At 35.2% G+C, this 72089-nt stretch overlaps 2 protein-coding genes across 2 annotated transcripts; one reads left to right on the top strand and one right to left on the bottom strand.

Moving 5' to 3' along the window:
• Nucleotides 1–43761: 43761 nt before the first annotated feature.
• Nucleotides 43762–45696, top strand: LOC131027705 (WAT1-related protein At5g07050-like). The gene is made up of 7 exons (XM_059210492.1): nt 43762–43943; nt 44052–44114; nt 44207–44320; nt 44724–44955; nt 45062–45220; nt 45348–45499; nt 45582–45696. The coding sequence occupies exons 1-7, from the start codon at nt 43762–43764 to the stop codon at nt 45694–45696; spliced, it is 1017 nt and encodes a 338-aa protein (XP_059066475.1).
• Nucleotides 45697–66768: 21072 nt separating this feature from the next.
• LOC131027706 (WAT1-related protein At5g07050-like) lies at nt 66769–70690 on the bottom strand. The gene is made up of 7 exons (XM_059210491.1): nt 70509–70690; nt 70141–70254; nt 69832–70060; nt 69366–69524; nt 69094–69245; nt 68910–69006; nt 66769–67185 (listed from the first exon to the last, which is right to left on the bottom strand). Exons 1-7 carry the CDS (start codon nt 70688–70690, stop codon nt 66769–66771), a joined length of 1350 nt encoding a protein of 449 aa, XP_059066474.1.
• Nucleotides 70691–72089: the final 1399 nt, after the last annotated feature.

The following is a 72089-nucleotide window of genomic DNA, read 5'->3' as shown; positions in this document are numbered from 1 at the left end:
ATGATTTATTAATCTACTCTTTCTCTTTGCAAATCCAATTCATCTCTAATTCCAAATGATGAAACTCAACATTCAATAACCCAAGAACGGATTGTCAATTGTTACACCAAACTTGATCACAAGAGAAATAAACTTTAAAATTCATAAAATTGTAGTAAAAATCATGAAAAATAATCATTAATATTTATGAAACACTACATAAAGAAATATATAATTTTCACATTCTCAAAGATGAATATAATGAAAAGATATAAGAATTAAGTTCAAGACCAAGATCTACCTTAGAGGGTTTTTGAAAATCTCTTCCAACATGAAGAAAACATAAGAAAAATCAGTAGCAGGTGTGAATTTTTTACTCAAAAAAATTTACACCAACTTCTCCAAGTCTTCTTTGGCAACTCTCTATTTTCTTGCAAGAAACTAATTTTTAGTGTTTTTGCTTCAAGTTCTCAAAAATTATTTATTAGGCCTAGGCATTGGATTTTCATCTCACTCAAGAAATATTTTTTTGTTCATAATTTTGAATTGGACATGGAAATCTCCCAAGTTTTGATGCATTTAAAATTCTCCTTTAATTCTCTACTCCCACTATGATAGTCTACCAATCATAGCCTGTTATCCACTATCTCTCTCTCTTAGCACCCATGGATATTCAAACGCCAAATAGATAATGCAAATTAAAAATTTTCAACTCCCATAAAGTGTATTTAATGGCCATCCTTACATGGGTGTGGTTTTTTAATCTCATAAAGCATTAAAGATATACTAAGTTTACAAGAAAATAATCTAGGTGCATAAGTACCAATTAATTTTCCCAAAGTTGAATAGTTCATTGGAGAGTGGGAGAAGATTAAAATTAAGAGAAACTTCACCTACAAAAAAAAACATAAAGTACTACAAAAATTTAAATGAAAGAGACTTTTTTGGTTTGGTTGTTCAAGATTGCCTATACACATAGATGTTCTTGCATTAAAAATAGATTCTTCCTTTGGGAAGGTTCTTTCTCATCACTTAGTAAGGATATTCTAGTAACAAGAGGCTCTCCTCTCTGTTCATATTCAAAATATGAAGACTAGCCATCTTCATCTACATTGGAAATTCATGCATTACTCTTAAGTCTTTGGTTTGTCCTCCCTTGATGTTGGGCACACTTATAGGCTCTATGTCCTTCTCCATATTGGAAATTGTTGGAGTGTTGTCATTGATGCTTTTGGTGAAGGAGAATGTTGTGTATAGGCTATACCAGTTGTCTTTGATGTTGGCATACATTTTTTGACTTATACTATTATTATATTAATTCTATGAAATTTTATTCATCATGTTTTGCTTTCCATTGCTCCACAGTTATAGAGTGCTAAAAAGATGAGAGGGGGGGGTTAATCATAAAAACTCACTATGCAATATATTTATCAGATTCAACCTCGGTAGCCTTTATTGCTATGCAACTATGACTGTAAAACATTCAAACTCATAAATAGATACACTTAAGACATCATAACACATTTAACACTAGATTTAATGTGGAAACCCAAATAGGGAAAAACCATTGTTGGATTTTGGACCCACTAAGAAATATACCCTTCTAGAGTATGCTCGGTTAAAAGCCAATCCTGTTATAGATTACATAAACACATTGCTAGATGTGACCTGGTTAAGGGATTTCCCTCAGACTTGTTAGAGTCTTGCACTTTGTTAGAAGTGACCCTGTCAAAGGATTTCAAACACTCATTCAGAATGTTACCTTGCTAGAGGATTTACAAATAAGACTGTTAGGTCCACTCGGTTAAGAGATTTCCTGTCACTTACAAAATAAATAATAGTATAAGATATATTTGCAACTTCACATCTGAAATGCTAAAGCAGATTCTATGTGCTTAATGTACTCAAGATAATCTTGTCATAAGACTTATCTTGTTCCTTGTTGGGCTTCTGAATCTATTCTTTAATTTGATATTCAATCTTCTGTGCTTAGTGATCACTACTGTAGTATCACTATTCTTCTATTTGCCCGCATATATTGTTCATCAACAATTTCTTATTTATAAACAATTCCTAACCATTTAATCTCCTTGATCACATTTCCCATGATCAATCTTAGCCATCAGATCTTCAAACTTGACTAGGTTCATTGTATCCTTCGATCTAAAAATGTTTTATCTTGCCTTGGAACTTGTATTCCTTCCTTGGAACTTGTGCTAGGTTATGACTGTTCAATCTACGCTGTAGATCTAAATCCTATATTTTCGTTGTCATAGATCTTCAACAAACTTCTTTCACGACATACCAATCATCAATACATCTCTAGCTCATTGGTATCTTTCATTTAATAATGCTTTTATCCATCCAATGCTTTCTATTATTAATCGGTTGTTACTCGGTAAATACTAAACCTCACTTGGTAGATATTCTTCCTTCTTTAACCGATAGCGATAACCTTAAGGTTTACCAACTAGCTTCTTGCTCAGTAACATAGAACAATATCAAACCTTAACTAATTCTATAGCTTGAAATCTTTTCTCTTTCTTGTTCAGTCTTTGAATACTCATACATAGGATATCAAAACAATCAAAACAACAAGATCTCATCACTGTCTAACTCGGTAATAGTTTCCCATTGAATAACTTATTACTCCACTTCATTTTTATTCTTTCTGTGTTACTTACCAACATCTTTATACTTATCAAATCATACTCATTAAGATATGACAACATCATACTGAATTAGAAAATCCATTGCTTGACATCAATGACAAAATAATATTATTAAGACAGTAATCATCCTTTCTCAGTTATATCCACAATCTTCAACAACCTTCTCAATATCCTCATACCAACAAACTTACTGGAATGCCAACAATCTCCCTTTGTGAAATGCTAACAATCTCCCCCTTTGTCATTGATGGCAAAACCAACTTTTAATGGCAATACCAACTTGATTTATTTCAATTGATTCGGATTCGGATTGCTGTTAATCTTCTCCTGTTGTTATCCTTGAATTCTCCCCCAGTCTTCTCCCATCTTCACCTATTAATCTTCACTAATTAGTCTTCTCCTCCTTTGACAACAATGCCAAAAAGTAAAACTAATTCATGATTCCTCCGCTGTGAAGTGATTTTCTTGCTGAAAATACAAATGTATCATCTCAGTCTCGGTCAGAGCAAATTGTCTTCAATCACTATTTCCTGCACAACTTTAGGCAACCTCCTAAAGTGTGTAAAGCAGCATCAACTCATAAATAGTTATCCTGTAGATTCATAGAATAGATGCTTTCACCGAATTCTGTCAGTGAGTACTTGATAGGGGTAGGACCTCTAATTTACTTCTGAGATACTCAAAAATGTCCCTTGGTAGTGGCTTTGTGAAAATGTCTGCTATTTGTTCCTTTGAACTAATATATTCCAGCACAACTTTCTTCTCTTGAACTTCTTCTCTGAGATAATGATACTTTATAGAGATATGCTTTGTCTTAGAATGCATTACTGGATTCTTTGAAATGTTAATGGCACTAGTATTATCACAAAATATAGTTACTGATTCGGTAACTTTCTCATTCATACCTTCCAACAGTTGTTTGATCCATGCTATATTGGTACAATTCAAATGCTGCAGCAACATATTTAGCTTCAGCTATTGATTGTGAAATGCATCCTTGTTTCTTGCTAAGCCAACTTACTAGTCTATTTCCCAAAAAGAAAGCTCCACCACTTGTGCTTTTCCTATCATCAATGTTTCCTATCCAATCAGCATCAGTGTAGAAGTTTAAGTCAAAATCATTCCTCTTTTTATACACTAAACCATAATCTTCAGTGCCTCTTAAGTATCTGAAAATTCTCTTGATTGCTATCATATGGGTTTCTTTGGGATTTGCATAAAATCTTGCAACTATACCTACTGCATGTGCTATATCTGACTTGCTATGAACCACATATTGCAACTTTCCAATCATAGATAGGTAAAGTGTCTCATCAATAGATGCAAATTCATCACTCTTTGATAGTTTACAATTGGTAGTCATAGGAGTACTTACAAGTTTACAATCCTCCATTCCAAATTTCTTCAAGATTTCCTTTATATTCTTGGATTGAGTAATGAAAATCTCATTTTTCATTTGCAGTATCTGTAAACCTATAAAATAATTTATTTCACTGATTAATGACATCTCAAATTCTTTGCACATTTCATTTCCAAAGTTCTTGCATAAAGAGTCATTTCCACAAAAAATAATATCATCAACAAATATGGCTGAAAGCAGTATTCCATTGTCTTCATCATTCTTCATATACATGTTGTTATTTTCAGATGTCCTTATAAATCCAATCTTGATTAAGTAAGAGTGAAGTCTTTCATACCATGCTCTAGGTGCTTTCTTTAGACCATATAAAGCTTTGTTCAACTTACATACCTAATCTTTATTTTTGTCTTCAATAAATCCTTTAGGTTGTTCAATATAAACTTCTTCTTCTAGTATACCATTTAAAAATGCAAATTTAACATCCATTTGATATACCTTGAAATTTTTGTAAGCAACATATGCCAACAATGTTCTCACTCCTTCAAGTCTTGCCACAGGTGCAAAAGTCTCACCATAATCTATTCCTTCTTCTTGAGCATAACCTTTGCAAACTAGTCTTGCTTTATTCTGAATGACCTCTCCTTTTTCATTTAGCTTGTTTTTGAAAATCCACTTTGTACCAATTACATTTTTCTCTTTTGGTCTTGGGACCAGTGTCCATGTTCCATTCTTCTTAATTTGCTCAATCTCTTCTGTCATAGCATTTACCCAATCTTCATTACTAAATGCCTCTTTTACTATTCTTGGTTCAAATTCAAATATCAGACATGTGTTTTGTCTTAGTTTGTTCCTTGTCATCAATGGATCTTCCTTATCTCCTATAATTTGACTTGATGCATGATTTCTTCTGACATACTTGGCTAATATAGGCTCAGTAGGCTCTGTATGATCTTCTTCATCACTCGGTAACTAGGTATTTTCTTCATCAACTTTCTCGGTAGGACTTCTCAGTTGAACATATACAAACTCTTCATAATCTTCTAGTTCTTTGGAATTTCCTTCATCATTTCTTTTTGCAAATTCATCAATTTTCACATTTGCACTTTCCACTATTTTGTTAGATGATTTGATCAGACATTTAAATGCTTTACTTCTAGAAGAATAACCAAGAAATGTTCCTTCCTCACTTTTCTGATCAAACTTTCCATTTCTGTCATCTTTGTGAACATAACATCTACTTCCAAATATTTTAAAGTAACTTACATTAGGTTTCTTGTCATACCAGATTTTATATGGTGTCTTCAAAGTTCCTTTCTTCAGTTGTACTCGATTCAGGGTGTAAACTACAGTGCTGATCGCTTCTCTCCAAAATGTTTGAGGTACCCTCTTTTCTATCATCAAGGTTCTGGCACAATCTAAAATTGATCAGTTTCTTCTTTCAGCTATCCCATTTTGCTGAGGTGTTCTCAGTGCAGATACTTGTCCTTTATACCATGATCATTGTAAAATAGGTTAAATTCATCAGAAATGAATTCTCCTCCTCTGTCAGATCTTAGACATTTCAACTGTCTTCCTGTTTCTTTTTCAACTCTAGCCTTATAGCATTTGAACATTTGAAAGGTTTTTGATTTCTCTTTTAAAAACATATCTGACATCATCCTTGAGTAATCATCCACAAATAATATAAAGTATTTATCACCATAATAACTTTGAACTTTCATAGGACCACAGAGATCAGTGTGCACAAGATCTAAAATTCCTTTAGAAGTGTAGGACTTACTTGTAAAGCTTGACTTTGTCATCTTACCCATCTGGCATCTCGACATATTGCTTTCTCAGGTTTTTCCAAGCTCGGTAGACCTCTTACTCGGTGCTTCTTACTTATTTTGACCAGGTTGTCAAAATTTACATGACAAAACCTTTTATGCCATAACCAAGTATCTTTTATTTTAGCATACAGACAATTGTTCCAAGTTGAGTCAAGATGAAATATATTACCTTTTGTTTGTGTCCCGGTAGCAGCCAACTTTCCATGTTTGTCATGAACTTTGACACTTGCTTTCAAAAATTCTATTCGGTATCCTATATTGTTTAGCTATGCTAAACTCAACAAATTGTATTTCAAACCTTCAATCTAGTATACATCATCACATTTAGCATTGTCAAGAAGTGTGATAGAACCTTTACCTTTCACCAGACATGGTGCATCATTACCAAATCTTACATAATCTCCATCATAGTCTTCTAATTTAACAAACTTGTGTTTATCACCTATCATGTGATGTGAGCATCCACTATCTATGATCCAAAAATCATTTTTATTTATGTGAGATATCAAGGCTTTTTCCTCATACCTTTCTTCATTTGATCCATCTTTGATAGCCACATATACAACTTCCTCTGTCTTAGTCCCATCAGATTTATCATCATTGGATTCCTCATCAGTAACTAGGCATGTCTTTCTATCTCTCCTTCTAAAGTCTCAGTGTCCTCTGTACTGATTGTCTTTCTATTTGTCATCTCGGTATTCTCTTTTCACTAGATTCTTTGTCAGGACAGTTAGAAGCCATATGTCCTATTCTATCACAGTTAAAACATTTTAAAGGTAACTTTCCTTTATACTTACTTTTGCCTCTTGGTAACCTTGTGGCTGATAATGCTTCAAACTCTTCTTGCTTTCTGATTTTCTCATATAGTTTGTGTACCTCTTCCATGTTTTTGCAAAATCTCTCACTTGCTCCACTATGAATTCCTTCACTATACTTATACATTCTATCATTGTAATCATCAGTTTCACCAAGATGAAAAGAACTAAATGCAGATTCAACTTTATTTATTGAAGACCCATTGTTATCAAAATTACTTAACTCAAATGCATGTAGCTTACCGATAGTAGCATCCAAGGATACTGGCATGTTTGGTACATACCTCAATTCATTGATTGTAGAGACTCGAATGGGATAAGCAGGTAGAAGTGTTCTGGGCAACATACTTGTTACATCCTTTTCTTTAATAGTTCCTCCTACCTTTGATTTGATTGACAGTTTCTTTTAACCTTGTACTGTATTGGGTTATGTTCTCACCTTCCTTCATTCTCATGGATTCAAGTTGACCTCTTAGACTATCTACTTTTTCTCTCTAAACATGTTCATCACCACCATACATAGATATAAGCTTGTTCCACATTGCTTTGGCATTAGTGCATCCTTCTAGATCATTAAACTCTGAGTCAGTTAATGCTGATGTTATCTCAATCATTGCTTGAATATGCTCTTGCTTTGCCTTTATCTCTTCCATTGTCATCGGGTAGGTGCTAGGTGCACTATAATCATTCTCCAGATAATATATTGCATATTCTTCAATTCCTGATAAGTGCAGCTTCATCCTTTTCTGCCATGTGGAGAAACTAGACTTGTTCAGCTTTGGTGCATCCCTTTTATACATCTTTGGATCTTGCCTCAAGTACCTTTAAACTTTTTTTCCAGAGTCCAAAGCTACGATACCAATTGTTAATAAGATGAGAGGGGGGGGGGGTGAATCATAAAAACTCACTATGCAATATATTTATCAGATTCAACCTTGGTAGCCTTTACTGCTATGCAACTATGACTGTAAATCATTCAAACTCATAAACATATACACTTAAGACATCATAACACATATAACGCCAGATTTAACGTGGAAACTCAAATAGGGAAAAACCATTGTGGGATTTTAGACCCACTAAGAAATATACCCTTCTAGAGTATGCTCGGTTAAAAGCCAATCCTATTAAAGATTACATAAACACATTGCTAGATGTGACCTAGTTAAGGGATTTCCCTCAGACTTGTTAGAGTCTTGCACTTTGTTAGAAATGACCTTGTCAAAGGATTTCAAGCACTCATTCAAAATGTTACCTTGCTAGAGGATTTACAAATAAGGTTGTTAGGTCCACTCGGTTAAGAGATTTCCTGTCACTTACAAAATAAATAACAGTATAAGATATATTTGCAACTTCACATCTGAAATGCTAAAGCAGATTCTATGTGCTTAATGTACTCAAGATAATCTTGTCATAAGACTTATCTTGTTCCTTGCTACGCTTCTCAATTTGTTCTTTAATCTGATATTCAATCTTCTATGCTCAGTGATCACTGTTGTAGTATCACTGTTCTTCTATTTGCCCGCATACATTGTTCATCAACAATTTTTTATTTATAAACAATTCCTAACTACTTAATCTCCTTGATCACATTTCCCATGATCAATCTTAGCCATCAGATCTTCAAACTTGACTAGGTTCATTATATCCTTCGATTTGAAAATGTTTTATCTCACCTTGGAACTTGTATTCCTTCCTTGGAACTTGTGCTAGGTTATGACTGTTCAATCTATGCTGTAGATCTAACTCCTGTATTTTCATTGTCATATATCTTCAACAAACTTCTTTCATGACATACCAATCATCAATACATCTCTAGCTCATTAGCATCTTTCATTTAATAATGCTTTTATCCATCCAATGCATTCTGTTATTACTCGGTAAATACTGAACCTCACTCGGTAGATATTCTGCCTTCTTTAACCGATTACGATAACCTTAGGGTTTACCGACTAGCTTCTTGCTCGGTAACATAGAACAGTATCAAACCTTAACTAATTCTATAGCTTGAAATCTTTTCTCCTTCTTGTTTAGTCTTCGAATACTCATATATAGGATATCAAAATAATCAAAACAACAAGATCTCATCACTGTCTAACTCGGTAATAGTTTCCCATTGAATAACTTATTACTCCCCTTGATTTTCATTCTTTCCGTGTCGCTTATAGACATCTTTATACTTATCAAATCATACTCATTAAGATATGGCAACATCATACTGAATCAGAAAATCAATTGCTTGGCATCAATGACAAAATAATATTATTAAGACAATAATCATCCTTTCTCAGTTATATCCACAATCTTCAACAACCTTCTCAATATCCTCATACCAACAAACTTACTAGAATGCCAACAATCTCCCTTTGTGAAATGCTAACAACAAAGATGGGTTGGGTATGTGTAGGATCATGAAGGACCAAAAAGATGATATTCAGACTAAAGTCCTGATTGAAAGGATGATTGAAAAATATCTATAACTTTCAAACAGTATCACATTTTTTGAATTCAAAACAAAAAATGAATTTAATAAAGTTTTAACCAAGTTATGATGGTCAGGCATATAAGTTTTTATATTTTTAAAAAGCTTTAGTAAATTTTTTTTTAATTAATTATTTATTTAAAAAAATACAAAAAAATATGTGTCACATCCAGACATGAGTCTTCTACTTATATCTAAAATCTTATAAAAAATTATTATGATCAGATTGTGGTTAGGGTGGCTAGGCAGACACCTACTTCTTATCTTTTTCCTAAAATTTTAGTACCACTGCATTGAAATTTCAAGTTTTCATCAAATAAATTTATTTATTTTTCAAAAAACAACTTGTAGCTTATAAACTACATTCAATTTGCTACAAATTCTATTCTTACATATTTTTGAAATAATGTTGGTAACTTATTCAAATTTTTGCGTAAAGTTGCCTAACTCTATTTTTCTAAATTTCGTTGCCACTTAAGGGCCTATTTGGCCCACCATGATCCTACACATACCCAGTTCATGGTTTGGACAATATACATATGAATATTAGATGTACCTATATTCAAGTTTGTACATGTTATGGATCTTTATAAGGTGAGATAGATGGTTTGGTAGTTCAACCTGCCAATTGCTTTGTTCCTTTGGAACATAACATTTTGTCTAGACATCCACATTTTATCAGTTGATTTTTTATTTTGGTCCTACGATTTTGGCACATGATTAAGCATTGTGGGTAACGTGCGTATTCTAGTTGGCATTAAATTTTGTTATACCTTGGACGACCTGTGTGGGTGAAATGTATGAAACATCTTGATGGTAGCATGTAAAGTATTTTTGGAAATTGACTTATTAGATAAGGCATGTGTGACCAACTTGAGATATAGATAAGTATATATGTGATATACTCTTGTGATGATGAAGTAGATGTGTGACATGGTGATTATATGTGATATGATGTGGTGATATGTGATTGAAGCAAATGCAAATAACATAAAAGATAATAAAGTGTCTAAAGTTTGTCTACTAAGCGTAATTAGAACTATACTCCATGTATATGGGTTAGTGCATGATCAAGGGGGGCCAAGAAGTGGCGATGTGAAAAAATAGCCTTCCTCACTCGCCTAAAAACACGAAAATCCGTGTTGACTTTTTGCTTGGCCTGGGTGTCAGTACACCTTGGCCTAGTAATTACCTATGAAAATCGGATATCGGATAAAAATCGGATATCCGATTTTTATTTGTAATTTTAATTTAAAATATATATTATATGTTACGTATTATATAATACGTATTATATTATATATAATATAATATAATATTATATTATATAATATAATATTAAATTATATTATATATTATATAATATTGTATTATATTATATATTATAATATAATATAATATAATATTATATTATATTATATATAATATAATACAATATTATATAATATATAATATTATATATTATATAATATTGTATTATATTATATATAATATAATATAATATAATATAACATAATATTATATTATATAATATTATATTATATTATATTATATTATATATTATATAATATTGTATTATATTATATATAATATAATATTGTATTATATAATATATAATATAATATAATATAATATAATATAATACAATATTATATAATATATAATATAATATAATATAATATAATATTATATTATATTATATTATAATATATAATATAATATAATATAATATAATATAATATTAGATTAGATTATATTATATTATATTATAAAATATAATATAATACACTACGTATTATATAATATAATAATATATTATATAATATATTATTATATTATATATGTTATTTAAAAATAATTTAAGTGTTGAAATCAGATATTCGATTTTCTGAGACTTTTATATTTAGATAGCGACAGTCCCATGAGTCATTTTTAACTCATGGGTCATGCAAATTTGTCAAAATCTGATATCCGCTCCATCTGATATCCAGTTTTTTGACAAAAAATTGCTAAAAAATTGATTTAGAGGTAAGAATTTTGTCGTTTTGAATCATTTTCATTCATTTTTTGTATTTTTTGTGAATGTTTATTTGATTTTTCATTGAAAATATGGTTTTTTTTCATGAAAACTAGGTTTTTTTAAATCAAATACCTAATTGTTTAAATTTGCTAACTAAATTTAATTATTTACATTCAATTAGGTTAAAAATGGGAGATAACAATGAAAACACTGACCAACCACAACTGCAACAACCAAACCTTCATTTGCCAAACCCCCCCTCAATTCAAGATTTGATTGCACAAAATTTGAATGAATTGAGGGGGATTGCAAAAGTATATCGTAGGATCCCTCGTCTAAACCCATTGTTTGATCCTCTCACGTCGATCGTAAAAAGTATGGAAACCATGACTGAGGAGCACGATGCCGCCCTTTTGTGGTGAGATTCTATGAAGGAAAAATATGCAGATGGCTTGTCGTATAAGGATATCAAGGATCTTGAGATATCCAAAGCTGAAATCGCCTCATTGTTTGTCAATCCCCGTACTGGTCAGCCTGTAGATCCCCCCCAAAAAAAACTTTCTATCAAATGGTGCACAAATGATGGGATTGTGAAAAACTTTTGGGATCATTGGTGGATGGTTTTCGACAAACCACCCAACAACAATCTTGATATCCCCTTCTATTTCATAAAAAAATTGTATGTTGAGTTTGTTTTACAGAAACATGTGAACTACTTTGACATCCAACCTTTCTAGGGTGTAGGTTTAGGTATGCCCCAAAATAGACCTGGGGAAGTCAAAGTAGTCCAGGGCCCATATGTCCCCCCTCCTCCTATTGATCCCCCACCTACAGTTCAGCATCCTGATATCATTTGTGAGGCGGCTTCACAGACCATATCGGCTATTCACTCTTTGAGTAGCCTTTTGGTTTCTCAGGCTGCGTCAGTAGCTCGGCCTACTTTTGATGGTAGCGGTGCATCGAGTGGTGCTGACACATCATCCTCAGCTCCACACATATGAGTGCCACATAGTTGTGTCATGTGTGGGCACGTATGCTTGGGTCCAGTTGGACAGCCCGTTGATCCTGCTATGGACAGTGCAGATTACGAGGTGCATGAGATGCATGATGCACCAGAGGTTATTACAAAGACTAAAGGATACCCTGGGGAGTCCTCACATGCTAGAGGCGAGGAGGCACCGTCATCATACATTGATGATGTAATGGTAAGATTTGTGTTTTCACAGTTCATGTTATATTTTAATTAAAGATTTATAAATTAGATAATATTAAGTACTAATTTCTATTTACATGGTCTATTTAACAGTTGATGACCGAGGATGAGTTGAGATAGATTCAGGAGGGCACCTTGTCAGCCATTTCATTTGGCCTTGATAGCTTGATGGTACATATATTATTGCACCTAGTCATTTGTATTTTATTGTACATACATGCTCATCATTTATATTTGTATTAATTAGATTATGTAGTAACTTGCATGTATATCTTATTTTACTCTTGTAGGGCACAAGCAACACGAGTGCGGTGCAGTGTGATCTAGGATCTGGTAGTGCAATTGGAGACAAGGGAAAGGTAATTGAATGCAAATATGATTGAATGAATAGTTTAAATAACTTATAGTGATTATACATGTCTAGACATAGATTGATAGTTTCATATACTTGTTGTGTATATATATAGAGAATCCTTGGCTTCACATCCTTGATGACTACACCCAATAAACCTGAAGAAGAAGAAGAGATGCCTCGAGTAGATGTGTGTTTATTTTATTTTTTGATTAGTAGATATAATTTGTTATTATCAGTGACAATTATATGTTAACTTGTATCAATGTCATGTTTCTAAACATATGTAGGTTGTTTATGAAAATATTCAAAACATACCTCCTCTACCGAAGACATGCATCAAGAGTCCTACAAATCTAAAGAGAAAACATGGAGATGAGGTAAACATGAATAGTTCAATTAAATAGTTCATTTTTATGTTAAATTTTCGAATGTGAATTATATAATATAACTAATATTAATCATGGTTTGTTTTTCTTGTGCAGGATCCTTCAGAGCCGAGCAGTGCAGCGAAGAGGATCGATTTTGATGATCCATCAGCAGCTTAGGATGTTATAGATAGTTTTGGGATGCTTACATGTCTAGTTGGAATGTATATTTTGTATATGGACATACATTCATGTATTTAGACATACATTTTGTTTCAGTTGGTGTTTATGCCATATTTGTGTATGGACATACATTTGTAATCATTCAACATTTTTATATATACAGAAGTTGATATTCGATCATATAAATTGTTGCTCATCTGTGTGTGGTGTTATCATGGAAATCTTTAATCTTCATTCCAATAATTAACAATGGTTAATAATGGCTATTTAATGAACAATACAATTCATTTCATTTCATCATAAGTGTTGTTTTTATAATGAACAATATAATTCATTTAATGAACAATATAATACAATTTATTTAATGAACAATACAATTCATTTAATCAACAATACAATAAAATTCATTCAATGAACAATACAATTCAATTAATGAACAATACCCTATGAATGCTCCTGTTTTGCCCCCCCACTCGATCGAATGCTCGGGTTCATACCCTACCGACAACGTCCCTTGAGTGCCCTAAGTGCTTAAAATTGTCAAACTTTGATGGGCCCTAACTCAGAATCTGTGGTACCTGCGAATGATCCATTTGAAGCTATGTGGCCATGAGAGGGGTCCCTACAAAAGCCTATCTTGGTTTTTCAAGTTTCCCTACAGTTTTATTAGGGCAGTAATTTTTCGGTTGGCGAAAAATTGTCAGTCTCACTCAATGGAATGTTGTCGCATGGCCAATTTCTTATTCAACTCATCGCAATGACAAACCATCATCTCTGACATGTCCAGTTAGGCATAATTACCCTATGCATGCTCCTATTTTTCCCCCCCACTCGATCGAACGCTCGGGGTCATACCCTACCAGTGTCGTCCCTTGAACGCCCTAAGTGCTCAAAATTATCAAACTTTGACGGGCCCTAACTCAAAATCTGTGGCACTTGCAAATGATCTGTTTGAACCTATGGGGCCATGAGAGGGGTCCCTACAAAATCCTATCTCGGTATTTCAAGTTTCCCTACGGTTTTATTAAAGCAACAATTTTTCGGTTGGCAAAAAAATCATCAGTCTCACTCAATGGAATGTTGTTGCCTGGTCGATTTCTTGCTCAGCTCATCGCGACGACGGACTGTCAGCTCTGACATGTCTAGTTAGGCATAATTACCCTACGCATGCTCCTATTTTTCCCCCCCACTCGATCGAATGCTTGGGGTCATACCCTACCGGCGTCGTCCCTTGAGCGCCCTAAGTGCTCAAAATTATCAAACTTTGACGGGCCTTAACTCGGAATCTGTGGCACCTGCGAATGATCCATTTGAACCTATGGGGCCATGAGAGGGGTCCCTACAAAATCCTATCTCAGTATTTCAAGTTTCCCTATAGTTTTATTAGAGCAGCAATTTTTCAGTTGGCGAAAAAATCATCAGTCTCACTCAATGGAATGTTGTCACCTGGTTGATTTCTCGTTTAGCTCATCGCGATGATGAACCATCAGCTCTGACATGTCCAGTTAGGCATAATTACCCTACGTATGCTCCTATTTTTCCCCCCCACTCGATTGAACGCTCGGGGTCATACCCTATCGGCGTCGTCCCTTGAGCGCCCTAAGTGCTCAAAATTATCAAACTTTGATGGGCCCTAACTTAGAATCTGTGGCACCTGCGAATGATCCGTTTGAACCTACGGGGCCACGAGAGGGGTCCCTACAAAAGCCTATCTCAGTATTTCAAGTTTCCCTACGGTTTTATTAGGGCAGCAATTTTTTGGTTGGCAAAACATCATCAGTCTCACTCAATGGAATGTTGTCGCCTGGTCGATTTCTCGTTCAGCTCATCGCGATGACGAACCATTGGCTTCGACATGTCTAGTTAGGCATAATTACCCTACACATGCTCCTATTTTTCCCCCCCACTCGATCGAACGCTCGGGGTCATACCCTACCGGCGTCGTCCCTTGAGCGCCCTAAGTGCTCAAAATTGTCAAACTTTGATGGGCCCTAACTTAGAATCTATGGCACCTACGAACGATCCTTTTGAACCTATAGGGCCATGAGAGGGGTCCCTACAAAAGCCTATCTCGATATTTCAATTTACCCTACGTTTTATTAGGCCAGCAATTTTTCGGTTGGCGAAAAAATCATCAGTCTCACTCAATGGAATGTTGTCGCCTGGTCGATTTCTCGTTCAGCTCGTCGCGATGATGAACCGTTAGCTCTGACATGTCCAGTTAGGCATAATTACCCTACAAATGCTCCTGTTTTGCCCCCCCACTCGATAGAATGCTCGGGGTCATACCCTACCGACGTCGTCCCTTGAGCACCCTAAGTGTTCAAAATTGTCAAACTTTGACGGGCCTTAACTCAGAATCTGTGGCACCTGTGAATGATCCGTTTGAACCTATAGGGCCACGAGAGGGGTCCCTATAAAAGCCTATCTTGGTATTTCAAGTTGCCCTATGGTTTTATTAGGGAAGCAATTTTTCGGTTGGCGAAAAAATCATCAGTCTCACTCAATGGAATGTTGTCGCCTGGTCGATTTCTTGTTCAGCTCATTGCGATGATGAACCGTCGGCTCTGACATGTCTATTTAGGCATAATTACCCTACGCATGCTCCTATTTTTCCCCGCCACTCAATCGAACGCCGGGGTCATACCCTACCGGCATCGTCCCTTGAGCGTCCTAAGTGCTCAAAATTGTCAAACTTTGACGGGCCCTAACTCAGAATCTGTGGCACTTGCAAATGATCCGTTTGAACCTACAGGGCCATGAGAGGGGTCCCTACAAAAGCCTATCTCTGTATTTCAAGTTTCCCTACGGTTTTATTAGGGCAGCAATTTTTCGGTTGGCAAAAAATCATCAGTCTCACTCAATGGAATGTTGTCGCCTGGTCGATTTCTCATTTAGCTCATCGCGATGACGAACCGTTGGCTCCGACATGTCTAGTTAGGCATAATTACCCTATGCATGCTCCTATTTTTCCCCCCCACTCGATTGAACGCTCGGGGTCTTACCCTACCGGCGTCGTCCCTTGAGCGCCCTAAGTGCTCAAAATTGTCAAACTTTGACGGGCCCTAACTCAGAATCTATGGCACCTACGAACGATCCATTTGAACCTATAGGGCCATGAGAGGGGTCCCTACAAAAGACTATCTTGGTATTTCAATTTTCCCTACATTTTTATTAGGCCAACAATTTTTTGGTTGGCGAAAAAATCATCAGTCTCACTCAATGGAATGTTGTCGCCTGGTCGATTTCTCGTTCAGCTCATCGCGATGATGAACCGTCAGCTCTGACATGTCTAGTTAGGCATAATTACCCTACGCATGCTCCTATTTTCCCCCCCCACTCAATCAAACTCTTGGGGTCATACCCTACAAGCGTCGTCCCTTGAGCGCCCTAAGTGCTCAAAATTGTCAAACTTTGACGGGCCCTAACTTAGAATCTGTGGCACCTATGAACAATCCGTTTCAACCTATGGGGCCACGAGAGGGGTCCCTACAAAAGCCTATCTTGGTATTTCAAGTTGCCCTACGGTTTTATTAGGGCAGCAATTTTTTGGTTGGTGAAAAAATCGTCAGTCTCACTCAATGGAATGTTGTCGCCTGGTCGATTTCTCGTTCAGCTCATCGCGATGACAAACCGTCAGCTCCGACATGTCCAGTTAGGCACAATTACCCTACTCATACTCTTGCTTTGCCCCCCCCACTCGATTCGACGCTCGGGGTCATACCCTATGCGTGTGACATCCATGAAGGGATATGAAGGGATATTTTGTAAACAATCAGAAACCTTTAATGATAATCAAGTTGAAGCCTTGAGATTTATGCAATATGGTTCAAGTCCAAAACTGTACCCTGAGAGCATTTTGATTTTACTTATTTCTTGTGTATTATAATAAAGACCAATTTGCCAATGTGACATCTTCATATGAGAGAAAAGCTTCATTTTATCTCAATATAGTTGTACCTGTTTCATTATTAGAAAAAATAAATATACAAAGATCTGTTATTAGTATCCTCTAGATTATGGATTTGAATTGATGTTCTCAATTAGTTATTATCTGTTCAGCTTTTCTTCATAAGGCACAACCATCTGGTGGTTATCATATGGGGACAACCATCCATGACTTTCAAAGTAATTGATATTTATTCCTACACCTCACACTCACAAGATTAATAATAAAATGACATTTATGATTCATCAAATGCTGACAAAGTCTAATCAAAGTTCAACTTCAAGATGTATACAACATATCATATTCAACTTCAAGATGCATACAACTTACCATATTCAAGCTCATGCCAACCACCACTTGGATATTGTTATATGTCGATTAAAGTACAATATATGTAATAAAACCATATAGTCTTACAAAAAAGCCACCATAGACCATCTATGTCGATTAAAGTACAATTCATTTGTAACAGGGGCACACTCACAATCTGAAGTTGCAAAGCCCTGTGGGAAGCATCAAATTAGAAATTTATTAATCTGACTCATACTACTGTCAAAAGCATCAAAGATGCTACTACTAGAGAACACCATGCTCCATTGTGGAGAGAATATTAGGTGCATCTGATGTCAACATCTGAAAATGAAACAATGTTATTCAATTGCCAAAATCTAACTGACTTTATTTTATAGACCATTAATGAATAAAAATAGACAAGGTTACCTGAGTGAAAGTTCGATGACCACTTTGACTAGTAGGTGTTGATGTTGAAGGCCCATCATTAACCTATTTACCTAACTATCAATGTCAAATGTTTGATTCAATAGATCATTTGTCATGACAATTTGATCCACTGCAGATGTGTCCTGGCCACATGCATTTGAATCATCTTTATGATAATAAATACAACAAGACCCACAATTTAATCTCATTAATGCACAAAGGAATATGTACCATCACCAAGAGAGGGTCTTGTCAACAACGAATGATCTAGCATGAACCTGTATTTTTAAGAATTGTTAGTCTACACATAAAATGCATGGATGAACATAACGGATTTATGATAATCACTTCAACTGAAATGCATGATAATAAATGAAAAGGTGGGATCATATACCATAAAAATATGTCCCTTCGAATTATATCAACATAACCCACTATGTTGACACAAAAATCATAATGTGATACTATTGTATATCATCAAAAAATACCTTCATGAGCATAAAGGTTATGCGATAATTATATCATAAAAAATTATCAAATAGTGTTCTCTAATAACAAAAATTGTAAAGCTCATCAAATGCATGATAATAAGTCATGTTGCAAAAATACATCCCTTCCAATTATATCGAGTGTACTCGCTATGTGCATGCAAAAACCATGTTGCCAAAAAAAAACGTTCATCAATAGACCTGCATTTTGAACACATCCTTAATATACACATAAAAAACTTGAACATTAAGGTTTAATGATCATTGTTTGAAATGAAATGCATGATAAAAAAATAAGGCACCATTAAAGACCTACTAATCAAGTGTGCTTGAAGGGTCATCTCTTTGTTTAAGAGTATCCAGTATTGCTTCATGATCAGTAGTAGTCACTGTCCATAGCTCTTTGGTCTTCGGTTTTGCTTGTTGCTTCAACAACTTGAAATTTGTAGCTATAATAAGGTGTGAATACATTATAATGGTTTTGTGTCTCTCATAGTCTTCAAATGCAGGTATGCCATTCTTTCTAATCATGTATGTTCACAACGAAGTTCCCACAACAACAACTGAACCTATAGGATATGTGAACCCATCATCATCTGTCACTAGTTGTGTTAGCTTTTGTTTTCCCTCTACACATTGTGCCAACCAATATTTTGATCTCTCTTCATTCCCTTGCGGTGCAACAACTGCAAAAACATGTCCTGGTTGTACAAGATCTGATAGACGATCATACTCAAGTGAACTTTCCATGTTATCGTTTGACAAGGATATTGTTTGAGATAAAGGAGTTAGATAGTGGGGAACCCACATATTAACCCACTCACTTCACTTGCACTGATCCCAATCACACCGAAGACAACTCTGACAAAAACAAGCCAACGCTCATGTCCAAATGGTCCATGTACTTGCATCTAAGCTAAGAAATGAATGCATCTTGGAAGAATCTTTAATTGTTTGACAATCCAATCTATCTCCCACTATTCCCTCCTCAACCAACCAAAAGAATCTACTCACTACTAAATCAAGAGTACCTACATGTGACAATGCTGAACTACACCAATCAATAATAGAACGTGCATCAGAGAAATTTGCACCTGAAATCCTCAATTTCTCCTTAACTAGAGCTCTCTTCAAACATGCACCTGCTCCATGATGCTCTCCCTTCCCATGCACCACCTCAAAAAAACACCAAATATGAGGTATACGCCTCTCCACATGCATTCTACTCAACCAATAAAACATACGCGCTTTCTTGAATTGACCCGTACAGTTATCTAACCATATTATATATCGGTCAATTGCAATATCTTTCTCATGCAAGAACTCAAAAAAATTCTCGAAAGAATGTTGCACATACTCGGAGGAGTGTGATCTATCATCACTCATATAAAAATGATACTCCCTGATTATCTTCCTGTCCTCTTCTATACTATCAGGAGCATGTCTATATGTAATGTGAACAAAAATAACAATCTGGACTGAATTGTAGTACTGAGACTGTACCTCATTCTGTGGTTGCAATGTATAGTTCTCTACAAAATCAACCATCGATACAATAGTGCCAATCGGGAAAGAGTTCTTACACATCCTGAACTATTGATCCAACCACTGAGACCTATGGGTGTGCCTTGCATACTTGTAGAAAAGATTTTCCTTAAAATCCAAAATAAAATCAGCAATACTCACTTCTCTTGAGACTAATTCGCATCTAGAACCTTCACCTCCACTCTTCATAGTATATTTCACTGTCTCGTATCTTTTTTTCTCAACATAATTATTTCCAAACTTGTGTTCACTGCCCTCATGAAAACATGAAACAAACTTTGACAACCCACCGCATTCTGAGCACTTCTCATTCAATCAATAATTTATATAGAAATAGCAGCCATCATCTCTAGGGCATAAAAATAGATCTTGCAAGTCTCTTGATGATCTCGGAAATAACATTGCACCACACTCCTGCAACATCTCATTAGTATGCATCATAGAACGAATATGACATAAAAGTTCATGGTACATTGAAAACTCCACATGGTACTTGCAACAATAGGTATTGCGAATCTTAAGAGGAACACAATAAAATGGTTTCAAAGATTCAAAGGCCCTTTGTGATATTTGCAAAGTTGGATGTAATTCACAAAATTTTTTGTACAACATTGTTTGGCTTGATTCCAAGAAATGTTTGGGATGCGGTGTGCAGTCTCGATTGCCGATTCTTAATTTCAAAACGTCCTTTACATTGGGTGACACTCTAGAATTAGAGTGCCAAAATTGTTGAATCTCTTCCTTCACATTGTCAGTCAACTTTCTATCAACATGTGGAAGCCTCCCACCAAATGCCCATGTATCTTGTTGAAGTGGATCGTCAAGTCTTTGTCTTCGTACAAATGCTCTATCTAGAGTTTTACGGTTTATGTTAAAATCAACACAAGTTTGTCTCATTTGACGAGCCTTCCTCAATTGATGGCTTACTAAGGAGGTTGTAATCACTCTTCGAGCAGCTCTCTTATCTCTTTCTTTGGTATTGTTTCCAATAGAATTGAGAGCGTCAAATAGATTTTTTGCAATAATAGAATTTCTCTCCGTTTTCTTGTTCATACGAATCTTCAATAGCAATGGTCTCATCTTTATCATCTTTAGCAATTGAACAAAGAGTTGGCATTGCTCGGTCAATGTCTTATTGCTAAAATTTTGGTTGAAAAGTTTTGTAGCCCACAACCGAACGGTTCTTGTTGACCTCTTACCTTCAAGATTCACAATAATGTTCTCATCGATTTCAAATAACCATTTTGGGGTTCTTGAAGGTCTTGGATTTGGAATTTGTCTTTCATCCATGAGAGGGTCTTCATTTCTAAAGTAATTAGGTATTACATATGGTTCACTTGGTGAGGCAATTCCACCTTCAATGTTAAAGTTTTCCACATTTTCACCTCCTATGTCAAAATTTTCCACATGTTGAGCATTTTCATTATCACTTTCAACATTTTCAAAATTTTCAATATTTTCACTTTCAAAATCTACATTTTCATTTTCAATAACTTGTGGCACATTTTCCACATGTTGAACATTTTCATTATCAGTTTCAACATTTTCAAAATTTTCAATATTTTCACTTTCAAAATCTACATTTCCATTTTCAATAACTTGTGGCACATTTTCAATTTCAATTTCCTCTTTAGTTGAAGTAACATTAGCAATATTTAACATACCTTGTCTTCTCCTCCTATGACATTCTCTATCTCTTTCTCTATACACTTCAACTTGGTCATTTGAAAGTTTTCTTTTGCGTTTAGACTTCTGACGACTACTACTCCCCATTTCCCTCCACACATATGCTCCTTCATGATTGACAATGTAAGTTTTCACTTTAAGAATCTCCCAAAAGCACTAATTTGTCTCTAGTTATCTGCAACCCCGTGATCGTCGACAGAAAACATAGGACCCAGACTGTCGACCCTTGGAATCAACAGAATGGCCCACAAACCCTTTTTTTTTTTGGTTTTTAGTACCAAAATCAGATATCTGATAAAATCCGATATCCGACTTTATCAGATATCTGATTTTAGTACAAAAATATGTGGTCCCCAAAAAAAATTCCCGTTGCCGCCATTTATGAACTAAACTGCCACATGGCAAAAATTCGATATTCGATTAAATCGGATATCGAATTTTATTGGTCATATTTTAGAGAGAGAGAGAGGAGGAGGAGAGGGAGAGAGGGAGAGAGACAGAGACAGAGAGAGACAAAGAGAGAGAGACAGAGAGAGACAGAGAGAGGAGGAGAGGGAGAGAGGAGAGAGAGAGGGAGAGAGAGAGAGATAGAAAGAGAGAGGAGGAGAGGGAGAGAGGGAGAGAGAGAGAGAGATAGAGAGAGAGGAGGAGAGGGAGAGAGGGAGAGAGAGAGAGAGAGGAGGAGAGGGAGAGAGGGAGAGAGAGAGAGAGAGACAATATGACACCTAACGACATGATTTGGTGTCTTAAGGGGTCCGATGGTGTTGTTAGGGGTCATATGGTGTCCATAGGGGTCATATGGTGTCCCATGAACCCTTATGACCTCTTAGGACACCATATGACCCCTAATGACACCATATTGGGTCGCTTTGGGTCATATTGTGTCCTAAGGGGTCATATTTTGTCTTAAGGGGTCCTATGGTGTCCCAAGACACCATATGACCCCTATGGACACCATATGACCCCTAACGACACCATATGACTCCTTAAGACACCAAATCATATTGTTAGGGGTCATACTATGTCCTACAACCCCGTACGACACAATATGATCCCTAACAACATGATTTAGTGTCTTAAGGGGTCCTATGGTGTCATTAGGGGTCATATGGTGTCCATAGGGGTCATATGGTGTCTTGGGACACCATAGGACCCCTTAAGACACAATATGACCCCTAACGACACAATATGACCCAAAGCGACCCAATATGGTGTCATTAGGGGTCATATGGTGTCCTAAGAGATCATAAGGGTTCATGGGACACCATATAACCCCTATGGACACCATATGACCCCTAACAACACCATCGGACCCCATAAGACACCAAATCATGTCGTTAGGGGTCATATTGTGTCCTACGACCCCGTAAGACACAATATGACCCCTAATGTTATGATTTGGTGTCTTAAGGAGTCCTATGGTGTCGTTAGGGATCATATGGTGTCTTGTGACACCATAAGACCCCTTAAGACACCAAATTGTGTCATTAGGGGTCATATTGTGTCCTACGACCCCGTAAGACACAATATTACTTGTAACGACATGATTTGGTGTCTTAAGGGGTCCTATGGTGTCGTTAGGGGTCATATGGTGTCTTGGGACACCATAGGACTCCTTAGGACACAATATGACCCCTAACGACATGATTTGGTGTCTTAAGGGGTCCGATGGTGTCGTTAGGGGTCATATGGTGTCCATAGGGGTCATATGGTGTCCCATGAACCCTTATGACCTCTTAGGACACCATATGACCCCTAATGACACCATATTGGGTCGCTTTGGGTCATATTGTGTCCTAAGGGGTCCTATGTTGTCCCAAGACACCATATGACCCCTAAGGACACAAGATGACCCTTAACGACACCATAGGACCCCTTAAGACACCAAATCATGTCGTTAGGGGTCATATTGTATCCTACGACCCTGTACGACACAATATGATCCCTAATGACATGATTTGGTGTTTTAAGGGGTCCTATGGTGTCGTTAGGGGTCATATGGTGTCCATAGGGGTCATATAGTGTCTTGGGACACCATAGGACCCCTTAAGACACAATATGACCCCTAACGACACAATATGACCCAAAGTGACCCAATATGGTGTCATTAGGGGTCATATGGTGTCTTAAGGGACACCATGGACACCATATGACCCCTAACGACACCATAGGACCCCTTAAGACACCAAATCATATCGTTAGGGATCATATTGTGTTGTACGGGATCGTAGGACACAATATGACCCCTAACGACATGATTTGGTGTCTTAAGGGGTCCTATGGTGTCATTAGGGGTCATATGGTGTCCATAGGGGTCATATGGGGTCTTGGGACACCATAGGAAACCTTAAGACACAAATGACCCCTAACGACACAATATGACCCAAAGCGACCCAATATGGTGTCATTAAGGGCCATATGGTGTCTTAAGGGGTCCTATGGTGTCCCAAGACACCATATGACCCCTATGGACACCATATGACCCCTAACGGCACCATATGACCCCTTAAGACACCGAATCATATTGTTAGGGATCATATTGTGATGTACGGGGTCGTAGGACACAATATGACCCCTAATGACATGATTTGGTGTCTTAAGGGGCCCTATGGTGTCGTTAGGGGTCATATGGTGTCCATAGGGGTCATATAGTGTCTTGGGACACCATAGGACCCCTTAAGACACAATATGACCCATAACGACACAATATGACCCAAAGCGACCTAGTATGGGGTCATTAGGGGTCATATGGTGTCTTAAGTGGTCCTATGGTGTCCCAAGACATCATATGACCCCTAACGATACCATAGGACCCCTTAAGACACCAAATAATATCATTAGGAATCATATTGCGTCATATAGGGTCGTAGGACACAATATGACCCCTAACGACATGATTTGGTGTCTTAAGGGGTCATATGGTGTCGTTAGGGGTCATATGGTGTCCATAGGGGTCATAGGGTGTCTTGGGACACCATAGGACCCCTTAAGACACAATATCACCCCTAACAACACAATATGACCCAAAGTGACCCAATATGGTGTCATTAGGGGTCATATGGTGTCCTAAGAGGTCATAAGGGTTCATGGGACACCATTGACCCCTAACGATACCATCAGACCCCTTAAGACACCAAATCATGTCATTAGGGGTCATATTGTGTCCTACGACCCCATAAGACACAATATGACCCCTAATGTTATTATTTGGTGTCTTAAGGGGTCCTATGGTGTCATTAGGGATCATATGGTGTGTTGTGACACCATAAGACCCCTTAAGACACCAAATTATGTCATTAGGGTTCATATTGTGTCCTACGACCCCGTAAGACACAATATGACCCCTAACGACATGATTTGGTGTCTTAAGGGGTCCTATGGTGTCGTTAGGGGTCATATGGTGTCTTGGGACATCATAGGACCCCTTAGGACACAATATGACCCCTAACGACATGATTTGGTGTCTTAAGGGGTCTGATGGTGTCATTAGGGGTCATATGGTGTCCATAAGGGTCATATGGTGACCCATTAACCCTTATGACCTCTTAGGACACCATATGACCCCTAAGGACACCATATTGGGTCGCTTTGGGTCATATTGTGTCCTAAGGGGTCATATTGTGTCCTAAGGGATCCTATGGTGTCCCAAGACACCATATGAACCCTATGGACACCATATGACCCCTAACAACAACATAGGACACCTTAAGACACCAAATCATGTCATCAAGGGTTGTATTGTGTCCTACGACCCCGTACAACACAATATGATCCCTAACGACATGACTTGGTGTCTTAAGGGGTCCTATGGTGTCGTTAGGGGTCATATGGTGTCCGTAGGGGTCATATAGTGTCTTGGGACACCATAGGACCCCTTAAGACACAATATGACCCAAAGCGACCCAATATGGTGTCACTAGGGGTCATATGGTGTCTTAAGGGGTCCTATGGTGTCCTGAGATACCATATGACCCCTATGGACACCATAGGACCCCTAACAACACCATAGGACCCCTTAAGACACCAAATCATATTGTTAGGGATCATATTGTGTCGTACCGGGTTGTAGGACACAATATGACCCCTAATGACATGATTTGGTGTCTCAAGTGGTCCTATGGTGTCGTTAGGGGTCATATGGTGTCCATAGGGGTCATATGGTGTCTTGGGACACCATAGGACCCCTTGAGACACAATATTACCCCTAACGACACAATATGACCCAAAGCGACCCAATATGGTGTCATTAGGGGTCATATGGTGTCTTAAGGGTTCCTATGGTGTCCCAAGACACCATATGAACCCTATGGACACCATATGACCCCTAACGACACCATATGACCCCTTAAGACACCAAATCATATCGTTAGGGAACATATTGTGTCGTACGGGGTTGTAGGACACAATATGACCCCTAACGACATGATTTGGTGTCTTAAGGGGTCCTATGGTGTCATTAGGGATCATATGGTGTCCATAGGGGTCATATAGTGTCTTGGGACACCATAGGACCCCTTAAGACACAATATGACCCCTAACGACACAATATGACCCAAAGCAACCCAATATGGTGTCATTAGGGGTCATATGGTGTCTTAAGGGGTCCTATGGTGTCCCAAGACACCATATGACCCCTAATGACACCATAGGACCCCTTAAGACACCAAATAATATCGTTAGGGATCATATTATGTCATACGGGGTCGTAGGACACAATATGACCCCTAATGACATGATTTGGTGTCTTAAGGGGTCATATGGTGTCTTGGGACACCATAGGACCCCTTAAGACACAATATCACCCCTAACAACACAATATGACCCAAAGCAACCCAATATGGTGTCATTAGGGGTCATATGGTGTCCTAAGAGGTCATAAGGATTCATGGGACACCATATGACCCCTATGGACACCAGATGACCCCTAACGACACCATCGGACCGCTTAAGACACCAAATCATGTCATTAGGGGTCATATTGTGTCCTACGACCCCATAAGACATAATATGACCCCTAATGTCATGATTTGTTGTCTTAAGGGGTCCTATGGTGTCGTTAGGGATCATATGGTGTCTTGTGACACCATAAGACCCCTTAAGACACCAAATTGTGTCGTTAGGGGTCATATTGTGTCCTACGACCTCGTAAGACACAATATGACCCCTAACGACATGATTTGGTGTCTTAAGGGGTCCTATGGTGTCGTTAGGGGTCATATGGTGTCCATAGGGGTCATATGGTGTCTTGGGACACCATAGGACCCCTTAGGACACAATATGACCCCTAACAACATGATTTGGTGTCTTAAGGGGTCCGATGGTGTCGTTAGGGGTCATATGGTGTCCATAGGGGTCATATGGTGTCCCATGAACCCTTATGACCTCTTAGGACACCATATGACCCCTAATGACACCATATTGGGTCGCTTTGGGTCATATTGTGTCCTAAGGGGTCCTATGGTGTCCCAAGACACCATATGACCCCTACGAACACCATATGACCCCTAACGACACCATAGGATCCCTTAAGACACCAAATCATGTCGTTAGGGGTCATATTGTGTCCTAAGGGGTCATAGACCACAATATGACCCCTTAGGACATAATATGACCCAAAGCAACCCAATATGGTGTCATTAGGGGTCATATGGTGTCCTGAGAGGCCATAAGGGTTCATGGGACACCATATCACATAACTATCATTAGGGGTCATAGTTATGGGTCGTAAGACACAATATGACCCCTAACGACATGATTTGGTGTCTTAAGGGGTCCTATGGTGTCCCAAGACACCATATGACCCCTAACGACACCATAGGTCCCCTTAAGACACCAAATTGTGTCATTAGGGGTCATATGGTCTCTCTCTCTCTCTCTCTCCTTCCTTCTCTCTCTCTCTCTCTCTCTCTCTCTCTCCTTCCTTCTCTCTCTCTCTCTCCCTCTCTCTTTCCCTCTCTCCCTCTCTCCCTCTACCTCTCTCCCTCCCTCTCTCTCTCTCCCTCTCTCCCTCTCCTCCTCTCTCTCTCTCCCTCTCTTTCTCTCTCTCCCTCTCCCTCTCTCCCCCCTCTCTCTCTCTCCCTCTCCCTCTCTCCCCCCCTCTCCCTCTCTCTCCCTCTCCCTCTCTCCCCCCCTCTCTCTCTCTCTCTCCCTCTCTCCCTCTCCTTCTCTCTCTCTCTCTCTCTCTCTCTCTCTCTCTCTCTCTCTCTCTCTCTCTCTCTCTCTCTCTCTCTCTCTCTCTCTCCCTCTCCTCTCTCTCTCTCTCTCTCTCTCTCTCTCCCTCTCCCTCTCCTTCTCTCCCTCTTTAAAATATGACTAATAAAATCCGATATCCAATTTAATCGGATATCGGATTTCTGCCATGGGGCAGTTTACTTTATAAATGGCGACAATGGGAAATTCATTGGGGACCGCAAATTTTTGTACAAAAATTGGATATCAGATAAAATCTGATATCCGATTTTATCCGATATTCGATTTTTGTACTCAAATTTTCAAATTTCAAATTTCAGCTTAGGAATGCTTTGGTATTAGGCTTGGAAGTTACAAGCTTGGAAAGTCAACTAAAAAATGTGTTTTTCAGTATTCCTTGGTTTTGCAGACTTTACCTTGGTGGCTGATGACTTTTTTTGTAGCCAAATTTGATAAAACGAAAAGGGTTTTTTAAGGACGTTCCTAGCTTTCCAAAAATATAAGGCTTGTCTTATTTTGACTTTAGTAAATAATTATTATTTATTTTCTAATTGAATTCTGACAATAGTCCTGATTGATATACTGATTGAAAAACACTCATAACTTTCAAACGGTATAACATTTTTTGAAACCGAAACATGTGTCATATCCTATGCTTCGTCTAATATAGGGAAAAATTAAAAAAAATTAAATTGTATAAGGTTTTGACCAAGTTAAGGTGGTCAGACATAGGAGTTTCTAAATTTCTGAAAAGCTGTAGTAAAAAAATCATAAATAATTATTTAATTTATAAAAAATTAAAAAGAAATATGTGTCACATCCTGACATGAGTCTAATACTTATATTATAAATATTATAAAAAAATATTAAGATTTGATTGTGATTAGGGTGGTCAGACATACGTCTACTTCTTATTTTTTTCCTGAAATTTTAGTACCACTACATTGAAATTTGAAATTTTCATCAAATAGGATTTTTTTTTTCCAAAAACAACTAGTAGCTTAGAAACTACATTCAATTTTCTATATATTCTCTTTTTACATATTTTAAAAATAATGTTCACAACTTATTCAAATTTTCATGTCAAGTTGCATAACTCTGATTTTTCTGAAATTTCATTACCACTTAAGGGCCTATTTTGGCACACCATGATCCTGCACATACCCATATGTAAGATGCAACTATAACAGTTCATTTTGTCTACTTGTTCTCTTGTGAGAAGTGAGCCCTTTGATAGTGAGCCTTCATTTTTTGGGCACTGAGCCCTCTAGGCGTGAGCCTTAGGTAGTGAGCCTTGAAATGATCATTTTGTAATATATTATAACTAGTTATATTATATTGAGAGTCAACCCTCTCCATGGTTTTTCCCTAATAGGTATAAAAATAAAAATTTGGTGTTATCTTGTGTATGATGCTATGAATGATGTCTCTACTTTTGCTTCTTATTTGATCATTCATTTCTTTTTGTTACATGCTTATTGATATGAATTTGCAAAGTGATAGTTGGGTTGATTTTAAATTTTAAAAAAGGAATATTGATTCATCCTCCCTCTTAGTATTCTTGTTGTTCAACAATTTCTATCAGAGCTTGGTCCCTTGTTTTAGCTTAACCACTTAAGGGAGATCTTGTTGGTTGAATAGATGACTCTTGAGTTAAGTGTTGAAGAAATTCTTATTGATGGAAAATTGCAGACTGCTCTTGAAGATCTTGAGAATATGGAAAGTGAAAATAAGGATTTGAAAGAAAATATCAAAGAAGAAAATAAATGCATCAGAAAACTAAGGGAACATATCAAGAAGTTCAGAGAAAGATATAGAGAGGTCAGCAAAGAATTGAAACACACAAACAAAATAATTATCAATCTAAAGTTACAAGTTGAGGAAAGTAAGAAAACTAAAAGAATGTCTAAATTATTTAATCAAACATAAGAGTGATGAATGTACAAGAAGAACATGAAGTTTTAACCCTAAGATCAAAAGATAAATGTTGGCAAAATAGGTGTTGTACACCTTGCATAATAATGTAACTTATAATTGTAATATTTATTTATTTGATGTTGTACATGGATGTGTAACATGCAGAGATTCTTTGGGAATATTCTCAAGACCACTTGATGAGTGGTATTATAACATTGAGATATATTATATTGTATTTATTTAAAATTGAGAAAATTAATTTAATAAAGTACGCAATATTAGATGTGGGGTCAATGGGATAGTTAGCCCATGGTTTTGTATCACAAGGTTTTCATGTAATACGGTTACTTGGTGGTTTTGTGGGAGCTTCTGTCTATAAAATCAACCATAAGGGTAGTTGTTCAAGTTAGCTAGTTAGCCAGGTTTAGCATTTGTGGAGGTTGAAATCATGGCATGGGATGTGGTTGCATGCTTGTTCACATGGAGTGCTTGTTGATGGCTTGTTGATGGTTGGGGTTTCGAAGGCTTTCATGAATATATTGTGATGTTGCATTGTTGAATAATACATGGATGATGGATGCTTTTGGAGGCTAAGTTTTTCCCTCATGAGGGTTTTCCCAAGGTATATCTTGTGTCAACTTTGATGGGTATGTTGTCTATTCTTTTCATATGGATTATAGGTGATTATTTTATTGAAATCTCAATTGGTTTATGTGGAAATTGTCATAAAGTTGGCTGCAAGTTTCCTTACAAGTGGTATTAGGGCTATGGTTTTATGGTGTTATAACCCTAGGTGTTGAATCCATGAATGCATGTTAGAATGAAAGACAAGACAAGATATGAGGGTTTTTTGCAAGTTGCAGATTTGAGGGAATTTATTTCATATTTGGATTTATATAAAAATATTTCAAAATGGGTTTTCCATGGATTTGCAATTTGCGGGTTTTGGGGGTGAAGTTTCAGATTTGACCCTGTGGGACAAAATAGATCCCATGGTTTGTATCAAGGAGATCGGGAGATGAATTTTGATATATAATTCAACTTGTTTTGATGATAGTGGCTCATGTTGCAAAAAAATTTAGATGATATGATCGTATTGCCTACACAATCATCATTAAAAAAAATTATCCTGCGAAAAAATTTGAATTAAAAAAAATATTATTTCAGGGTATTTTTGAAAAGGTGAAAATTAAAAAAATTGGGGGTCAGATCCCATCCCGACTCCTATGAACCCTACGCACGGAGGCGACATGCTTGCATGTGTATGCCTGTAGGTTGTACCCTGTAAGTTGTATGCCTGCAGGGCTATCAGCCCCGGGCAGTAGCGAGGTTAGTAAGCCTGAAGGCTACTAGTTCGTGGCTATTGTGCTGACACCGACGGGTGCTCCACCAGTTGGTGGGATTTGAACCCTTGGTCAGGTGGAGACCCACCACCCACTGGTGGTAATAAATATTTAAAACAAGCAAAAAAATTATGCCATAGAATTTAAATTTTTAAATTTGTTTTTTATAAAGTTTTTAAATAAAAGCTGATATATTTTGCCAGTAAAATTATTTAAAATGCCATGTATTTTTATATTCCATGTTTGATATGTGGAGGGGTCCGACCAATGGCTGACCTGATTTATTATTAAAAATTTTAAAAAATTATTTTTATGGCATATTGGTATTTTGGAGGATCTAGTTGACTTGCATATAGTCTAATTGGCTATTTTCTTTCACAAAGCATAACTCAAGCATATGGTGTCAAATTTTTAGACTTCTTATAGTCGTTGGAAAGGGGAGTCAGTGTACAATATTGTGATATGATTAGTTTTTCTAGATTTTATTGTTTGGGTAGTGAAATGTCAGCTGGAAGTTAGCGTTACCTTTTCTACTTTGAGAGGTCATAACATGAGCATACGGAGTCAGAATTTGGACTTCAAAAAGTCAATGGAAAGCTCTTGAAGAGTACTACACTTTGGTTTAGATTTGGAGTAGGTTTAATATGACTTATTTATTTATATATTTGTGAGATTTTGCCAAGATCTAGAGGCAATGGAAAGCACAAATAAGAGAGACAAAATAGATGATAGGAATAAACTGTGTAATATCAAGATGCAAAATATGATCAACTGGATCATTACAAGATGGGATCCCCCCTAATAAATTTTGTTTGATAGTTCATTTTTTTAAAACCCCCCCAAAAAATCACCCCCCTTCTTAAATAAATTAAAAACTTTCAACTTTTTAAAAAAAATTTCTAATTTTCTGAAAATAATGAAAAACGGAAAAAATAAAAAATTTTTTTTTAGACCTGTACCTACAAGTCCGTATGGCAGGACAAGAGGGGATATTTTTCCAATGCGGGGTAAAGGAGGCCGATTTCGACAAATTGATAGTCGATCTTGAGGTTTTTGGGCCTTCTGAGTGCAATGGTGATGACAGATTTCGCCAAAATGCTCCAAAATTGCAGATCGGTGTCAGGACAAGTCACAACCCTCCACCTTCAAATGGCTCTAGATTTGGATGAAACAAAAGGCGATTCTTAATTGCTCGAACCTCCTCAATCCAATGGTGACCTCAGATCTAACCCAACAAGCTCCAATAATAACCTACAATAGAAAGCTCCAAAATGCAAACCCCAATTTTCTCTCAATTGGCAAACCAATGACACTCTAATGGCTCTGATACCATGTGAGAATTTTCCAAGATCTAGAGGCAATGGAAAGCAAAAATAAGAGAGACAAAATAGATGATAGGAATAAACTGTATTCTATCAAGATGCAAAAAATGATCAACTGGATCATTACAAGATGTTCAATGATTGCCCGTACAAACAATGTAGATGAGCCTGCTTATATAGGCAAGGTTAGGGATATGTGAGCATACAAACATGACATGTGGCTCAATAAGAAACAAGGGTAGGTAGGAAATAGGTGTGGGTAGGTAAGAGAAACAATATAATATTCCACATGAGGTGGATCACCCATTGAATGTGGAATGTAACAACAAGATAAGTCCACAAAAGGTGGAAATTCTCTTGCACACACTATCCCAATGTGGGACAAACGCCCAAGTGTCTCATACCCAAACTACTATGAAATGCATGTACCTAACTAAACTTATGTAAAGTGTAATAATATCCATGATGAATAATTATATACACCAACAATATTGATCTAAGATATTTATGAGTTCTTTTGACTATGGTGACATTAAATGAGTTTATGACATGTTACATATTGGAGATTTGGAGTCAATGTCATTGTATACTTAGTATGTATCACAAATTTCTCTCATATTGACATGGTTATTAGTTTAGGTTTGAGTATGTATGTTATATTGTTGGGTCTACAAGTTGTGCAGAGTTGTAGGCAGTCTACACATATAGGATTGCATTTATGGCTTGGATATGGGCTGTCTATGGCCATAGACATTTTATTGTTGATACATATCTAGATTGGTGGCTTGGTTTACTCATATGGTTTGCTAATTTTATTGTCATGTTGAGGAGGCGAGATATTTTTACTGTTGGAGATTGTTGGAAGTATGTTGAAAATATGTGCTTGAGAGATATCTGAGAGATGTGTTGTCATTGATCTCAACATATTTCTTTGTCTGTGACAATGATATAGTAAAGTTTAGTGAGTTAGTTTGTTCAGCATAGTCAGTATGTTGAAGATCAGAGTTTGTGGATTAAAGGGTTTGTAGAGGGTTGTCTATAGTTGATTCAGTTCAAGTCTTAGAGGTCCACATGAAGATTTGATTGAGTTTTGGGTATTTGAGTTGTGGCTAGCTTTTCAGTTGTTTAGTGATGACAGAGTGTCAATATTTTGATCTGCATTGCTCTGCATTGTAATATCTTGATCTATGGATTTGGAGATATGTTTGTAACATTTATGTGTATCTTCAATTCAAGTGGTTTATGGTTTGAAGCTCCACAAGTTATTTTTCAAGGTTGACAGTCATTGCAGTTAGTGTTCTTGAGGTTCAGTATAATGATGAAGTGATTTTAGTAATTTGTGTTGATGTGGTGGTAATTCATGATGCTTGTGCATGTTTCTGGATCATGTGAATTTTGTGTTGGTGGTCCACATTAATCGTTGAACTTGTAATTAATGATTTTATCTGGTGCATAAGTGTTCTTCATGTTTTTGGCCGATCGGATGCTGGTAATGTGTTGCAGATGTTCAATGCATAATTCTTGGAGGTGTTTTGTATTCGAGGTGGAAGTTTTGGGTCCATTCTATGTCTTGGCTGACATTGCTTGGTTCACATGTGATTTTTTATTATGTGTGGTTATATTTTTGTAATTATATGGTGAGTGTTAAGTTGACCTTGTTGATCTCTCCAAGGTTGATGTCATGTATAAATAAATGTAATATCCTTGTATTTGTGTGGTGTTGTGGATGAGAGTGAGTATATGTATGAATAATGAATTGATCTTTCGAAAGTAGAGAAGAAGTGGGAAGAAGATAAAGTTGTTATGTGCTTAACTGCAACTATAACTAGACATTAAGGAGATGCTATTTCTTAGTTCATGATTTCCGGGTGTGATCCAAATCTGTTTGTAAGGAAGTAAGCCTTTCCTGAGTTGTATCCCTTTTTTGTTTTTGAGAAGTGAGCTCTAGGGAGTATGTCTGAATGCATGTGCAATCCCCATTGTAATACTTCTATACATATAACAAAATATACTCATATTGTGGCTGTGTCTCCACTATGGTTTTTCCCTTGACCGAGTTTTCCACGTCAAAAATCTTGGTGTTACATGTGTTCTTGATGTGTTGCCGATTTATGATCTCATGCTTAATTATCAGATCTGAGAATAATTTTAAGGTGTGTAAGTTATTGTGACAACTAATTCACCCCCCCTCTTAGTTGTCTGCACTATTTTCATTAGTTACCAGGTACAGTCATGATGGAGGACCCATGGTGTTGACTATGTGTTGCTGACAAGTTGGACACATTGAGAGCTAGATGCTTGTTTCATGGAGGTGATCATGATATCATAGATGTTCCTTGTGTTTAGGGAATTTGGAATGACATGGTTGGATTTGCAGGTGCTTTGATTGGTGATGATTTGATTGGATTCCTGATTGGTTATGGTGATGTATCTTCTTGTTTGAGGATAATGGTTACTTTGACTTTTGGGAGCTCATGATGTGAACTTTGAGTTCATTGATTGCTAGATGGATTTGATTGATTCTCATGTTAGAAGAAGGTTAAATCATGATGTCATGGATAGCTTGGTTACACTTTCAGTGGGAGCTTTTGATAGTGATGATGTGGTGGTGTGGGATCAGTTCTTGATTATTTGTTGGCGGTTTTGTATCTTCTGGATTTAATGTTCATGGTTTACTTGATGATATTGACATTTAAAGTGTATGTGTGTAGACCTCGATGATCTTCATTTAGGAGATGGTTATCATGATGCCATGGAGAGTTTGGTGTCACAATTTAGTGAAAGATTGATGGAGTGATGTGTATTCACCATTGGATGGTGGATGAGATTCTTAGTGTGCAAATGTTTCGAGGATGCCTTAGATCTTGTTGCTGCAAAAGGGTCTTTCACATTTGTAGGTACACTTGTAGGAGATGGTGATCTTCATGATATTTGAGGATGTGGACATCTTGGAGGATTTTTGGAGTTGAGGTGTGGCTTATGATTTCATTTGACATGTTATCCTTGTTTGATAGGATGGTTGATATTATGTCATAGTACACTCTTGACTACTGGTTTAGAGTTTTGGCATATTATGGTACATTTATGTTATATGTTTATATGGGGCATGTTATCTCTTTGGAAGAGATAGCTAGATAATGTTCTCATGTTTATGTTCCTATTTTTATAGTTGGAGCTTTGACATTGGTCTTGGTAGTTCTCCTTGTATTGTGTACATGAACATTTGCTTGATTTCTTCATCATGGTGCTATGTTGCATTTAGAGTTTTCCATGGATTGATTGGTTACATGTACTCATGGATACTTGGAGACATAGGTGATGTTGGTATTCTCTTGTGTTTAGAGACATGTTGAGACGGTTGATAGTTTCAGTAGGAAGTTAGAGGAGCATTCACTTGGTATAGACTTGAGAGGAGATTTTTCTTAGTGTAAGTCATGATGACTTGAATAGCTTGATGAAAATTCTTATTCCCCAGTCTTGGTCTAACCGATAGTTTGCTACTTGAGAGGTATTGCCCATTGTTCCTTTGAACAGGTGCATCATGTTTATGCTTATCTTTCATAGATATGAATCTTGAGCTATGGATAGATGGTTAGTTATGGAGGATTCAGTTTGTGAAATGGTTGGCATTGGTTATCTCCTTCTGCATCCATGATATATATGTTTGTTTTGTCTAAGGGACTGAATGGGTTTGAGTGTTTTTATGCTATTCTCATTTGGGGTTTTATGGAGGAGATCATACTTGACATAGTTGACATTTAGAGGTTTATGTAGAGGGACATACTACAAGTTTTGATTTGCAGCTTTTCTCTCTTTGGTCTTAGTTATCTTCCTAAATGTTTGGTTTCACATTACATTGGATTTGAGGTTGTTTGGAGTTATGTGTTCACTAGTTTGTGTTCATGTGTTGTCATGTGGCAAATGACATGGAGGTTCCTTTATCTCTTGTCTTTTTTTGGTTGTGGAGAACATGGGAAAGTTTTGGAGACTTGTGGTGAGAGTTGTACTTGCAAGTTATTGGTTTATAGGTTATTCATATTGATGTGGACATTCCTGGATACTACATGGTTATGGTTACACTTTCTATGATATCTTGTTAGTGGATTCATTTCAGATTTGATATTACCTATGTAGTGGGAGTTTCTAGGTGTACATATGTGACATATATTGCACTTGGAAATTATGGTTGCATGTTATAGGTTGTATATGTTGATGAATTGAGATTCACTTGATATGCATACCTTGGAGGTATGGATAGTTGGATGTGTTAGCACTAGGTGTGGGTGCTATTTTAGCTATGTTTATTGGTCCTTGACAACTACTGATGTGTTTGATACCTTTGGATTGAGTGTTTGTCTTTGGATATTAGTTAAGATGGGACTCATCATTCATTGTGATAGATTGAGTGGCTTTCTCTTTAGATGACCTTTTCTATGTCTAGTGGTAGTGGCATGGTGGAGGGTGAGAGTATTCATGTATGAGATGGTGGTCACTTTGTTTCTTGTTGTAGGTATCTTGATGGAGCACATGGAGAACTTTGATTCCATGATGGTATATGTGCAAGAGGGATTTCTCTCTTGCTTATTATGTGGTTACTTATTGCACCTTATGCAATGTATACAACAAGTGGGAGAATATTTGGAAAATAGTTGTTGTCCATCTCAAGCATAATAATGTAACTTATAATTGTAATATTTATTTATTATGTGAGTTTCCCATGGACATGAAATGTAATATTTATTTATTTGATGTTGCACATGGATGTGTAACATGTAGAGATTCTATGGGAATATTCTCGGGACCACTTGATGAGTTGTATTGTAACATTGGGATATATTATATTGTATTTATTTAATATTGGGGAAATTAATTTAATAAAGTACCTGATATTAGATGTGGGGTCAATGGAGTAGTTATCCCATGGTTTTGTAGCACATGGTTTCAAATGATGTAATACCACTTGGTGGTTTTGTGGGAACTTGTGTCTATAAAAGAAACTATAAGGGTAGTTGTTTGGGTTAGCCAATTAGCTAGGTTTAGCATCTATGGAGGTTGAAAGCATAGCATGGGTTCTATGGTTACATACTTGTTCACATGTAGTTCTTGTTGATGGCTTGTTGATGGTTGGGGTTTGAAAGGATTTCATGAATGTATTGTAATGTTGCATTGCTGAATAATACATGAATGATGAATGCTTTTGGAGGTTGATTTTTTCCCTCATGAGGGTTTTCCCAAGGTATATATTGTATCAAATTCGATAGGTATGTTTTCTAGATGCTTTGCATGTAGATTATATGTGATTATTTTGTTTAAATCTCAATTGGGTTATGTGGAAATTGTCTTAAATTTGGTTGCAAGTTTCCCTACAATAAATTCAAGGAAACTATTTATGAAGCTTGATAAAATGATGGCTATGCATAGATCTCTAAAAGACAAAGGTGGATTAGGTTTTGAAACTAGTGAGTGTTCAAATGAAAGAACTGAAGATGAAGGAAATATGAAGAAGACCAAATCTGAATGACGCACTCAAGAAATAAACAAAGGAAGGTCCCCAAATCAAAGAAGTTTTGCAAGAAAACCTTTGGTTAGACAACCTAATGCTCAAAGGTACCCTTCGATGGATATTGTTTTTCTTTCAATAAATTTGGACATACGGCTATAGAATGTAGAAATAGAATGAATCAAAATATTTAGTGTTTTACTTGCAAGAGATCTGGTCATAAAGCTAGTGATTCTATAAGTCAAAGTATGGATGGAAGAAATAGATTCTTGTATGGTTATTGTCAGTTATGCAATGGTTTTGGACATAAGGCTAATCGATGCAAATCTAAAATGACTACAAGAAATTAAGGATATATGAATATTAAGTGTTTTTATTGCAACAAGTTTGGGCAAATTGTCTTATGATGTGAAATATATTTATAATTTAGGACATATTTTCATATATAAAATCTTGTTTATGGGTAAGTGCACCAAGATGTGGTTCCAAAAAGGTGCCACATTTTATCTTTTCATAAAAATGAGCCATTGAAATGGAATTATTTTCCAAACCTTTAGGTGGGATGCCCAAGGAAAATCCAACCCAAAGGGTTGGTGTTTTCTTATTTAAACAATTTGTTGAGTTCCAAATATGCCACTCGCCAAATTCAAAAATTACAATTTTCAAATTTGGTGAGAACCAAATTTAGTGCTTCCCAAATGTGAAAAATTCGCCTTTTGAATTGGGTGCTTGCCAAATGTTCTGTTGGCAAATCCCATGAGATGTTGTGAATTGAAAAATGTTCATGTTTGGACACAAGTTATACCCAATTCCCAAAGAAGAATATATACATGAAATATAACATTTAAGTATAGAAAAGAAAAAGACACTTTGATATGTTAGTTATACTTTAAGTTATATTTCATGTATATATTGGTAGGATGTTTGATAGTTGTTTTAGATATCTAAGAGTTCTGATCTAGATTCTAGGTTTTAGAAAATTGTATAATTTTTAGATTTAGTAAAATTTTAGTAATCAACATACTCTTATCAACATTATCTCACTCACTTTATCTTTCCCAAAATATATACCTATAGATCTCTCTCTATCACTATATAAAGGTTAAAATAAGATAACTAATGCTGGCAGTCACGAGATCGATGACTAGAACTACTAGGGCAACTAATATTAAAAAAAAACTTACATAAAGTGTTGATTGATGATAATAAAGATGATTAGGATGAACAATATATAGAAGAGGAAGAGGATCAGGAGGAGAAAATAAAGGGGGAAGATAATGTTATAGAGAAAGAAAAAGATAACAAAAATAGTGAAGAGAACGGAGATAAGAAAGATTAGTTCAAACATTATAATAGGCTTGTGCATGAGGATAGGGAGATGTTGGAGAATTAGGACATTGGCTACTATTAGATAGGAAAATATGACAATAGGGAGAATATTGTGTTTATGTCTCCAAAGAATCAAGTTTGTAATAATTTTCCAATAGAAAGCCAAGATCTAGAGGCCAATGAATAGCACAACACAAGAGAGACAAAGATAAACAAGAACAAATTGTATCCTCATCAATATGAAAAAATCGATGAACTATAAAATAAATATGAGATTTCTTATAAAACCAAGGCCATAGGAAAATGAGAGCACACAATAACTTACACCAACAATGTTGAGTAGCTACAAAATCGTGCGAATGAGCTCAAAGAGAGTGGAATAGAATAACAATGAAAAGTTAAAAAAAATCAAACAATTTCTTAATGAAATCATAAATATTACCATTGGTATAATGTACAAAGTTGTCATGGGGGTTGTTTGAAGGAGCTCTAAGATTTAAAAAAAAAAAAAGGAACAAAAATGGCAGAGAAGATAGGGAAGATAAGAATGGACAATACAATGACTAATAGAGAGGCCTAGTATGATTCTTTGGATTCCCTACTAATTGGAGTCTCATCAAATGATTCTTCTCCTATGTGATGATGTTTTTTGTTTTTATCTTTTTTTTAAATATTTAAATAGTTTCTTTATGTGGCCTATGTGCCTATACTATTTCTTATAAAATTTTCTATTAGTTTTTTGGAAGTTTAGAATTTGGTTCTTTGCTTTAAGTCTAGTTGTGAGGCCTATTTGGCTCACTAGTGTATCTTGGTGATGTTGTTGTCACTCAAGATTAGGGTGCTTCACTATTTTAGTAATAAAAAATATAAAAAGAATGGGCAAAGAAATACATCATTAAAAAGATAATAAATAAGAATAAAAGTAGGGCAAGAAGAATGCACATTAGATGATTATTTTTGGGAGAATGATAATATAATTAATGAGCAATGGATTGTGGTTCCAAAGAGGGCACCTAAAGGGATTTTTTTTAATGATTTATGAGCATAAAGTTATAGTGTACATCCACATATTTGTATCTTATATTTCACCTTCATCTCTTTTATTTCTATTTTCAATCATGCTTGAATTTTTTATCATGTATTCGTTTTATTTCTCTACTTATTTATCATTTTACTTTTTTTTACATGTTATTTTCATCCACTTATGGGGAATTTTGGTTGGGATTGAAGATTCTTTGTCTTATTTTTTCATATAAATTTTCCTTTTACCTCATTCTTTCTAAGTTCTTCTTCTTCTTTGTTTGCAACCTTTTTCATTTTATATCCCCCCTTGGTTTTATGCCCATTTGAAATTTTTACTTATGTTATGCACTTATATTTTCTTACCTTGTATTCTCTTATTCCACTATCATTTATCTTCTTTCCTAGTTTATCATGTTTTGTTTCCCATGTTAGCTTCTTTTTTCTCATTTATGCGTATACCAATGTTTTTTTTTTTGTCTTTTAACACTACATATTGATCTCACATTACTATGCCATATTTTAATTAGAGATTACAAATTTTAAACTAATAGATTAATATATATTAAAATTTGAAAGTTATTTATTAAATCTTCATTGATACTTAGCGAGCTTATATTGATACATTGTGCTTACTTAGAGCCTACATATGGAGCCTACAGTGATTCAAATCTTAGTTCTAGATTCACATATGGATCATACATTATTATATTATAGTTTTATACCATCCCCCTCAATTGGTTTATATATTTATCATGTACAGGTATTGATAATTATCCTTTTGTGGCATTATGTCTACCCATATCGACCTTGAGCATACCATGTTATATCTTTACATTAAGGATGTTACATTATCCCTCTTAATATGTTTTGCATCTTCATGGTTACATTCTTACATAGGGGGATATCATGGCTTCCCTTCATCACATCGTAAGATTTTATAGCCATAGCCTTGCCATATACCCCTTATACACCAAGGGTACCACACCTTCCCCTACACATTGTACCATTGTTCCTACTCATGTCCATTAAATATTTATCACCTTTCCTACACCATTTTGTGATATTTATCTTAGAAACTACATTAGGGGCATATGTCATTTATATTACCTTATGTACTTATATGGGTGTTCTTGGCCATACGACACCACTTCACAATTTTTATTTCCCATACTAAGGGAAAAATTACCTTCTTAGAAATCATATATTCAACCCATATGTACTTATATCACTCAACACATGATGTATTCTTTTTTTCTATTTCTTACGTGGTCCATATGCTTACATGCTTATCAATAGATATAATATTTACTATCATGTATAGTATTTGTAACACTTGTCATTACTTGAAAGCTCAACAAAGTAATATTAGTGATAAAATGTGCCCCCTCCTTCAATCCACTATGTATCTTATGTTGAGATTTTAGGTAATAATAGGTTCTAGATCTAGACTTATCATTATATACATATAGAACATTGTTGCACCTTGTCATCCCATGAAGCCCACCAGACCAAACATATCACTACTAGCTTTCAAGTAGGGGGATTTTCTTAATTTTATTAATTTCCTACTATTCATATTTCATATATAGTTGGAAAGCCTCTATTTTGTACATAATTCTCACATCTGGGAAGAAAAATATTCATTATATCCCTTTACATTGTCTTGTAGGTTCATATGAAGAACACATACTAAAGGAAATAATGACACCTTACATTTGGTATCCTTTGATGTTGACTATTTAGTTTATATGATTTTTTTTTAGTCTTATGTTGGAAATTTTCTCCTAGTATTTGGCTCAGCCCTTTTGACATGCATAATAATTTTAGGATACACATGCACCTCAAAGTTGTAGCAAAATTTATGTGAAATTTATACAACTAGTATGTTTCCCTTATTTTGTGGCTATTTTGAGGATATATCTTTATATATATGTAAATATCAATAAATGGTACAATATTATAAAAATATGGGCTTAATTAGCATGACTTTTCCCATCCTTGTAGACACACATACTCAAGCACTATCACCTTAGCCTTGCACACTTACAAATTGGTCACTTGAATCTAACAATCTATTCACCCAATGGAATTCTTGTGGGTGTAGGTTTCACACTATTGTTGTAAATCTCACCCTTTTCATTTTCACATTAACATTAAAATTTGGCCAATTAGTTCCCTATTCTTGCTTTAAGCTAACTAAGTAAATATTTTATAAAATAGGATGTTATGTTAGTATTTATAGACAATTATTAGCATTTAAAAAACAAGTAGAATATACAAAAGTTCTTTCTTGTTAAAGAAATCAATATTGACACATTTTTATTTAGTCCATTACAATAAGAAAAATAATCTATATACATTAGTCTAAGACTCTTTCTTGATGATTTGCTATAAAGGCTAGAAAACCTACTGCTATGAAAATTAGAAAATGCCTATAAACAAAAGAAATAAAATACAAAATCATTAAATCTTAGATCTAAAAAACTAAAAAAAAATAATAAAATAAATTTGTAAACATATTAGAAAACTTCCTAATGAATTCAAATTCAAATTCAAATTCAGATTCAAATTCTATATATTTAGTAAGAATAAATCCATCATTTTGATGATTGCACAAAACACCCTATTTTCCTTGAAGAAAACAAGGGGCCTTACTTTCAATATCTTGAGATAGGTGTTTTGAGTCTTTTGTTGACTTGGTTGCATCATGTTCATCTTGGAGTTTTGGTCCAATTGAGAGGGTCACTTATCCATCTTGAAGGAGTTTTATTTACATATAAATACCCACGATGGTGTTTGTCTTGGTTGATTGATCTTTTTCATGTTGGATTGAGCATTTTACACTTTTTAAAATGAATCAAGAGTATGTGGGGCCTTATTTTCAATATCTTGAGATAGGTGTTTTGAGTCTTTTGTTGACTTGTTTGCATCATGTTCGTCTTGAAGTTTTGGTTCAATTGAGAGGGTCACTTATCCATCTTGAAGAAGTTTTATTTACGTATAAATACCCACGATGGTGTTTGTCTTGGTTGATTGATCTTTTTCATGTTGGATTGAGCATTTTACACTTTTTAAAATGAATCAAGAGTATGTCCCCATTCATTGACTTCTGACCAATGTTTATCAACATGTGGAATGCGGACCAGTCTACTAGAACATGGGTGCAAATAAATAGTTCATGTGATTGCAAACAAATATTTTAGATCATCTTTGAAATAAAAGGATAAACCTACATTTGTGAAGACTTTAGAGCTTGAGAAAATGAAAGACAGAGAAAAGCTTGTACAGATGTGTGTCTTTTTCACTGAACTGTACTTCGATCTCTGTTATTTACAGTGAAAAGAATCTTGTATCCGAAATAAATATAAAAAGAAAAGAAAAAGTCTCCATAAAACTAGATTTATTTGTAAATATGCATATATTGCACTATAAAGTGGAGCACAAAACATATGAAACACAAAACTTGTCATAAAAACGATGGCAATGTTTGATAAAGCAACGCCTTATCTAACAATGACAAGCATGGAGTTTGTATATGCAGGGAATTCAATACTTCCTAAAATTTCTATGAACGAGGGAATGAATCATTTTGTTTTGGCAGTGTACAGAAGCATCTTGGCCACCATAGTTTTTGCTCCTTTGGCCTTTTTCCTTGAAAGGTATATATTAGTTTAAATAAATCGATGGTTCTACAGTGAAGATTTTTTATTTTCCTTCTTAGTTATATTGGATTAACTTATAGCTTGTCCCAATGAATTTAATTGCAGGAATTTGCGAACCAAAATCACTTTTGCAATATTTTGTCAGATTTTTGCTCTTGGTCCGTTGGGGTAAATATGCAGGGTTTCCTTCATTTTCTTGTGCTTAAATGTTTTATGATAATTAACAAGGCTTGTAATGGAAGACTGTTTAATATTGGCAGGCCACTGAGTAATATTTTCTATTACGTGGGTTTGAAACAAACTTCTCCCACATTCGGAATTGCAATGCTTAACTTAATTCCTGCTTCTACTTTTCTGATTGCTCTCATTTTCAGGTAATTATAATCAGATTTTCATAATTAATAATTATATCATTTAACTGTGTTTGAATTTGATTGCGTTTAAAGAATGTCAAGAAGAGTCTCTTGACATTCTCTAACATCTTGATGACGGATCATAGTGTGTGATCCCAAACATTGATGCAAAAAGGAATACAGTTCTACATTTCTCGACACAAGTCAAGATGTTAGATAATGTCAAGAAGAGCCTCTTGATATTCTCTAACATCTTGATGATAGATCATAGAGTGTGATCCTAATGATTTATACAAAAACAAATACACACAATCAAATCTAAAAGCAATCAAATCTAAAAACTGTTAAATTATAATACTACTACTGCATGCTATTTTATATTATGTATTTGAAAATTAAAATTGAGTTATGTTTCATCATATAGAATGGAGAAGATAAGAATTCGAGAGATACGCAGTCAAGCAAAGATAGTGGGAACACTTGTGGGTGTGTGTGGAGCAATGCTGATGACCTTCTACAAAGGACCTATTATTCCCATGCCTTGGCCTTCACACGACCAATTGAAGAATCACGATGATAGTAATACGGATATGGTCAAAGGCTGCCTTTGTTTAATTGCATCAATCATTTCTTGGGCTTCCTTGATTATTCTTCAGGTAGCTAACTCTACTTATCATTTTAAACTTCTATACAACAAATATATCATACCTATCCTGATGCCTTCTTTTTCTAATTTAATTCAATCAAGTTTGGTGAATTCAGGCTTGGATTCTCAAGAAGTATCCAGCGCAACTTTCCCTTATCAGCCTAGCATGCTTGATGGGCTTGTTACAGTCAATTGCAGTCACCTTAGCTGTTGAACGCCATCCATCTGCTTGGGCAGTTGGATTCGACATGAAACTCCTTACTGCTGTTTATGCTGTAAGTTTAACATCTCCATAAACAATTGACTTCGTCATTAGACCCGGACACATAATTTTTTTTGGTATAGAATTGTTCCAATACCCACAAATTCATTAGTTGAATGTGGTGTTTTTAATGAATTCAGGGAGTAATAGTTACAGGGGTTGGATATTATCTTCAAGGATTGTGCTTGAAAACAAAAGGGCCTGTATTTGCTACTGCATTCTCTCCCTTGGGTATGATAATTGCAGCAATCATGGACTCCATTATTCTTCATCAGAGAATCTATTTGGGCAGGTTTGTTGTTCTCTGCAAATTTTTGTTTGAAGAACAATGTAACAACGAAACATGCAAAACGTTTTAATGTAATTTTATGCAGTGTGCTGGGAGGAGTGGTGATAGTAGTAGGATTGTATGGTGTTTTGTGGGGCAAAATGAAGGACACAAAGCCTGAAAACATACAAACTCGTAGGGAAGTAAACATGGATGGTTGATGTTGATAATCATGTATATCACATTAGTTAGATAGAAAAATTATAATATGTAAAGTCTGCAATGCCAGCTGTATAAATAAAAAGGAACTGTATTATTATCCAATTTTCTAAAATAAAGTGAAGACTTTTCTTACTCCAATTTTTTTTGGGTCTACTCCATAAACTTTTGTGGAACCCATGAATTATATAAACCTTTTATACAAAAGGAGTGCATTTTAACGAATTTGAGATTCTATCTGATGTGATCATGAATTAAAGTTTCCATTAAAATAATTAATTCACGTAGTTTTTTAACAATTTGAATTGATATTTTATAAGATTATATTAAATCATTTAATTGATTATATTATTGATTTTGTATGTTTAAATTTGAGATATATTTTTAATAATAATTAATATAGATTATTATTCATTTAAAAATAATATTATTGAAAAATCTATAAAATCATAATATACATTATGACTTTCTTTATAAGAATTAAAACCAATCTGGGCAGCTCAAGCCATCTTTAAACTGGGACATTGTTAGGTTTTTCTTATTGTGCAATTAACCAGTTCTCACAAATATCAATGAAACGAGTATCGGTGGAAGAACACAAATGAGAAGTTTCCATAAGCTATTTGTTCCTTTACCAAGGAGAAGGGTGAGGCAATATTATTGCATTATCAAATCTATTGCTTTAGAAGAAAATTATACAAATTGATTTTTTTTTTACATTGGTAACCACCTCTTCCATTCCAATATTTGTTTCCAAATCACCTTGAGTTAATAGTAATGTTAAAAGACAATGCTTTAATTATTTTTTTATCTTTAATGTTTTCCTACATTCCCACTACTTGCATGAAACAAGTTACCTCTACATCTTCTACTACTTGCATTAATTAATTTACCTATGTCTTCCACTACTTGCATAAATCGACAATCATGTTGCAATGTAATGCTTTAGTTAAGTTCCAATCTTTCTTATCATCTTACATTCTTACTACTTGCATCAATCAACTTATCTCTTAAGTCTTTCACTATTTGCATGAACTAGGTAAGTTCTTTAATTACACTTCTAATAGGGTTAGGTCTAATGTTATGATTATATGATAAAGTTTAGGATTATGGTTGGGTTTATGGTTCTATTAGGGTTAGGATTAGGATTAGATTTAACATTAAGTGAGGGTTCAATTAGACTTCATGAAAGGACTCAAATACACTTCAATAAGATTTAAGATTATTATTAAGGTTCTCTTAGGACTACAATTTATGTTAGGGTTGAGTTAACATTATATTTCAAAAATGATACAAAGTTAGGGTTAGGGATCAATTAAGATTACAATTTGGGTTAGGCTTTGACTAGAGTTATGTTCTGATCTAACTTTAGGGTTCAATTAGGGTAAGGGTTATGTTAGGATTCAATTAAAATTAGAGTTAGGGTTCCATTAAAAATGTTCTCATTTAGGTTAGGGTTAGGGTTGGGGTTAATATTAGGACCATCTACATGTTTATATGTGTCATCTTTGATACTAATCATCACCATCCTCTTAATTTTTCAAGAGGATTTGATTAAGGAGAACTCATTCACATATTGAGCTGGTAAATTCTTAAACTTTGTCCATACACACCACTTTTACAAGTCACAATGTTACCATGATGAGTACAAATATATTTTTAAGTGTAAATTATATCTAATTGGTTATGAGAAACACAAATCAAATCTATATTAAACTTATATCTGAAAAATTGATTAAAAACAAATATTTCAAAAAATATATCTCTCAACATATTATATAATTTTTTTAAAAAATACACCCATCTACAGACATAATTAAAATATATATTCCTAATTAAGTCATACTATCTTCTAAAGACTTAAATTGTATAGAGACAAACTTAGAACTTCTCTTCCTATTTTGAAAAGGAGCAACATTATACTATTTAAAAATTAAAATCAACATCACAAGTTTAAATTTTAAAATTGAAAAGTAAATCTCATAAATCTGTTTGTTTTAGTTGAAGTAAACGTTTCATAATAAATTCCTTAAAGAAGTCGAATAACTGCTGTAAAGGACATATGACAGTGTACATGCACTCCAAGCTCTCTAGTGGAGGCAAATGCAGTGAGAATGTATCTGTAAAGGTGATGGCATCTTGTCATGATAACGACTAAAGATTCACCACCATCGGTTATTGAAAACCATACTCCACTTCAACGCACTCTCTGCGAAGAAAACTGGGCTAAATTATTGCTTGATGAGTGCAAAATCTAAGCAAATATGCCAAAGGTAATTTTTATTATGGTAATTAGATTTTATAGAGTAATTGTAAAGTATAAGAAACTATATATTCAACTTAGAAATCTTTTTCTTAAATAAAGTTGTTATGAAGAGAAAAATTTAATCTAACAATGTTATCTAAAATCTAATTTAATTGTATGTTTTGGGGACTTAGGTATCTGTGAATGACATAGCTAAAGAGTATGTAAAATTGACTCACATTTTCAAAAAGTGTACTTCAAATAGTTAACAACATGCATACGTTTAATATATATATTTTTTAAAATTCTACAGATTAAACAGATTATTACTTTTCTTTTGCTCTAATTTATTCACTAACTGTATGTTTTACAAGAACGGAATACTTGAATGCAAAGAGGTAATGAGAAGATAGAAACGTGGAAATGAGTCAGTAAGCATTTACAGTCATTTTCTGAACGCAGCAAATGAAGGTGAAACAATTTGTGCTGAGTGTTTGGTTAGAAAGAGTAGTGGAGCAATAATGGTTACTACAAAATCATATTTCTCTGCTCCAGCATGGCGCACTTTGTAACTTTAGAGAAAATATATTATTATTAATATTATTAATGTAACTCTTCCATCAAGTTAGATTTTTTAGTAAAATTATACAGAAACGTATCTCTATGATATAATAACAATCTATTTACAATTCATATGATATTCATAATAATTTTATTTACAAAAATATTTAACAATATGACTCTACTATCATCAAACATAAACTAGCATTAATTCTAACCTATTTTCCTTTGACATATAAAGTTAGATTTTCATTATCTAATTTTAAGTATAATAAAATCATTAAATAAAATTACATATCATATGTATTATCCATTTGTAAATTGTATGAACTAAATTTGGATAAAGTAATAATATTTATGAATATTATTTTCCTTGAATAATTGAATAAATCCAATCAACATACCTTGTTCTTAAATAAAAAGGGGGCTTCATATTGATGTTTGTGATATCTATTGTTCTTCAAAGATTTTCAAATCTCAATTGTTCAAATCCTAACCACTTTTCTTAGGTGGATTATGCTCCAAGTTTTATGAATTGTAGTGGAAACTTATAGGGCTTCTAATATGGCTTCACCAAAATTGAAGATCTTGACTGGTAATGATTCTAACCTCATAAAAATCCTAAGATATAAATTATTCTCATTGACTTCTTAAATATCCAACAGCCCATTATCCTATGATGGAAGGTATAAATCAATTTTATTATTATTTGTGGAATATAGTGACTCCTAATAACTCACCTTTTCTTTCCATCAAACACAAGTTTCCTTTGGATTCTAGCTTATCTACATATTACTATATGAATTCTGATCCTTTTGATCATTGGCCAAATATTAAAGGGATTATAGGGTGACTAAATAGGAAAATAACCTTATGGAAAATAGTGTGATTTGTAAATTTTGGATGGTTGAAGCTAGATAACCTACATGTATCGAGATCAACATAGTGGAACAAGCCTCCAAGAAGAGGAAATTTCATTTTAGCCTATCCCTAAGGTGTTTTCAGTTTAGAATTTGATTGTATTAATGATAAATATTTTTCCCATAAATTGCTTAGTTACATTTTCAATGTGATTTTATTTTTATTAATCTTTTGTACCCTATCTTCAATCCAAATTTGTGGATTTATTTTCCTATATGGGTGAAATTGTTGCCAATATTATTCCTAAACAAAATGTTTGAAATCTAATGACCGAAAAATTTAAAAAATTCACCACACATCAAAGGTAAGTAAGTTGAATACGGCAAATAAAATATGATCAACATTTGAATACTTAGTCCATGTATTCTTGGAAGTAAGAACGAGAACTCATTAGGGCAAATGACATAAAATTCCACTAAAAATGTTTCAAAGAAAAATTGAAGGTTGTCTTATTTTTTTCTACTTGTACATATTGAAATTGGTAAAACCTAACTTGCAATGAAATTATGAGAATTATTTCTCTTTAGAAAATTTTAATCATAGATAAGTTTCATTACAATTTCATTTAAAGGTTTGTAATTGATAACAAACATTTTCTTCACTTATTTTAGTTTTGAATTTTTATTGACCACAAAAGAAACACTTTAATGGAGAACTACATTACTCTTTTTGATGGTTGTCTTCATAGACCTAAAGAATCTAAGGTGAAAATAGGAATTTTCTTCCCTATTTTTATTGTTTTTTCTTGAATTAGTTTTATCTCCATGGTAGGTATGGTTTTACTTCAAAAAAAATTTGGATCTTCAAAACATAGTTCCTTTTCTATTTCTTCTTTTAATTTCACAAGTGGATCAACTTTCAATATTATTATAGATGAATATCTTTCTCTAGTATAGTTTATATATTTGTTTGATTCTTTCTCTATTAAGTGTGATCAAAACATGTAAGACACACTGTAGTGTGTCAAAATTATATAACCTTTTAGAACAAGAACCTACTAGCAACAACCAAGATGGAATGACAAACTTAACCACAAAACACAAATCTGATAAACTATAGTAATAAGACAGATAAGCAAATTAACAACACAACACACAACACCAAGATTTTGATGTGGAAAACCTGGTTAAGGGAAAAAAAATGGTGGGAACCTACCCACAGTAAGATGATACTTTGCAGTAGTATGTGAAAATATTACAATGGGGAATGTACATGCAGTCAAGCACACTACCTAGAGCTCACTCCATAAGACATTTGCCTAGAAGGCTACAACCCTCAGGGAAGTCTCACTGACTTACAATAAGAATCAGAGTACAATCCAAAAGAAATGAACTGAAAGAATAACATCTCCAAATGCTTGATTATAGTTCCGGTTAAGCATAGATGTCTTCCCTACAATAGCAGGGCGGGAAACCCTGCAATGGACAGGCAAACCAAGGGGAGAATGGAAAGGACGATTCCCAGGATTGTGCGGATTCCTCTTAGCTGAGTGGAAAAGACTCGGTGGATGGGGACCCATAATCAAGCAACAAGCCTATCGTTCCTAATGGAGAAAATGGAGAATCACATGTTGGAGACACTCCTAGGCATGAACCTGTTCGAAGGGACAGTGGTCGGTCTTGGACTTCTCTATTTAGTGTCAATTTGAGTGGAAAGTCCTCGCTCCCTCCAATTCATAATATCTTAGACTCAGAAAAAGGTAGATTTTCTATTGAAATTTCAGACCCTGTTATTAACCTTATGGCAATGACACTGGTTGGAAATTTTTTGGGCTTGAGGCCAAATATTGATATTGTCAGAGCATTTGCTAAACACAAATGGGCGCTTAAAGGTCAAGTAGAGATCACAACTATGTCCAAAGGGGCACTATCATTGGCTTTCTCTTGCAAGGAAGACATGTCAAGAGTGCTCTGTGATGGCCCTTGGCTGATCAGAAAATCAACGCTAGCTTTTCAAAAATGGTCACCTAAGATGGAGCTAAATGAATCCTTCTTTGTTCAGGCTCCAGTTTGGGTTAGACTATCGGGCCTTCCCTTAGAATTTTGGGTGGAAGATGTGTTTAAAGGAATTTCTAGCTCTTTCGGTGAACTCCTTTCTACGGACCCTATCACAATGGCTTGAAGAAGACTTACCTTTTCCAGGATCTGTGTGGGAGTGACGAAAGGCACAAATATACCCCTATCCATTGAGATCAATTATAGATTGAGAAAATGGAACCAACCTTTGGAATATGAAAGTGTCCCTTTCACTTTCTTTCATTGCAAAAAAGCGGGACATACAACAAGGAAATGCCCTCTTCAGGTTGTCAAAGAAAAAGAAAAGAAAGAAAAGGCAATGCAATGGAAAGAAAAAAACCTTGAAATAACTTTGCTTGAAGAAGTTAAAAAGGATCAAATAGGCAAAGACAATAGAGAACAACAAGATACCAATTAGGAGGATAAAATAAGTGATAACTTGGAAGGAGAAATACAGGTGGTGTTACAGGACAATGAGGAAGTAGATTTGAATCACATTACAGATAACACAAACAAAGACTATCTTAGTAGCGACTATGAAGAAGCCCAGAAGTGTTTGATCCTTGGCTCGTTGTCGGGATCACAACAATCTGTGGAGATGGTGAAATCCACTATCCAACAATCACTAATGATCTCACTACTTAATGATAAGTGGGTTGAGGTTGAAGATGTTGACCAGAAGATAACCACCCAGAATACTCAAGAGGAAGATTGCAATACAAATGAAGTAGCACAATGAAAGAGAGGGGGTAAAAAATGGCCTAAATCTACCCCTCATGCTAATCAGTCAAGAAAAGAAATTGGCCAAAGCTGACACAGGTTTTAACCCATTTCCTCTAGGAAGGAAAAAAGAAAGCCAGATCAGAGATCAAGAGGCAATCAGGAATATAGCGGATGGTACTTAAATGACCATCCATGAAGTATGTTCCCTAGTTATAAAATGAAAATAGTTTCATGGAATATACGTGGACTGATAAATGGGATGTTCTTAGAAATTTAGTCAAAGAACATAAACGGGACATTGTTATTATCCAAGAAACAAAAATGACTAAAGAGAAAGTAGAAAAGATTAATCTTTTTAAGGATGGGGAAGTTGTTGGTGCAAGCTCTGATGGTGCTTCTAGGGGCATTGCCATTTTCTAGAACCTTAGGCGTGTTTCTAGGGAACTTGTCAAGCAGGATAGCAATCTAGATTTTATCAGGTGTCATCACATTGGTGACGACACCTCTTTACTACTTACCAATATTTATGCCCCTAATAATAGACTTGGTAGAAGCAATTTTAGGAAAAAGCTAGAAACTATTCGGGTTCTTTACAAGGAGGATATGTGGATTGTTATGGGGGATTTCAACACCCCTCTCCGAGACAATGAGAAATTTGGAGGTGTCCCCTCACAGCTAGAAAGTAGAATGGATCTTTTCAACTTTATCAACAACTAGGGTCTGCATGATATTGAGCTCCAAGGAGCCAATTTTACGTGGATGAATAGGAGGACAGGAGAAGATCTTATTCAAGTTAGACTTGACATGGCCCTTATTTCTAACGAGTGGTTTAACCATTATCAGTTCTCCCTCTCTGCTATCTCTAGGATAGGTTATGACAATTTCCCTATGATTTTTGTTGCTGATAATACCATTGTTAAAAGAAATTTCTCGTTCAGATTTGAAAGGATGTGGCTGGACCACCCTAACCTTGTGCAGGTCATTGAAAAGTGGTGGTATATTGATTTGAAAGGTACTTCTATGTATAGAATGGCGAAAAAATTAAGGAATGTGAAGGACAATATTAAAAAATGGAACAAGGAGGTTTTTGGAGATCTGTTTGTTGCCAAGACCAAAACCCAGCTGGAACTCAAGGAAATGCAGGATAAAATCCAAATGAGTGGATACAATGAAGTATCAATCAGGGAGAAAATGAAGTGTTGGTAAAGTACCACAATATTATCAAAAAAGAGGAAGAATTCTGGAAACGAAGGTCTAGATCTCTATGGTTTAAAGCTAGGGACAAAAATACTAGATTCTTCCATATGACCGTAATGAAACACAAGGCTGTTAATATAATCTCGAAGATGAGAATTGGGGGAACTGAAATAAGGAAGGATGATGAGATCAGGAAGGAAGCCAGGAACCTTTTTACCTCACTTCTTTCGGTAGACTCTGCTCTGGATAGTCACTCCTAGAGTGGCATCCTTGAGATTATTCCTTCAACTGTTAATGAGGATCATAACAAGGGCTTGGTGGTCATCCCTTTTGAGGAGGAAGTTAAAAAGGTAGTTTTTTCTTTTGATGGGAACAAAGCCCCAGTCCCGGATGGGTTTCCGTTGTTCTTCTTTCAAAACTTCTGGGACATCCTCAAAGTTGATGTGGTTAAAGGTGTGTAGGAGATTTTTGGGGCTAGAATGATCTTAAAGGAACTCAATGCAACTTTCTTGGTTTTGATACCCAAATTCTCGGGGGTTGACTCTATGGATAAGTTCCACCCGATAAACTTATGCAACTCATTCTATAAAATTATTTCTAAGGTGGTGACAAGAAGGCTACTAAGGATTCTTCCTCTGATCATTTCTCCCTAACATAATGGATTTTTTCTCGACGGCCAAATCCTTGAGTCTATCATTGCTATCCTTGAAAACATTCATTCACTGGTGGATTCGAAAAAGAAAGGATTTCTTATGAAGCTGGATTTGTCTAAAGCCTATGACCAAGTGGACTGGAGTTTCTTGGGTAAGGTGCTTGGAGCTTTTGGTTTTGGAGTTAGGTTTATTAAAATGATTGATCAACTCATCTCGACCCCGTCTTTTTCTATCATTGTCAATGGGGTGCCTTCCCCCTTCTTAAAAACTTCTAGGGGTATTAGGTAGGGGGATCCCATATCCCCTATACTCTTAATCATTTTGGTTGAATGCCTAGGTAGATTTATCAACAAATCTGTTTCCTTGGGGCTTCTCTATGGTATATCACCACCCTCTTCTAGTTTTAGAGTCTATACTCATGAACAATTTGTTGATGATACCATTTTAATGGGATCATCCACTATCAAAGAAGTGTCCAATCTGAAGAACCTTCTCAACACTTATAGCTTGACCTCAGGTCAAACCATCAATTGGGAGAAAAGATTTTTTTTCTTCTTCAACACCCTGGAGGACAAAAAAATAAGGATGGCCCAGATCCTTGGATGCCAAATTGGTAAGCCTCCTGCTATCTACCTGGGCCTCCCCTTGGGATTGAAACCCTCGAAGTTGTTTTGGAATAGTCTTGTGGATAGATTCAGTAGAAAGCTGGCTGGTTGGAAAAGTCTAGCTTTTAAAATCTTCTCTCCAGAGTCTTCTGGTGTATGCTTTAAGCCTTCTTAAAATCCTTGGCAAATTTGTTGATGCCATTGAGAAAATCCAGAAAGCCTTCCTATGGTTTGGAGTTGAGGAGAAGAAGAGAATGGCTCTCATAGCTTGGACAAATGTGTGTAAACCCAAAAAGAGAGGGCGTCTGGGCTTAAGGAATATCAAAACTTTGAACAAAACTCTTCTTGCCAAACAAATTTTTAGAACTTATCAGGGAAAAGGAGAATGTAATGATAAGGCTAAGTACTTATGGAAAGTTCCCACCATTGATGATTTTCTAGTCTCTGATTAGATACCAAGCGGTTCTTTCATTTGGAATAGTGTTATTCAGGCTAAAGGTATTGCTAGTCTCGACAATGTCTGGGCCATAAGTGATGTCAAGAAAGTGGACTTTTGGGAGGATGATTGGATTGGTGGAGCCCCTCTTAATAACAAGGCCTCTCAGATGCTCATCCAAAATTGTAAGGATAAGATTGGTGCTAAAGTGGTTGATTATTGGAAAGATCAAAAGTGGGTGGACCTTAGATCTATTGATGCCAAACTCAAGTAGGTAAATTTAATGATCAACCGTGTTGTCTTAAATACCAGAAGGGAAGACCACATGGTGTGGAGTGGGACTTCCTTAGGGATTTATTTGGTCTCTTCTGTTGGCCTTTTACTAGCTCAATCCCAAGACCATACTCCTTGCTGGGCTAAGGCTTGGTATCGAGGTTTGATTCCTAAAATCAATATTTTTTTGTGGATTCTTTTGCAAAATAAGATTCTAACTAATGATAATTTTAGAAAGAGGGGCTTTTTTTCCCCAAATATATGCTATCTCTATCTTAATAATGAGGAATCTATGAACCACACCTTTTTACACTGTCCTTTTACCACTCCTATTTGGGGGATGTTTTTTCAAATGTGAGGGTTGAATTGGGTTTTCCCAAAGGAGTTGCAGGATTGTTTCAGAAGCTGGCATTATTCTACCAATAACATCACCATAAGAAATCTGTGGAATTTTTCTTTTGACCATATCCTCTAGGGGATATGGAAAGAGAGAAATAATAGAATATTCCAGAATGATATTAACAACTTTGAAGTGGTGTGGGTCAAGATAAAAAATAACTGTGTTGAGAATGTGATGGCCAGAGGGGTGTATTGTTGTAGCAATAAGGAGGACTTTGATGTTCTCAAAAGATGGAATATTCCAGCCTTTTTGGGCTTCAACATCAACCAAATCAATAGAAGATTGTGTTGCTGGTCCTTTCCCCCCAATGATTTCTTTAAGGCCAACTTAGATGGCACGACGAAAGGAAACTCGGGACCTGCTGGTTGCGGTGGTGTTATTCGAAATGGGGCTGTCTTTTGCACTGGGGTGGTTGCCTATCCCTTGGGAATTCAGAACAATCATCTAGCAGAAGCTATGGGCGCCCTTCAATCAATTAAATTAGCCTTTAATTTAGGGGTCAAAATGCTATGGTTGGAAGGCGACTCTAAAAACACTAAATTAATTGCCTTCTAGGTAAACATCAACCTTTGTGGACTATCAAAAATAGCATAGATTTTGTCAGGGAGTTGCTTCAGGGGTTTAAAAAATGCCACATTTCCCATGTTTACAGAGAGGCCAATAGGAGTGTTGACTGGGCTGCCAATGAGGCAGTATGGAGTGAGAAAATTATTACCTAGAATGGCAAAAGAGAGCTACCATGTGCGGCACATGATATCTTAACTAATGAAAGATTTCATGGTAAGCAAGGTCAGATTTGAAATCATTTCCCGAGGTGTAAGGAAAGTCGTGGTAGCATGAGCTAGTTTTGTAGGCAGCCGAGAAGGAGGTACAATAATCATTCCAAGTTCACTTCGCATGCTTTATGGGTGTTTTTCTCCCTCTTGAACAAAAGAATTAGAAACTCCTACAAAATTATGGTGGTTTCTCACAAAATGTTTGTAGAAAAAAGGTATCGGTTGGAAATTATAGATAATTGCTATCAATAGCATTATCGGTGGAAAACAAAAGAGAACGAAGGCTACCACCATTGATAAATGGAGGAATTGTCTGCAGGTCTGAGTGGTACTTCAAGCTTCCAAGATGACTAATTTTATGGAGCACATGCAGGGGAAATGACTTGAAATTATGAGAATCTTCAAGAAGGGTTGGAACAAAGTCACATTAACCATAGGCAATAGGAAGTTCAAGGTGACTGAAACTATGATTGCAGAGGCAACAGGTCTTTCGATAGACAGTATCAAATTCTACGTTGACAGAAAGATTTCAGACGCCGACGTGAAGAAATTTCCAAAGGATGAGGAGGAGAAAGCTAGAGTGGTGAAGGGCAACCATACCTACTTCTCACTAAACGTAATTAATTTAATTTGGCGAAGGGTTTTGGTTTCTATAATGGAATTTATCACTCTCAATGATAGATACACTAGGGTTTACAACTACCATTTTGTTTGTCTTAATCACTTTAGGTATGGAGATAAAATTTCTATTCCATATTATCTTTTCTACGCCCTTAATGCTGGGATCAAGGATGCTATATCCAACCCCAATATCAACCCAACAATGCATGAAGGTTTCATGGTGATTCTGTATAATCACATCAAGAACAATCCTATCCAGTTGAATATAGCTAAGGTCTTCGAGTCGGAAGAGGATTTCGATGACTCTGATGATGAGGAAGGTGAAGGCTATGACACAAAAGCTGAGACAGAGGATGACCCCTAAATTGCTGGGTCGAGTAGGAAAAATAGAAAAATAGAGCATGGGAAATAGAATAAAGGGTCAGCCAAAAAGAAGAAGAGAGGGGAGGATGAGGATAGCTGATATGAGGAGGATAATGAGATTGACAATGACATGGATACTCAAAGTGAGGAGGTCCAAACCCTCATGAGCCAGAAGCAAAAAGGGAAGACTCCTAAAACTAAGGATGTGGGAACCAATGACCAGTCGCCTCTCATGACTAAGTCTAAGGATAAGGGCCTGATGGGGGAGGATATGGGCATGAAAGAAGTTCAGAGCTATGATGTCAGGGAGGTGGGATTGGAAATGAATCTTGAAATCGCAGGTGACAAGACCTAGGAAGAGAATCACTTGGATATTGACCTCTGCATCAATAATGGCATGGATATCTTCAAACAGGTGCTCCTCTGGATGCAAAAGGAAATCACTGGCATTAAATCCAAGTAGGCCCAGGAAGCAGGGAAAATCAAGACTTTACAAGCTTTAGGCTCAGGTAAATTCAATTCCCTCCCAGATTGTCTTAGTGAGCTTACCAAAGCTATTGGTAATGCAGAGGAGATTATCAATGCTAATCGAAATAGCTTTCTTAGCTTGGAAAACAGAGCAGGGGCCACTGAAAAAAGACTTGATGGAGTTGAGAACATGCTCAAAAAAATTGGTGAGAAAAGTTATAAGATTCTTAAGGCTACCTTGACTAGTATGAAGGCTCTTATCAATAAGCTAGAGAATGACCATGGGGATAAGGATGCAGCGGGTATTATTGAAGTAAAGGACAATACCCTAGATGATAAGGAAATAGGTCTTGGGAGAAGAATGAGGGCAAGCACTAAAAAGATGCAAAGCCACAACAAGGAAATTGAGGAAATCAAGCGGGCACCTAATAAAATGGAACAACTGGAGCTAGAAGCTGCTGAAATGCTTTAGAACTTAACCTAAATCTGGGCTTCTGTTGGTCCTTTTTGGTTTTTGACTTGCTGTCTCTTGTTTGCTGGTGTTTTGTTCGTCATCTATCTTTTCTTTGTGTGTTGTCTTTTGTGTTTTGTTGCGCTTTAATGTAAATCTTTTGATCTTTTGGCTGTAATGAGTTTCAAGGGCCCATCAAAACCTATTTTCCCATATTCAAAAACATCGAAGGATAAGTCACTTTTTCACACATAAACCTCTCTTTTATAATTATGACATAACATCGACACCTAAACTAGATGACTATATCACCTATATACATAATTTATCAACCTTGATAACAAGGTTGGCTAAATCGTCAACCGTCGATTGCAAAATTACATCACATGATACAAAGATCGACCACCAGACCAATATGATGATTTACATAGTATAACATGGTCCTAATTCAAATTCCCAAACTCACAACTCCACTAGAAATCATGCCAAGATCAACCGCAACATGCTACACCATCAAAAATACCACATAACACAAAAATCAATACCGGTTGATGAAAACCACCAAAAAATCACACAATAATCAATGTGGATCTCCAAAAAAATAAGGACATGACTAGTAAACACCAATAAGCATGTTAGAATCATCTGGAACAGTTGCACCAACACCACTTTTCAAATCTTCATCTGTCAACATCTAGAAGCTCAAGAACACAACCAATCAACAACTGTCACAAAGAAAGACAACTTGCAGAGCACCAAATCATGAACCATATGAAATGAAGATACACAAGATCATCCAAAATAATATCCCAAAAGCTCAACATCGGATTTGATCACACAATAATATACTAGAGGAAATATCAACCTTTGAAAAACAGTGATAAACAATCCAATACTACAAACCGGATTAGAAAATATTTCCAATCACACCGAAATAAATCATTGGAATATGTTGACATCAATGGCAACAACATATCCTAGCAATAGCAATGACCAACAATATTCAACAATATCTTCTTTTGGCATTGATGTCAACATATGAATGTGAAAAACAGTCTATGCAAAGAAAGAAGATATCACCAACAAACTCCCCCTAAGATCAAGACTTAGAAATATTTTTTTCACATGAACTCTCTCCCCCTTTGACAAAAATGCCAAAGATCTCACAACAAAAAACATAAATTTCTCTCCCCAAAACATAGACTACTCCAGCAAAGGAGCAACACCAACTCATCAATCTAGATAAAAAGATAAAGCTCTGAAATCCACTGGATTGATGCAACTCAATGCATCTAGTTCTCACCAAGAGGGGTAGATACCCCTAACTTGTCTCTTAAATAGAAAAATGTATCTGTAGGCAAAGGTTTAGTGAAAATATAAGCTATTTGCTCCTTTGTAGATACATGCTCTAGCTCCACCTTCTCTTCACTTACTTGCTCTCTCAAGTAATGATATTTGATTGACACATGTTTAGTCTTTGAATGTCACATTGGATTCTTTGACATGTTGATAGAATTGGAATTATCATAGTATATAATAGTAGGCTCATCATGAGTAATTTACCGGTAACACCTTTATTGGAACATAATGGTGAACTAGTTACCTTGGCAATGGAAATGATCATAACTGAACTAGTAACACCTTTACCAGAATAGAATGTTGAACCAACTACCCCGACAATATTAGAAAATTCAATAGTAACTGAAGATCAAGGAAGAGGAACAGAGAGCCAGAAGATTCCTAGGTATGTAAGGCTGAATCATTCAAAAGATCAGATAATTGGACAAGAAGATGGTTGGTAGCTGATGAGGTATGTTTAATTTCTCAAGTTGAACCAGTATTAGTTATTGAAGCTTGTAAGGATGAATGTTGGATGAAAGCTATGGAAGAGGAATTGGATCAGTTAGATAAGGACAACACATGGTCTCAGATGTTATTGGAACTTGACTTGATTGGTTTGCAATGGATATTCTTAGAAGGAAGGAATTGATTATGTTGAATCCTTGCTCCGATAGATAGGATTGTCAGATATTTTCAAGGATTATCTGGTATGGTTTTTGTATTATGATGACTTTACACTATGAGAATGTTTAGATGCGGATTGGGCTAGAGATACAGGTAACTAGATAGGCTCATCCGGTGAATCTTTCTTTCTTGGAAAGAAACTTGTTTCATGGATCGACAAGAAGCAGTCATGTACTTCTTTATCTACTGTTAAAGTTGAGTATGTTGCTGCTGCTACTAACTATACACATGTTCTATGGTTGAAGCATATGTTGAAGGATATAGAGCTGGATTGTGATGTATCGATAGTTATTCATTGTAATAACTTTGTTTCTATTGACATATCAAAGAATCCAGTATTTCAATCAAGTATAATTTTCTAAAGGAGTAGGTGGAAGCAAATGAAGTCAGATTGGTTTGAGGAATAATTTGAGCATTTGAGAGATAGGTTGAGGTTTTCTACCCTTAGAACCCTGAGTGATTCTATTTTATATCAGTTCGGTGTGCATTATCAGAGCTATTATTCATTCTGGATTGATGTGGTGATGCTACTACTCAGGGGGAGTAGTTAGTTTTGTGATTCGGTGGTTTATGATTTTGCTTTGATATTTATGTTAGATTTTTGACATCTATGTCAAAGGGGGAGAGATATTCATGTGAAAAACATAAGGAGTTATATACATTAGGGAGAGAGATACTTATGTGCAAAGCAGATCTTAATAGAGATATCAATCTAAGGGGGAGATTATTGGTACAAGGAGGAGGAACATAATTTCAGATTGGTTTATCCCATTGGGTGAGTTTTCTTCAGGTCTATGGATGGTTAATTGCTATAGAGACATCTCTTTCAGTATCTCATTGTCATATCATATTGTGGGAGATTGTTGGTTGTCTTCCATTGGGGTAGACTTGTTTGGCATTTCTTGGCACTTGGATGTTTTTCACATCTAGTGTTTCCATCAATGCCAAAGGGGGAGATCGTTGGCAATTTGGAGGAATTGATTATGTGTTGCATTGATGTCAACACTAGTTGCTTTGGTTGTTTACCAGTATTTGATTGGTCCCGATAGGAGGATTGGTTTCTGGTTGGTAAGATCATGTTGATCCGGTATGATCTAGTCTGTGGAATTGGTTTGGATTGGTTATTCATGTGTTCCTGATGTATATCACATTCAGTTGATTCGGGATTTGATGATCTAGAAGCTATCACTTGTTCTGGTAAGCCTTTTGGCTATTGGTGAGGGTTTCACTGACAAATCTTTGTTGAAGATCTTTTGATGTATCTGATAAGTGGTGTTGGTGCAGCTTCTAGAAGAGATTCAGGATTTTGATGGTTATCTTGTTCGTGTTCCAATTGATCAGTGGTGTTGCAGTTTGCACTAGACCTATCCTATTCTAGGTTATGTTATCTAATTTATGGTCTGGTTTTTGTAATGTTTTGGAGGATGTTCCTGATGAGTTATCGATTGGATTCATTGATTGGTTTACATGGTTTTCGGCCTAAGCCAACTTGGTTGATCATTAGATTATGGAGGTAAAAACCCACTTTTTGAGGGAGATGGAAAAATCAATAAAATTTTATTCAAAAAAAATTAAAATAAATATATTTAGAATCTACAAACAAGATGTTACAAATCACTAGTCTACATCATCTTCAAATTATTAATGATTTAAAAGTTATATGTGTCAGAAAGTGAATTTGTTTTTCAAAAAGTTCATCTAAGAGTCAAAGTTGGTCAAAAAGTGGGAACCATTATTGTGAGTTCACCATAGAAAACTGATTCATCCCCCCCTCTCAGTGTTCTTGTCCCAACATATCGGTTGCCTAGTTGTAATCTACTGGATCCCTTCCATAGCTTGCAAAGCCCTGAGCATTGATTCTAATGTTCCTTGACATGTGGTCGACCTTTCCCTATGATCTACAATTCATCCTTTGGATTTTTCGGAGGAATTTATTTGGCAAAGGCCGACCTTATTATTTTTACACGTTAGGTCTTGTTCTTCAACAATTGATCTTTTTTGATCAATTAGATCCCTTTGGATCATATAAATAATTGTAATTTAGCATTAAAATGTAGTTAAGGAAGAGATAGAACATAGAAGATAGATCCTAAGATTTGAGGTCCCGGTTGTGACCTATTCTATAATCAAGCATGTTTTTAGTAGGCCAGTGAGTCAGTTTCTGTAACCGGATTGGTACTGGTTGATTGTAAACAATTTTCATGATATAATTCATTCAGTTTTGCATTGCCTCCATCATATCCTTATGTTTTTGTTGTGTTTACTCTTGCTGACTGACCCAAATTGAGTTGTTTGAGGTCCCTCCTAACCGGTGACTGAACCATATTGATGGGCTCCTTACAGTCACTTGTAGTCACCTTGGTTAGTCAATGCCATCCATCTGCCTGGGCAGTTGGATTCAACATGAAACTTCTTACAAATGTGTAATATGTAAGTTTAACATCTTTAAGTAAGAAACAAACTTCTTAGTTAGACCCAACCACATAGTTTTTCTCTATAAAATTGTTGTGATGCTCAAGAATTAATTAGAGGAATGTGATGTTTTTAATGAATTCAAGGAGTGGTAGTTATAGGGTTTGGATATAATCTTCAAGGATTATGCATGAAGACAAAGGGACCTATATCTGCTACTGATTTCTTTCCATTGGGTATGATTATAGAATCTATCATGGACTCCATTATTCTTCATCAGAGAATCTATCTAGGCAGGTTTGTTGTTTTTTGCATATTTTTATTTGAAAAACAATGTATTAATATAATATGAAGATGTTTTAATGTAATTCTATGCATTGGAGTGTGCTAGGAGGAGTTGTGATTATAATAGGATTGTATGGTGTTTTGTGGGGCAAAGTGAAGGACATAAAGCTTGCAAATATGCAAACTCGTGGGGAAGCAAACATGGATAGTTGATGTTGATGACCATTCATAGTACAAGTCACTAACTACGTTTTGTGTCTTTATTCGTTGCTGATTGTTGTTACAAAGAAAAATAATAAGATATGAAAGTCTGCAATACGAGCATAAAGAAAAGAAAATGTGTTTTTATCTAATTTTCTAAAATAAAGTGGAGACTTTTTTTAATCTAATTTTTGTGTACTTGATAAACTTTAGCTTAACCCATCAATTATATAAACTTTTTTATAAAACATAGTACAATCTCATGTAATAGAGATTCTCTGGCATGTCACACTTTGTGATTCATCCTCCGGATGAAAGAGAGGAACATAAGAATGAAATTGATCATAGAGTGTGATCCCAAATGTTGATGCAAAAAGACACACAATCTTACATAGAAACAGTAGCTATCAATATTATGGATTGTGGAAAATTGATATCTTTGAATTAAAGTTTTCACTAAAATAATTAATGCAAGTGATTCTACATAAAATTTTAGAAACCGAATTAATATTTTATAATATTTATTGAATCATTTAATTGATTATATTATTTAAGATGTATTTTTAATTTTAAGATATATCTTTAATAAAAAATAATGAAAATTATTATTTATTTACAAATTATATTATTGTAAAATCTATAAAAAAAATATTACTATTGTTCTAGTATATTTATTGTAAGTTGCATATTGTGTTGGGATATTAAATTTTATAAAAATAAAGTCATCATATAAAATATATAAAAGAAAATATCATACAATGATAAAAAATCACAAAATAATTAACATAAATAATATAAATATATATTTAGTAACATCAAAAGTTGCCTGAATTAATTGCAAATATGTAAAGATATATTGATGTGTACCTTAAAAAGAATTTTTAATTTGGTAAGAAAAGGATCTCACTAATTGTAAACATTTATTCTACTTATATATAATAAAAATATTTGATGCATAATAAAGGTTGTTTTATATATTTCATTCCCTTGGTGGAAGTTCCACTAAATATTTGTTTAACAATTTATTTAATTCTACTTATATATGATTGAAACTATGTGCTAGAATATGATGCATAATAAAGGTTATTTTATATATTTCATTCCCTCATGGAAGTTCCACTAAATATTTGTTTAAAAATGTATTTAATATTGAAGGGGATACCCAAAAAAAGCTAAATCTTGGAAAAAATTACCATTTGCTGATATTTTATTTGGAAAATTACCAACATTTGTTCATGGTTCTGCTGTCTTTAAAACCATATGGAAAGCTTGGGTGTCCTCGAGACACTGTATCTCTGATAACTCCTTCCACACGGACAGCCTTCTTCATGGTGAGAGATCCATATGGTGGAATCTGTACCATCAAGGAAAGCCTCTTGCCCTGACTCAAGGCTGCTCGGCTAAATTCTGGAATGAAGCAGGAATTTCCACATTCATTGATTTATTTGAAAATGACTGCCTGGTCAGTTGGGAAGAGTTAAAAAATAAGTACAATCTTCCGGCAGCTCATAAAAAAACTTACTGCATGTTAACTAGAGCTTGCTCGAATATCCCTTCCAGATGTTTCATTGACTCACACAGATACAGCAATAGCAAGTGCACTGATGGTACCTTACTTTATAAAGTCAAAGCTAAAAATATATATAACTACTTGAATTATAACCCTGATATTATAAAACATGTGAATAACTTGTGGTATACTGATCTGGAGATGATGGATTGGAGTAAAATCTTTAATAGAATCTGGAAATCTCCTATTGATCCCAAGATCAGATGTTTTAAATGGCTTCTGATGAATAACAGACTCCCCATAAACAGGTACTTGATGTCTAATGATCTCTGTTATATTTGTAATAAACCTGAATCTATTAGACACATATTCCTTGAATGTAAATTTGCAAAAAAGATTTGGGCCTTATGTGGAATTACTTACCCTAAATACATTGATGTATTTGAAATTGCTACTGGATATATACATGGTCTTAAAAATGATGCTAATATGTTATGGTTCATTATCTCCTCTAACATTCTTTGGCAGCTTTGGAAATGTAGAAACGAAGAAAGATTTCAAGGTGTGCATAGATCTCTTACTGAGTTGTACTTAAAACTCACACTTCTTAAAATTTCTTCGCAGGTTTATATCACAATGATGTTCGAAAGAGAAAAACTTAGCAGATTCCTCAAAATGGGACACTCAACAATGTTCGTGTTTGAAATGAAGGATGGGTACGACTACCGTAGACACATGAACAACATGGCACTCTTCAACAAAACAGTGAAAAAACTGCACAAGGAGATTACCAAAAATAAAAATGCGACTGATGATCAGATAAAAATGATTGCTCAAGTACAAGCCAACAAAAGCATCGCTTGGATGGAAGGGCCTCTTGGATGGACTGCTTGGGTTGAGCAGTTTGAGGATTTACCTCATTAATTCCTTACAGTTTACCGATCCTATGTAAATTGTGTTTCCGTATGTAATATTTTTTTTATACTCAGTCCTTTTTGGTTGTGACTCTCTCTCCGTGTGAGGCTTGCCTCCGGAGTTGGTGTCTTCTTGTGAACTCTTCGTACTGTTTCTTACCTTTTTTGACTAATCTATAATTAATATAAAAAAAAGGGGGTTTGTATTCTCTTTTTTTAAATGAGTACAACTTGTTAAACTTCTATCTTATTATATTTATAAAATATTAATAATGACTAAATTACTTCATTTTATTTTTAAAATATGAAAATAGTCAAATTCAATTGTATAGATAAAATTGATTAATAAATTTCTAAATATTTTTTCCTTTTTTGAAAGCAAGGCTTTTGATCGGAGCATCCAATTGGCAGAAACAAGGGTCTTAAACCCTCAATAGGATTTCATTCTCAGAACAAAGGGGTTTGGAAAAGTACCCCAAACTAGAAACCAAACGACAACCCTTGCACTGACTAAGTAGTGAAGGAAACAAAAAACTGACTACGGTTTTTGAAAGACAGCCTGCAATGTTTTTCCTACAAACACAACAAAGTGAACCACCTCAATAGGTCGATTTGCAATAGAGCCTCCATGAGATCTGAAAAACCATAAAAAAAGGTCCCTCTCCACCCATTAATCAATTAAACTATAGCACATCCTCCATAGAGAGCGACCAGATCAAGAAGTGCAGGGAACAAAAGTGGCAAGTGTCAAAACCCAAGAGGATAGAATCCACCAAAGGAAGTCATAATTCATCACCGGTATGGGCACAATAGAAACAAAACACACACTGGTTAAGTGTCCGTAACATAACCAGCCCTCATTGTGCAACTAGTGTCTATCCACAAATAGTAATAAATAACTAACACCAAGAGAAAAGCCATCAACACCTGAAATAGACACAACCTCGAAACACCCCTAACAACCTCCACCCCTAGACAAAATAGAAATCAAAACCCCAACAACACCCCCCAAGAGTCCACTAGATAGGATTACGAGCCAGGTTGCTAGTCGACACAAAATAAAATGAACTAGAAACAAAAAGCCCAAAAATGGTAGAGGGCAAACTAACATTACTGACCACAAACCCCTGGGAGGCCAAGTGAAAGAGCCCCACATCACACCGGAAACCAAAGAAAGGTCTCTCTACGACCCGGGTAGGGAAGGCACAACAAACATAGAGCATATTAAGCGGAGCCCACCAGCCAGGCGAGAACATAAAAATCCACGACTGAGCCACAACATCCACGCTGGCAGAAAATCCACCTGTCTGCATCACCAACGAACAAAGCATATAGGATCCCCACAAACGCGGAACAGAGGGTTCAACATCACCATCCAGAGTTGAAAGGGAGAGCGTTGTTCGAACCAGGCCATAGACCCCAGAAACAAGGGGATCCTATAATAGGGGCAAACACCAACCGAAGACCCATGAAAAATCCCCTCCGTCTGAAAATAGATACGGGAGGGAAGAGACCAACATGGTCCTCCAAAAAATTAGAAAAAAGAATAGGGGAATAGGAAAAACTTTCCCCACACAACAGGGAGCTAGAGCTGGGCAACCCACACAGGAGATAACCCAAATCTAGCCAAATTAGGCTGGATCACCATCCTCATTCAAATCCCTGTCCTCTTCTGCATTTGCATCTCCCCCAAATACCCTAACCCCACATCTTCTCTCACTCTCCATTCTTTAATTATCAATTTTTTTTTTGGTGATCTTTGAGCTAAGGCCAATTCTTGACTGGCACTTTGTATATTGATTTGCAGAAGAAGTTGAAGGTAGAAGCATTTTCTTTAAGTACTTCTTGATGGTAGAAACATTTTCTTGATGTACTTCATTCCTTAAATCTTCAATTTAATTTTTTCCATTTAATAGTCTTATGTGCAGCAACATTATCAAACAAACTTCGTGGCAGAAGCATTTTCTTTGTTATCCAAGTGTATTTCATATGTGTTCTTATTATATTCATTTTGTATCTTCATTTTTTGAGTTGTTATAGATGGGGTGCCCATTTCCAAGTGTATTTCATATGTGTTCTTATTATATTCGTTTTGTATCTTCATTTTTTGAGTTGCTATAGATGGGGTGCCCATTTCTTTTGTATAGATGGGTGCCCATTTCTTTTATTTGTATATGTCAAATCCCAAATAGTTGGTGACTAGAAAAAAAATGAATAAAATAAAATAATCATAAGTAGCCAAAAAAAAAACATGGGTTCTTGAATACATATTATAGTATCCTTTGCAACTTTCACTTTATATTATTTTTAAATCTACATAAGTCTTTATATTTAATATTTGATGTTATTTTATAGTGTTCAATTTAATTAAACTTTACATTTTATTATTTATATATTCTTTTATTATAATAAAATTTCAATCCAAAAAAAGAATTTAATATAGATAAAATATAATATAATTTTATATGCTTTTTTTTATTATAATTTTTAATTAAATTAAATATTAAAATCCACACCGAAATGCAAGTGAAGTATATTCAAATCCAGGGAATAGTGATATCCTATGATATTGGTTGAACGGACATTCATAATAATGAATAGAGCAGGAAAAAGTAGACAAAATGGAGGCAATTTACATAGGGAACGAACCCAGTGCAAAAATATGATACAACATTTGAAATGTGATTTTGAGTTGTACTTACCTGCAACTCATGAAGATAAAATGAATTAATAAATATCTATCTCAAAAAAATATTACAAATATGATTATGGGTGCCGGGTGGTACTTCAATATAAATCATGAAGATAAGATTCCTTGCATATCTATCTGACAGAATATTTAAAATATGGTTTTCAGTGGTACCTTAATGCAATTCACGAGAAAATTGAAGGTAACTTATAGAATATATTTACTGTGTAAGAGACAGAATATTTGAAATCTGATTTTGGGTCCACCTTCATATAATTCGGAGAGACAAAATGGATTCATATCTGTATAAAATAAAAACAAACTTCCTATAAATTCATCATTTTAGGTCACAGCTTCCTGCAACTCAATGAAGCATGCAAAAGGTCTGAATAAATAAAGTACATCTGTCACTGAATTGTGATATGCAGGATCACAGTTTTAACAATTTAGTCAGCATTTTGTATATCAAACATCGACGTTTGCGTCCTCACGAGTTTGTTCTGTGTCCTTCATTTTGCCCCACAAAACGCCGTAGAATCCTATTACTATTACCACTGCTCCCAGCACGCTGCAATGCATAAACTTAAATTAAAGAAACTTGTAAGCTATGTTGTAATACTTTTATTCAAATAGAAATTAGCAGAAAATAACAAACCTGCCCAAATAGATTCTTTGATGAAGAATAATTGAGTCCATGATGGCTGTAATTACCATTCCCAACGGAAAGAATGCAGTGGCAAATACAGGGCCTTTTGTCTTCATGCACAATCCTTGTAGATAACATCCAACTCCTGTAACTATCACTCCCTGAATTCATCAAAAACATCACATTCCCCTAATTAAGTCCTGGGTATTGCAACAATTTTATAGAAAAAAAAAATGTGGCTGTCTATAATGACGAAGTGATCAGGAGGCTATTAAACTTACAGAATAAACAGCCGTCAAAAGCTTCATGTCGAATCCAAGCGCCCAGACAGATGGATGGCGTTCAATAGCCCAAGTGACTACAAGTGACTGTAAGGAGCCAATCAAGCACACTAGAGTGGTAAGAGAAAGTTGTGCAGGATAACTCTTCAGAACCCAAGCCTGAATTCACAGTCCAAATAGATTAAATTATATTAGAACCAGAAGGCATGGGAATAGATGGTATATATTTGGGTCATTCTTAATCTCACACACTAAGTAACATATTAAGTTTAAAGAATGTTAGTCAATTCTGAATGTGTAACATTTTTAAGTATAGAAATGTATTATTAGTGTAATATTAAGCTTAAAAAATGTCAGCCAACTCTTAATGTTTAACATTTTTAAGCCTACAAATGTAAGCTTAATGTATGTAATTTAAATCGTTTCATATATTTATAATGTAAAATTAAAAAAATCAAATTATTACCTGAAGAACAAACAGTGAAGCCCAAGAAAGGATCATTGCAACTAAACAAAGGCACCCTTTGAAGATATCCTCATTACCATGATCATGAGTCTTCAGATGGTGATAATGCCAAGGCATGGGAACAATCGGTCCATTGTAGAAAGTCATCACCATTGCCCCACTGACGCACACTAATGTTCCTACAATTTTTGATTGACTGCGTATCTTCCGAATTTGTATTTTCTCCATTCTACATAATACAAGAAATTTCAGTTTCAAGACTTAGAATACATAATATAAAATGATATGCAATAGTATTATCATAATTACCTGAAGATGAGAGCAATAAAAAAAGTGGTAACGGGAACCAAGTTAAACATAGCGCTCCCGAATGTGGGAGAAGAAAATTCTAAACCCACGTAATAGAAATTATTACTGACTGGCCTGCAAACATCAAATACTCTGCCATTTTAAACCTTGTTAAAACAGCTAAGGGCAAGTAAATGAAAGAAACGGTTTATATTTACCCTAAGAGACCAAGAACAAAAAATTGACAAAATATGGGAAAAGTGATTTTTGTTCGCAAATTCCTGCATGTCAATCATTGGAACGAGCTATAAATTAGTCAAATATAACTTAGAAGCAAACAAAAAAAATCTTTACTGTAGAAACATTGGCTTCTGTAAACAAAGATATACCTTTCAAGAAAAAAAGCGAAAGGAGCAAAAACTATGGTGGCGAAGATGTTCCTGTACACTGCCAGAACAAAATGATTCATTCGGTCGTTCAAAGAAATTTTGGTCATTATGGAATTGCCTGCATAAGCAAATTGCAAGATCGTCATTGCTAGATAAGGCTTTGTTTGCTCAAACATCCCCATTGCTTTTATGACAAGTCCTGTGTTTCACATTGTGCTTTGTAATTCATTTTATAGCACAATATACGCACATTTATAAATAAATGAAAACCGACAATGAAATTTTGAAGTATGTCCATGCTTTTTAAACATTGTTTCATTTTTAGACCATCCACATTTCTCATTGTTGACCTCCCTTGAGAATAAAAATGCGGTGAAACAAAATGAATCCACTCATGAGCATGACTGTTGGATAATGAGGTCCAGCACATGACTTGAAATAAAATAGTAATGTCAAGCATGACTGTTGGATAATGATGTCTATCACGTAACTGGAACTAAAATCAGTAATGTCAAGTATGCAGTTGGAGTTTTTAGTGTTTTTTTGGTAATTTTTTATAGATTGTAACTTTTATATTTAAAAGTTCTTTATGCATAAAAATGCAAGGCTATCATTGTTGTCAAGTCTGATCTAAATTGTTTGTAAAGAGAAGATAAGACCTCTTTATAAAGGCATGATGTAACTATTTTGAATTGATAAAAATATGTTTATTTGTGGGTAAAATCAAATTCTGTTTGTTGTTGCAAATTCTTTATTTGATGTAGTAGACAATGTTTATTTGCATGTATTTCAAAAGCTACATTTGATTTAGAGGAAGAAGATTAGGGACCTGCAAATAATTCAAAACAAAGATTGTGGGAAAGATTGAAAGATGTATGAGATCACTGGCTTACAAGAGCTTGAAAAGATTGTGTAATTGAAGGGTTCCAAAGTTTGAAAAAATTTGCAGAGAAGATAAAAAAAAGTTGTCCCTATCTAAATAAGTGATAGTTGTTTTTGGAAGCCAATGGAGTGAAAGGAAGCCTGGGTATGCAGAAACAGCTTACTGCACCAAACTAACACAGGAGAGGTCACAAAATTCTTTCAAATCCCGTTCTAATTATGTAAGTGTTATACACTTAAAAATGACTAGACATAATTAAATACATATTTATTATTTAGTTAAGTGTTATACACTTAAAAATGACTAGACATAATTAAATACATATTTATTATTTAGTTAATGACTTTATTCTTTTATCAATAAATAAATTGAAAAGTTTATTTATTTTGTCTCATATTCTTCTTAGTCAATTTATTTAGTTAAATATTTATTGTTTAATTAAATTTTCATCATTTATTCTAAAGTTCATCTTAATTAAATAATTCTAAATTCATCATCTACCCTAAGTCTTCAAATTCTAAATTGCACATCACCATTTCAACAACCAAGGGGCTAAGTAAATTAAATATTTTTAATATTTAATTTTTTAATTATCCTCAACACCCATTCCTAGTCAAAAAGAGGAGACTTAGGTGTCCTCCTACTTCCTATATTCTCTCCATCATCCCTACATCTTAGATGGTCGTTTTGTCCACATC

The sequence above is a fragment of the Cryptomeria japonica genome, chromosome 8 (assembly GCF_030272615.1).
Source record: "Cryptomeria japonica chromosome 8, Sugi_1.0, whole genome shotgun sequence".
Lineage (NCBI taxonomy): Eukaryota > Viridiplantae > Streptophyta > Pinopsida > Cupressales > Cupressaceae > Cryptomeria > Cryptomeria japonica.
This window is presented reverse-complemented; position numbering and strand designations above follow the sequence as displayed.

Excerpts from the sequence above, each read along its gene's own strand:
- LOC131027705 (XM_059210492.1), top strand. The coding sequence starts at position 43,762 with ATGGCAATGTTTGATAAAGCAACGCCTTATCTAACAATGACAAGCATG. Across the intron at positions 43,944-44,051 it reads TTGGCCTTTTTCCTTGAAAG|GAATTTGCGAACCAAAATCA; the intron begins GTATATATTAGT and ends ATTTAATTGCAG. Across the intron at positions 44,956-45,061 it reads CTTCCTTGATTATTCTTCAG|GCTTGGATTCTCAAGAAGTA; the intron begins GTAGCTAACTCT and ends TGGTGAATTCAG.
- LOC131027706 (XM_059210491.1), bottom strand. The coding sequence starts at position 70,690 with ATGGGGATGTTTGAGCAAACAAAGCCTTATCTAGCAATGACGATCTTG. Across the intron at positions 70,255-70,508 it reads TTCGCTTTTTTTCTTGAAAG|GCCAGTCAGTAATAATTTCT; the intron begins GTATATCTTTGT and ends TGATGTTTGCAG. Across the intron at positions 69,007-69,093 it reads CAAAGAATCTATTTGGGCAG|CGTGCTGGGAGCAGTGGTAA; the intron begins GTTTGTTATTTT and ends TATGCATTGCAG.